The sequence below is a fragment of the Helianthus annuus genome, chromosome 12 (genome assembly GCF_002127325.2).
Source record: "Helianthus annuus cultivar XRQ/B chromosome 12, HanXRQr2.0-SUNRISE, whole genome shotgun sequence".
Taxonomy (NCBI): Eukaryota; Viridiplantae; Streptophyta; class Magnoliopsida; order Asterales; family Asteraceae; genus Helianthus; species Helianthus annuus.
The window spans coordinates 51,414,580-51,486,668 of record NC_035444.2 but is presented as its reverse complement, the minus strand read 5'-3'; the positions used below and the strand labels follow the sequence as shown (position 1 = coordinate 51,486,668).

At 37.6% G+C, this 72,089-nt stretch overlaps 1 protein-coding gene and 3 long non-coding RNA genes across 8 annotated transcripts; 2 read left to right on the top strand and 2 right to left on the bottom strand.

The window, feature by feature from the left end:
- The first annotated feature begins 27,102 nt into the window (after positions 1–27,102).
- Positions 27,103–31,886, top strand: LOC110894942. 2 transcript variants are annotated; one of them, XM_022142196.2, is made up of 3 exons: positions 27,103–27,149; positions 27,429–30,583; positions 31,491–31,886. In XM_022142196.2, the coding sequence occupies exons 2-3, from the start codon at positions 27,444–27,446 to the stop codon at positions 31,492–31,494; spliced, it is 3,144 nt and encodes a 1,047-aa protein (XP_021997888.1). In that variant the 5' UTR covers positions 27,103–27,149; positions 27,429–27,443; the 3' UTR covers positions 31,495–31,886. The 2 variants fall into 2 exon arrangements, with proteins under 2 accessions (XP_021997888.1, XP_021997887.1); XM_022142195.2 differs by having other exon boundaries at positions 27,107–30,583.
- A 1,607-nt stretch (positions 31,887–33,493) lies between these two features.
- Positions 33,494–34,599, top strand: LOC110896713. The gene is made up of 2 exons (XR_002568107.2): positions 33,494–33,633; positions 33,733–34,599. It is a non-coding gene; the product is annotated as an uncharacterized LOC110896713 (long non-coding RNA).
- Positions 34,600–39,789: 5,190 nt separating this feature from the next.
- Positions 39,790–41,786, bottom strand: LOC110894941. 4 transcript variants are annotated; one of them, XR_002566805.2, is made up of 6 exons: positions 41,596–41,786; positions 41,085–41,161; positions 40,937–40,975; positions 40,756–40,833; positions 40,499–40,610; positions 39,790–40,351 (listed from the first exon to the last, which is right to left on the bottom strand). It is a non-coding gene; the product is annotated as an uncharacterized LOC110894941 (long non-coding RNA). The 4 variants fall into 4 exon arrangements; XR_002566804.2 differs by having other exon boundaries at positions 41,085–41,142; positions 41,596–41,785; XR_002566806.2 differs by having other exon boundaries at positions 39,790–40,386; positions 41,085–41,786.
- A 2,526-nt stretch (positions 41,787–44,312) lies between these two features.
- LOC110896712 lies at positions 44,313–44,850 on the bottom strand. Its single transcript, XR_002568106.2, has 3 exons — positions 44,748–44,850; positions 44,568–44,659; positions 44,313–44,417 (listed from the first exon to the last, which is right to left on the bottom strand). It is a non-coding gene; the product is annotated as an uncharacterized LOC110896712 (long non-coding RNA).
- Positions 44,851–72,089: the final 27,239 nt, after the last annotated feature.

Sequence of the window (72,089 nt, the reverse complement as noted above, 5' to 3'; positions counted from 1 at the left end):
TATATAATATATATTCTCTAATTCATATCTCAAACATATTGGGCTATATATAATATTGTTGGGCTGTTATGGTTGTTATGTGGGCTGTTAAGTTGTTAACAGGTTGTTGTGGGCTGAAGGACTGTTCGGACATATTATGAAGGTGCGAGGGTGAAAGTGTAACTTCATCACTTATCTGATTATATAAGAGAAGAGAGAGAAGGTTACAATCATAGTTGAAGATATTTTCTAGGGTTTCTGTCACACCCCCAAAATACCACCTAGGGAGTGTCCCTGATAGGCGTGTGATGTACCAACAATGAGCCACTAATTACATTGAACCCATACAAGTTTCTAAATAAAGTTCTCAATCATTAATAAAATACCATCAACAAGTTTAAATGAAAACCAATATGTACAGCGGAAGCATTAACGAAACCATAGTTTAAATATTCTCAAAACAAATGTACGAAATCAATGAACCAATATGTGTATCCAATCAGAGCGACCCATGACCACTCCAGCTACTTCAGACAACAAGTTCCAAATCTAAGTAATCGAACGACCCGCGAGCATGCAACAAGTGTATCAGACAACGCTGGTGAGTTCATAGTTTTTACCAAAACGTTGATTACCAAGTGTTTAGTTAATCCATTGAAGTTAATTCCGAAAGTAATGTTGAAAACAATGTTGATAATACCCCAATACAAGACGGCTTCTGATTATTTTGCCCTTTCTCCAATGCTCCTATCAAAGCATTGGTCATGACTAGGTCATTAGTTCAACACCCGTCCTCCCAGGTACGGGGTGAGGTTGCCAAACCTAAGTAGCGCTACTAACTAATACCATGTTACCTCCCAGGTAACCAAACAACACGGAGGGACTTTAAAGGTGATAGGAAGAGTATATTATCCAACATTCCCGTTTTTACCCAAAAGACTTATCCCTCCCCGGGATACCCACTGACTGTCCCAACCACCGGGACGCATGCTCAAGAGAGGTGAACTCACCTTTGATTTGCTCGGTAAGATTAATTACTTGTTTAATAATTGCTCAAACGCGTCCTATCATGATTTACCAACCACAATCAGTTCTACATTCCCGTTGTACCACGTATGTTATCACACAATACACATGTTACGTTCATGAAATATTCACATCTTTTATGCAAGCTATAACAGTTACCTATATCGCACACGATCCATGTTAACACAGTTGATCCGGTCCCTATTGTGATTACCACTAATAATTAGAATCCCATTCTATTAAACCACACATCTAACATTTTGTAACAATTAACACATAGCCACAAAATAAACATTTGAGTTTCATACATTTCACATAGCCCGTATGCGCCTCACATAAACACTTTGCAACACCATAAATTGATCGATTAATCTGTGCAGCCCGGAGTTTAGTCCGCGGCCCAACTGGCCCTTAGGCCCATTTGACGGTGCAGCCCAGAACCTTACAAAACCCACTCCGAAGCTAACTTACCCAACCCGCTCGACCAGGCCCAACCACATGTCTGATTACACAAGAGGTGGGCTTGGCTGGTGACCCAAGGTCACGCAGCCCAGCCAGAAAGAAAATGGGCTACGTAGCCCCTCACATGTATTACATCACTAATCCATGCCCAATAACCTGCCCCGCCCACTTACAACGGCCCAAATCAATTTGAATGGAAAACAGTTCCCTTAATAGTCCAAAACAAATTGTATATTATCAATTTTAATTTCGCTATTAACCTTATCAGTTCTACTCGATTTCAGTTTAATCACTAATGCATAAGTCCTAATAATCAAATATAACCTATCATGAACCATACACCTACAAGGTCATCACATCTGATTTACAAGCATGGCACCTCAGATAGGTTATCATACATCATTAATATCACTTGTCTAACATCCAATTACAAAGACTATCATTGATTCACGTAGATAATTTATCAATTGTTCTAGCGTATCAACTTCCGTGTCACATAGTTATCATTCTCATAACATAAGACTATCATACAGCCTCCTAATGCAAGCACCGTCAAGACATAGTTCACATATAAACAAGATCATCGATTGCCTAACACATGCTTCCTAATTTATACATAGACTATAACATCTTGTTTAAGATTTACAAAAGCATAACATTATCATACATATACAATTCGCCAATCACGATTTCGCACAAACAAGATTACTAAACAAAGATCAACGTAACATAGATTCACGAACCAATCTTATGATCACCATCTACTTTCGGGTGTGTAACAGAATCATGCAACCACTATAACATAAATCAAGAACCACAATCATCCATAAAACTTAATCGACCAGGAGATCATACTTGTTTACATATAGTCAAAACAGTCAACAAGATTAAGCAAGCATGAGGTAATACTAACCGGGAGAAATATGGTGATGGTAATGGTGATCACGACCGGGGGGGGGGGTTCTCCTGTTACTGCCTTGCGTATGTTTGAGAAGTAGGGTTTTGTTTATTGTATTCACAAAAGTGCATGACATCAAATATATATATTTAATCGGAGGTGGGCCGGGGTACTTGAATCACATGGCCGACAACACAAATATAAGAATTCTGTTATTGCAATTAATGGGCCAAGAGCTAAAGACTAATGTCACATGTTATCTGATCTAAATTGTATTGGCCCAAGAAACTTTATCAGGTCATGATTCGATCACATGAAATTTGCCAACTATATCAATTCACTTCTGATTTATCATTGGGCCAATCAAATGTTAGGTTTGATATAATTGCATCAAATATGTATGTTGTAACATCAAATATACAAGTTATAAATTATCAAAACACGATTGCAACCATGTAACGTGTCGGGGAAAGACCTGTGAAAACTCGAGTTTTCACATCATCCCCAACTTGAAAGAAATTTCGTCCCGAAATTTCATAAGTACTACTAAAGTGACACGGTGAGCCAAAAGTAACACCAAGCGGCAAAGTGCTAGATTAGGATGACTGTGGATTTTCCTTGGGTACCACATCATCCCCAACTTGAAAGGGAATTTCGTCCCGAAATTCGTCAATGATATCTTGATACAACCATTTGAACCGCTAAGGGTAGTAGGGCTTACCCCGATCATTGCATTCCCACGTGAATTCCAGTCCACGTTTTGAGTTCCAACGAACTCCCAGGGGATAACTCGTGGGCAGTAGGTATCAAAAATGTTTTCTCGGTTAAACGTTTCTATAGATTTGAGAGATAATGACATCGTGAACGTTACCCAATTCGTCGGGTAACTCAAGTTTACGAATATGTCCCCGATTCATTCCATAAATCTACATGTCCCAACGCATCGTGAGCTAAACTTGCCACATTTTCCATAGTGCACCGCACCCTCTCAGGGTGAGACTTTCGATAATGATACGTTCGCCTACAACAAACTCCCAGTGCTTCCTAAGCTTTTCAACTTTTCTGACGGATATGTGTTGCTGCTAAACAGTTTCCGATCCAAGCAATCTTCCCAAGAGTTTCGTGTATGAGTCCTGGATCCGTGATTAGGTTGTCATCCACCCTAATCCAACAGGGGGGGGGGGGGTTAGCGTTATTGTCCATGCCATGTCTCAAACAGAACTGTCTGAATACGAGAATGGTAACTGCTGCAATAGAACTCAACCAAAGATAAAGTCCTTCTAATTCTTACTAAAGTTAATTACACACCTGCTCACATCATGCCTTCGTGTGCCAGGACGGTTCGTTACTCCGTCTGGTTGTCCTTCAATGATAAGCAGCGCTCATGTCTAAACGTGAGCCAAAGGTGTTGTGTATTGCTAGTCATAAATCAGGTATAGCTCAAAATCAAAGGTAACAGGAGTTGGTACCTCGTGCCTAAAAGCCGCCTCTCCCAGAGGAATATTTACAAGCTGTGACGACTTGCCAGTTTCCTTGGTTGCGAGAAAGTGTGCTGGTAACGTGTGTCCCTCAACGATCATCCAGGTGATAATGTTTCCGTTTCGAGTTGTAAGTAGACCAGTGATAAAATCCATGGTAGTCTGTTCCCATTTCCATATATGCGTTTCTGGTTGCTAATATTCCACCTTGACTTTCCCACAAGTCAAACATCGTTCTCATGCGTCGCTATGTGGGCCTTCAGGCCCGGTCACTTGTACATGGTCTTCAGGTTTTAATACATCGTATCAAAACTCAAATTAATATGATATCGAGACCCGTGTGCTTCGCCTGCACCAGTTCCCTAAGGTTGCTATATACTAAGGTCCATATTCGTTCCATGAAGTAGCAAATATCATCCGACCTGCCAAAGGTTGCTTCCCCATGCCCCGCATAGGTTAATCTTGAGAACTCTCTTCCTTCAGTTCTCCAGTTTGAGCAAGACGAGTCTGATCGGGCATGTTAGAGTCGATAGCAAGCTGCAAAGCTCGTGCACGTCCAGGTTTCACGGTCGTATTCATTCAAAAGTTCCATCCAGCGATGCCACCACATGTTTCGCTCACACGGGAGGCCCTTGTGATCGGTCTAGGTAGTGCATTTGGTACCATCCAAGTAATGCCTCCAACTTAAATCCAAAGACCAGGGTTTCCACCGCAGGTCGTGACTCGTGCAGTTCTTCCTGTAAGTCCATTACGTAAGTCATCACTTTCTCGTGTTGCGTCGGCGTGTAAACATTGCAGAGTTGGGATTCGAAAGCTGAAAAGACGTCCTCATGTTTTGTCTTTCACGAACACAACACCCTACTATGCTAAAGAGACTTAAGCTGCGCGATCTTCGAAAATCCCGTGGTGAATCTGCGATAGAGTCTAGTGTGACCAAGAAATTGCTGCATCCTCGAAGGGATCTTTGGTGCCAAACAATATCTAACGAAATGGGTCTTTAGCGAGATCCACATGTATTCCCACTTCATTGATCATATGACCAAAAAGGTATCTCTCGAATCCAGAAGTTACCTTTAACAAGACTTCGCGCGGAGTGGCTCCTTCCTCAGGAGCCCTAAAATAAGATACAAATGCCGCCCATGATGTTCCTTCCTCTTGCAAATGATCCAGAACGTCATCCATAAATACGGTCGATTCATGTGGTCCATAAAGCTGCTGGTGTGTTGATTAACTCAATGGTCATGGTGTACAAAGTCGCAATGGCCGTATTGCGTTCGATATGCCGTTTCAGGAACATTCTCCTCTTGGTCTTCCGTCAATACATGGTCGAGGCAAACAGTTCTTGATTGTCACCTTGCTGAGTTCTAGATGATCAGTACACATACGAAAAGGCTTTATCTTCCCGAATATAGTTGGGGCTCCCCAAAGAGAACAAAAACTATGTCCAATAAAACTCTTGTCCAACAGTTCCTGTAGATAGTCCTTGCAACCCTCCTGGTGCAAGACGGTATCTAGCACGAGTAATCAGGGTTGTCCGTGTCGTGAGATCAAACTGCGATTCTGCCTAACAGTGGTGGAAGTAAATCTGAAAGCTCCTCGGGTAGCGCACTGAGAGGAATCACGAACAATTGGTGGATCCTCGATCCTCTTTTCTTTAGCCTCAACATCAATAACGGTTGCTAACGTAGCAGGGTGGTCCCTCCGTAGACACTTCTGGGCCTTCATAGCTGATATAACGCTAACCTTTGCACCACTCTGTTGCTTTAGAACAGATAACGATTCTCCACACAAAATTTTCTCCTCACAAGGTATGTCTACGTGATTTCTGAATAACCAATCCACACTAACTACTGCATTGTAACCATCAGGGGTAGTAGAAGGAAGGTCGATGTCGAACACCTGTCCCCCAAGGTCGAGTTTGCATCCCAGTGAACATATAAGGCTTCAATTGACTTGCATCAGCCGACTCCACAACAGGTTCGGTTTCAAGAAGCATCAGGGTTAAACAGAACAGAGACGAAGCGTATAGCTACCCATCCAAGCTATCGTGTTGCTATTACGCCTGGTATAGCCTATGCCAATACTAAATGTCCTTCCATGAGCTTCATTTCCAGTGTTGTTTTCGTCACGAGAATTTCCAGTACTGCCGTCGTTCCCTTGGTTGTCGTCACCTTAACTTAACACAGTCAATCCTTGTCGAGGTCACCTTCATTTCCATACTGTAAGCTACGATCACGAGTACCTTGATGTTGCCGCGATTGTTATCTCTAATATTGTTGCCTGTAACGGTATCCTGCGTCCTTTCACCAACAAGGTCCATCTTTTCACATTCCGTGCCACGTCCTAAGGCACTACTCATGGTGCGGGCGGTTACACAGTCCGCTCTATAGTCAATCGTCATCGACTTTGTCCCAATTGGTTCGTAAGAGTCGACTCCCATGAGTCGCTGGCTGGGGTTAAGGATTCGATTGGAGTCAACTCGCTGTTGTTCATGGCCGGAAACTAGGTTCGTTCAAATGCTGAAGTCGGTAAGGTACTACGTTTACCCTCTTGTCCATCGTTCTTGCAAGTTGCCTGAGTAATACACGGTATGTCACGAGAGTGTTGCAGAAGTGATCGCACTTCGGGATCTAAGGCGTCAACATGCTAAGTTCCAGCAAACAAAGATAAGTGAGGAAGGTATAGTCCAATCATTTGACGCTGAGCCATCCAACTCAGGGACGTTCGTACTAGCACCTAACATTCTACACAGTTCGCTAGGAGTTCAGATGTGTGATCAGGTGATACTCGATAGCATCGAGATTCGTAAGGATTCAGAAAGGGGTGAAATGATCATGTTCGAGTAGGAGACAATCACTGCTATGACTCCTATAGACTGCTGAGTTCTAACATAACATCAATTAACAGAGCGGAACCCCTCTCACACTTGTTAAGCCTCACTGGGACTCACATGCACCCCACATTATTATTATGTGTGCACCCATAATAATAAGGCAATTCGCATGCTAATCTCAGTGCCTCTTAACTCACGCTAAAAGGTTCCTCGAATTCGAGCAATAAGACAGATGACGCCACAACATAGATCATGAAAGTTCAACAAGAGTCGCACTCTAAAAACACGTAACATGGGTTGGTAACATAGAAGTTCATACTGCAGTGCTAAGTGTGCATTCACGTGTGATGTTATTCATAAGCAAACACTAGATATACTATGCAATAGTAAACGAGAAACGAACCTTGCAGTCTGGAGCTGAGTGTCATGGTCGATTTCGGATCTGTTCGGTTATAGTCTGGTTTTATAAAAACGTTTTAAAACCAAGTTCACTATAAACAGTGGCTCTGATACCAAACTGTCACACCCCCAAAATACCACCTAGGGAGTGTCCCTGATAGGCGTGTGATGTACCAACAATGAGCCACTAATTACATTGAACCCATACAAGTTTCTAAATAAAGTTCTCAATCATTAATAAAATACCATCAACAAGTTTAAATGAAAACCAATATGTACAGCGGAAGCATTAACGAAACCATAGTTTAAATATTCTCAAAACAAATGTACGAAATCAATGAACCAGTATGTGTATCCAATCAGAGCGACCCATGACCACTCCAGCTACTTCAGACAACAAGTTCCAAATCTAAGTAATCGAACGACCTGCGAGCATGCAACAAGTGTATCAGACAACGCTGGTGAGTTCATAGTTTTTACCAAAACGTTGATTACCAAGTGTTTAGTTAATCCATTGAAGTTAATTCCGAAAGTAATGTTGAAAACAATGTTGATAATACCCCAATACAAGACGGCTTCTGATTATTTTGCCCTTTCTCCAATGCTCCTATCAAAGCATTGGTCATGACTAGGTCATTAGTTCAACACCCGTCCTCCCAGGTACGGGGTGAGGTTGCCAAAGCTAAGTAGCGCTACTAACTAATACCATGTTACCTCTCAGGTAACCAAACAACACGGAGGGACTTTAAAGGTGATAGGAAGAGTATATTATCCAACATTCCCGTTTTTACCCAAAAGACTTATCCCTCCCCGGGATACCCACTGACTGTCCCAACCACCGGGACGCATGCTCAAGAGAGATGAACTCACCTTTGATTTGCTCGGTAAGATTAATTACTTGTTTAATAATTGCTCAAACGCGTCCTATCATGATTTACCAACCACAATCAGTTCTACATTCCCGTTGTACCACGTATGTTATCACACAATACACATGTTACGTTCATGAAATATTCACATCTTTTATGCAAGCTATAACAGTTACCTATATCGCACACGATCCAAGTTAACACAGTTGATCCGGTCCCTATTGTGATTACCACTAATAATTAGAATCCCATTCTATTAAACCACACATCTAACATTTTGTAACAATTAACACATAGCCACAAAATAAACATTTGAGTTTCATACATTTCACATAGCCCGTATGCGCCTCACATAAACACTTTGCAACACCATAATTGATCGATTAATCTGTGCAGCCCGGAGTTTAGTCCGCGGCCCAACTGGCCCTTAGGCCCATTTGACGGTGCAGCCCAGAACCTTACAAAACCCACTCCGAAGCTAACTTACCCAACCCGCTCGACCAGGCCCAACCACATGTCTGATTACACAAGAGGTGGGCTTGGCTGGTGACCCAAGGTCACGCAGCCCAGCCAGAAAGAAAATGGGCTACGTAGCCCCTCACATGTATTACATCACTAATCCATGCCCAATAACCTGCCCCGCCCACTTACAACGGCCCAAATCAATTTGAATGGAAAACAGTTCCCTTAATAGTCCAAAACAAATTGTATATTATCAATTTTAATTTCGCTATTAACCTTATCAGTTCTACTCGATTTCAGTTTAATCACTAATGCATAAGTCCTAATAATCAAATATAACCTATCATGAACCATACACCTACAAGGTCATCACATCTGATTTACAAGCATGGCACCTCAGATAGGTTATCATACATCATTAATATCACTTGTCTAACATCCAATTACAAAGACTATCATTGATTCACGTAGATAATTTATCAATTGTTCTAGCGTATCAACTTCCGTGTCACATAGTTATCATTCTCATAACATAAGACTATCATACAGCCTCCTAATGCAAGCACCGTCAAGACATAGTTCACATATAAACAAGATCATCGATTGCCTAACACATGCTTCCTAATTTATACATAGACTATAACATCTTGTTTAAGATTTACAAAAGCATAACATTATCATACATATACAATTCGCCAATCACGATTTCGCACAAACAAGATTACTAAACAAAGATCAACGTAACATAGATTCACGAACCAATCTTATGATCACCATCTACTTTCGGGTGTGTAACAGAATCATGCAACCACTATAACATAAATCAAGAACCACAATCATCCATAAAACTTAATCGACCAGGAGATCATACTTGTTTACATATAGTCAAAACAGTCAACAAGATTAAGCAAGCATGAGGTAATACTAACCGGGAGAAATATGGTGATGGTAATGGTGATCACGACGGGGGGGGGGGGGGGGGGGTCTCCTGTTACTGCCTTGCGTATGTTTGAGAAGTAGGGTTTTGTTTATTGTATTCACAAAAGTGCATGACATCAAATATATATATTTAATCGGAGGTGGGCCGGGGTACTTGAATCACATGGCCGACAACACAAATATAAGAATTCTGTTATTGCAATTAATGGGCCAAGAGCTAAAGACTAATGTCACATGTTATCTGATCTAAATTGTATTGGCCCAAGAAACTTTATCAGGTCATGATTCGATCACATGAAATTTGCCAACAATATGAATTCACTTCTGATTTATCATTGGGCCAATCAAATGTTAGGTTTGATATAATTGCATCAAATATGTATGTTGTAACATCAAATATACAAGTTATAACACAAATAATTATCAAAACACGATTGCAACCATGTAACGTGTCGGGGAAAGAACTGTGAAAACTCGAGTTGTCACAGTTTCTTCTTGTTCTCTCTGTATCATTAGTACATGTTCATCTGGTGTTGAAGATCATCTTCTGCTGGTTTTAGATCTCAGTGTTGAGATCATTGTTGTCTAAGAGATTGTGTTAAATATCTTCGTTTATATCCTTTGTATTTCGTATTTGTATTTCAGTTTATGTTCAACAGATTTCTTCAATCTGTTGAACTTGTACTTTGTATTGTTAAAGATCTCATATTCTTGAGATCTAGGGTTTGGTTGGGATCTTTTGGGTTGGATAAATAATAAAAGTTTTGTCATCTGTTTTGTCACTATTTCTGGTGTGTTCGTGTTATTCTTGTTAGATCTGTACTTTACAATAATGCTGAGGAAGCTGAGTCGTTGGGTGATTTCGTTATGAACCAGTGAAGAGAAGTTAAAGCAGGGGATTTGCATGACGTCATCAAAAGAAGGCTCAAAACATGCTTGATTCTCCTGTTTCAATGAATACTATGAAGGAATATTAAACGGGTTAAAATTTAGCAATTTGAAATGAAACGGGTCATGAGATGGTTAAGGTGTTGAGCTAAAAGTCTTTGCTGCAAGTTGGTGCTCTAATATGTATTCAACCATTGGTAGTTTGCTAAAGTTGACTTTTATTTTGTTTGTGAACCATTGCTTTCGATTGCCGTTTAATAATAGCCTATCTGCAACTCTGCAGGTATCAAAAAACTAATAGGAATAAATGATGGATGGGCGGTTCATACTATGCCGGTTTAATCTGGGGATTTTAAATGACCTTTTTGAGGTTGGGGTGTTTTGCCTGTAAAAGGATGACCGGTAGCCGGCCGGAGGCACTGGATGACCGGTAGCCGGCGATGGTGGAGGGTGGAGGGTGGAGGTTGAAGATGAAGTGTGGTGGTGGGGTTTTATAAATAAAAATGAAGAATATGCCCGGATAGTCTCTATGGTTTGGCCTTTTAAGGAAAGGGTGTTTTTGTCATTTTACATCCTCTTAACAGAGAAAACAAACTGAAGTTAGACCCAGGGACTATCCGGGAACAAAAAATGAAAACTTGGGGACTATTCAGGTAATTTTAGAAAGTTGGGGACTATAGGTGAAAAAAGGCGAAACCACAGGGACTATCCAGGCATTTTTCTCTTTTCAAAAGCCAGGATTTAGGTTTTTTTTAAATGACTTATTGATTCCAATAAGTTAGGGGTTATTTGGCAACTTCTGAATGGTTAAGTGCTGAACCAATAAGAGTTTTAAACCATTAAGAGCCAGTATAATGATTAACCGTTCAAAGGCAAATGTCTGACCACTTCAGATTAGAGGTCTTAACCATTCAGAGTTAGGGGCTGTTTGTTTACCTCTTAATGAGGCTTTTAATGGTTCAAACATCTTATTGGTTCAACACTTAATGGTTCAGACTGTTTGTTTCACGAGCAGATGTCTGAATGGTTCAGACATTCGCCTCTGAATGGTTAAGATTTATACAGAGTCTGAATGGTTAATGTCACACCCCAACCGATGGCGGAATCATCAGGGCGCGGCACTGAGCGAAACAGATTGTCCAGAAGTTTCCACAACAACTATTATTACAAATTCAGTTTAATGATACGTCCCATACCGTATCCCAAATAAATAAACAAGTTATCATAGAAGCAACTAGGCAAATAAATTCCGTTCCGACAACTCCGATTGAATTATTACAAACCAATTGAATAAAAGTATTGCTTGAAGTCATTAAGACTTATCCGGACAAGATCTACAGACAGCTAATGCCATAGACACTGGATCGGACAACTCCAATGGCTCCATGGCAATTGTTTATTTGCTTCTAGAGACCCCTAGGTAGACCACGACCTACATCTATTCGTTGGCCTCTAGAGCTTTATTCTAGCCTCGCTTCCCTAGCAGATAAGCATCCTAATTACCTGTCACATACGTTAGAATATTGTCAATACATAAAATGTAAAGGTGAGCACACAAGTTTAGTACTAGCATATAGAGTTCGAATAGTTTACGCATAACCAGGCACGTACACAGAGGAAAACGATGCATGTTAATTATCGACATGGGACCATCGATACCAACGACTGCGGGTTGACCGTCCGAGACGGTTCACAATACATGATTACCACCGCAATCCATGTAAGTATTTGTCCTTAACAACCCCCGTGTGAACGGGTGCTCAGTCCAAACTATAGTACTATGTTGCTAAGGCAGGTAGATAGCATTCCACGTGTAAACATAATAAACAGCATTCATTTAGTCAAATAGCACATGCATTCGGTTAGCGTTCAAATAGTTTGTGTTTGATTGTGATTTGATAGGTAACGTATGTAACACCCAAAAGTGCTAAGAGCAAAAAGGGATCGAGTGTACTCACAGTGATTGATTGTGGATTGAAGGGAGCGCTGAGAGTAAGATTAGCCTGAATAGTTCGATAGCACAACAATGAGTAACGTGGAAAGTAAACAAGTGTGAATGGATCGAGTAGGCTGGTCGATCGAACGGCAGGTTCGATCGGATGGCCTGTTCGATCGGCTGGTATATCCGATTGGACAGTCCTGTTCGATCGGCCGGTTGGCTCGATCGGCTGGACCATTCGAGTGGATTGCTTCTTCCTCTGGTGTGTTTGTGTTTGAGGATTTGAACTTTTGAAGTTTTTGTTGCAGCATTTGAGAACACTGAAGTGTTCCTACCTTTCAAGTCGGTCGATCGAGCGGTTCGCTTGATCGGCTAGCTCACTCGATCGGCTAGCTTACTCGATCGGCTAGGAACTTCAGGAGTGGTCCTCCACTGAATGTCACTTGATCGAACAGTCTATTCGATCAGCTGACATTCCCTACTACGAACGAGTTGTAAAAACGATTAAGTGTTGAAGCATAGTATCTCATGATCCGAACAGTAATGTTTACCAATCGAGTGACATGTTCGATCGAACACTACTTCGTCAATACTATACCTCATGAAATTTTGAAAGTGTGGGACCCTGTGCTAGCCGATCGGCTGGCCCGGTCGATCGGCTGGCATGTCCGATCGGCTGGGCTGTTCGAACTGCCTAGCCGTTCGGCCAGCATTTCTGACCTGGTCGGCCTTTCGTCTAACACTTGGCTGTTTGTTTATTTGTCATTCTTCTAAGGTATCTTGACAACGTGTTGAACTATGATAACCCTCGTTCCTACTTGTTCCCTTGGCTCGAACAGGAATCACCCAAGTCTGGCCGGTGAACGGTTCGGAGTGTCGGTTTAGAGTTTAACCCGAAATCGGTGAACCTTGTCCATAGAATCTGAGTCTTGAACCTTTTAACTGTTTGAATGATTAGTTAGCCGGTGCAAGCTCCGTTTCTATCGGTTTGAAAGCATTGAGTGTAAAAGAGTTGAAAGAACGTTGGAAATCCTTCTTTCAATCCTTCACATCATGAAAATGTTTAGATCTATGATGGATCTTAACTTGTTTATGTGGAAATCGGTTATATCTAAGCTATCCATGGTTGAATGATGCCAAAGTTTGAAGTTCTTCAAGAACACCATGATGACATCACCCAAGAACACTTAGATCTTGGTGATTTCACGGTTAGAATTCAAGTTTTGAAAGATAGAAAGGTGTAGAATCAGGTAATGATTAAAAAAGTACAAGAATTAGAGTGAAAACTTACCGGGATTGAGAGAAATCTGAGAAAAGGGTGAAGAGGATGGCTGGTTCGGTCAGAGCTTTCCAAAAATGGAAAGTATGATAATGACAGCCCTATTTATAAGCTTCCAAAAGAGGAAAGTGGCAGCCGATTGGCTGGGAGCTCCGATCGAGTGGGCTGCTCGATCGGCTGGCAAGATGCTAGCCGATCGGCCGGCCTGTTCGATCAGGATGCTTCATGTTCGATCCGCCACGCACTTCGAGTATTTTGCGACGATTTTCGACGTTTCGATTTTGATGGACGATGATACGAATACGATAGAGTTCCTAGTCAAATTACTTTTAATCCCAACTACTATATCTAACATACAATCTTCTATAAGTCACGTTTCGATGTCGGTTTCGATTGAGTTCGATTGCTTTTCGAGTTTCGATTCGATTTTCGATTGATTTGCTTGAATACCACACCAAACATAAGGTAAGCACGCACAAGTAACACATAAGGCACACACACACGTATAATAATACCACAATTCGCATAATTCGAGTCTCGAGTTCAATTGGTTGTTAGATCGGTTTGATTACTGATTGGTTATCTTTATCGCATTGTTACTTCCTATCATTCACAGTCGTAGATCGGTTCGCGTCAAAACACATTTGATTACTTCGGTTCTTGCTGATTACAACACTTACTCCACATAATACATCTAAAACACAAAGTCGACTATCTATAGTCAAAGAAAGTCAAAGTTGACTTGGACTTTGACTTTGACTTTGACATTCGAAAACACGAGGTGTTACAGCCTCCCCTTGTTTAGGGAATTTCGTCTCGAAATTAGGCTCGAAGGCTTCACGACACCGTGATTTACCAATTTGATGCTTCAGATCTATTTATTTAAACAACTGCGGGTACTTGGCCTTCATGTCGCTTTCGATTTCCCAAGTGAACTCCGCGCCTCGTTTGCCTTCCCATCGGACCTTCACGATCGGGATGCGAGAGCGCCTGAGCTGCTTGGTTTGGCGATCCATGATTTCGACAGGCTTTTCCACGAAGTGTAACGTTTCGTTGACCTGAAGATCGTCGAGCGGTACGATTAGATCATGATCAGCAAGGCATTTTCGGAGGTTAGAGACGTGGAAAGTCGGGTGGACGTTACTGAGTTCCTCCGGTAATTCGAGTCTGTAGGCGACTTTTCTGATCCTTTCCAGAATCCTAAAAGGTCCAACATATCGAGGCGCGAGCTTCCCTTTCTTGCCGAATCGGACTACACCCTTCCAAGGTGATACCTTTAGGAGTACGTAGTCACCAACTTCGAATTCAAGGGGCTTGCGTCTTTTATCGGCGTAACTTTTCTGTCTGTTCCGAGCTTTCACCAAGTTGTCTCGAATCTGGTGGATTTTGTCAGTCGTTTCTTGTAGAATCTCGGGACCGGTTAATTGTGAGTGACCGATCTCGTGCCATACAATAGGCGATCGGCATCTTCTACCATACAAAGCCTCGAAAGGTGCCATTTGAATGCTGGCATGATAGCTGTTATTGTACGAGAATTCCACCAATGGCAGGTGTTTGTTCCAACTACCGCCAAAGTCTATAACACACGCTCGGAGCATGTCTTCAAGAGTACGAATCGTTCTTTCAGTCTGTCCGTCGGTCTGAGGATGGAATGCAGTACTTAGATTAAGCGACGTACCAAGGGCCGCTTGAAACGTTTCCCACAATCGCGAAGTGAACCGAGCGTCACGATCTGAAATGATATCACGAGGCGTACCATGATTACGAATGATCTCATCGGTGTAGATTTGGGCTAGTCGTTCCACCTTGTAGTCTTCTCGTATCGGCAAAAAGTGGGCTGACTTCGTTAGACGATCAACTATGACCCAAATACTGTCGTGACCTGATGGCGTGGGCGGGAGCTTTGTTATGAAATCCATAGCTATGCTCTCCCACTTCCATATAGGTATCGGCGGTTGTTCGAGTAAGCCAGAAGGTCTCTGATGTTCAGCCTTGACTCTTGCACAAGTTAAACAGCTTCCAACGTATAGAGCGATATCCCATTTCATACCCGACCACCAGTACTTATAACGCAGATCCTGGTACATCTTGTCTGCGCCGGGATGAGTAGAATACCGGGATTTGTGGGCTTCGTTCATGATGATCTTTCGCAAATCGGTCCGCTTAGGGATCCAAATTCGGTCCAGATAATAGAATATCCCATCTGATTTGCTTACTAGCTGAGCTCCATCGTGATAGATCCTCTCTTTCTTCAATGTACGCTCGTTAAAGCAAGCATGTTGGGCTTCACGAATAAGGGTTTCGAGGTTGTGCTGGGCTTGGATGTTTCGAGTACTAAGCACGTAACTCTTTCTGCTGAGCGCGTTAGCAACCACATTCGCCTTGCCTGGGTGATATCGAATCTCACAGTCGTAATCGTTGAGAAGTTCTACCCATCGGCGTTGACGCATATTAAGCTCTCTCTGATTAAAGATGTGTTGTAAACTCCTGTGGTCAGTGTAGATCGTACACTTAGTGCCATACAGGTAGTGTCGCCAAATCTTCAATGCAAAGACAACCGCGCCTAGCTCGAGGTCATGGATTGTATAGTTCTTCTCGTGGATTTTGAGCTGACGAGATGCGTAAGCTATAACCTTGTCTCGCTGCATGAGAACACAGCCGAGACCATGGTTAGAAGCATCACAGTAGACAACGAAGTTGTCGCTTCCGTCGGGCAGTGTAAGAATCGGTGCGTTGCACAGCATATGCTTGAGGGTTTGAAAGGCAGTCTCTTGTGCGTTTCCCCACAAAAAAGGCTTGTCCTTATGGGTGAGAGCAGTAAGCAGCACAGCGATCTTGGAGAATCCTTCAATGAATCGTCGGTAATAGCCCGCTAGTCCGAGAAAAGAACGAACTTCAGACGGGTTCTTAGGCGTAATCCAGCTTCTGACAGCTTCAATCTTCGCAGGATCGACATGGATACCTCGACTATTCACTATGTGACCCAGAAATTGAACCTCCTCCAACCAGGATTCGCACTTGGAAAACTTGGCGTAGAGTTGGTTTCCCTGAAGTAACTCGAGAACCAAACGTAGATGTTGCGCGTGTTCGACTTTCGATTTGGAATAGATCAAGGCATCGCCGATGAACACGATGACGAAACGGTCAAGATAAGGCTTACACACACGATTCATGAGGTCCATAAAAACCGCGGGTGCGTTGGTTAGACCAAAGGGCATAACAACAAATTCGTAATGGCCGTAACGGGTTCGAAAAGCGGTTTTAGGAATGTCCTCCTCCTGAATCCGTAGCTGATGATATCCTGAACGTAGATCGATCTTAGAGAAGCATGCTGCACCTTGTAGTTGATCAAATAAATCGTCAATTCGTGGCAAGGGGTATCGGTTCTTGATGGTTAGCTTATTCAATTCCCGATAGTCGATGCACATCCGAAACGATCCATCCTTCTTTTTGACAAAAAGGACTGGCGCGCCCCAAGGAGAGGTGCTTGGGCGAATAAAGCCTTTTTCGAGTAATTCCTGGAGTTGATTCGAGAGTTCCAGCATTTCGGATGGAGCGAGTCGATAAGGGGCTTTGGCAACGGGGTTAGCTCCAGGAATGAGGTCGATACGAAAGTCGATATCACGACTTGGTGGTAGTCCGGGAAGATCATCAGGGAACACCTGAGGAAATTCACGAACCACTGGAACATCTTTGACTTCAACTTTCTTTTTCTTTCCCTTCTCCTCTACTACAATGTTGGCCAAGAAGGCTCGGTATTCCTTGCGAAGATACTTGCTGGCTTGAATACATGACATAAGCTTGAGACCCTTCGATGCTGTTTCACCATATACACATAGAAGATCACCATTCGCGAGCGAGAATCGAATCATCTTTTCAAAGCATACAACTTCAGCATGGTTTTCACGAAGAAAGTCCATGCCTATTATGACGTCAAAGCTTCCGAGTTGCATCGGAATGAGGTCGATTGGGAAGATGTGATTGTTGAGTTCGAGAGTACAATCACGGAGTATTGAATTAACGGCAACAGTTCTTCCTGTAGCGACTTCGACTTCGAATGACGAGGACATATAAGAGCGCTTACGACTAAGGAGCTTCTCGAATTCAAATGACACAAAGCAGTTATCGGCTCCAGTATCAAACAAACATGATGCATAAATACCATTCACAAGGAACGTACCATTAACCACGTTGTTATCCGCCTGAGCCTGGCGGTCATTGATGTTAAAGGTTTGGGCATGGGCTGCTTGCTGCTGGTGCTGAGGCTGCTGTTGTTGCTGTTGCTGCTGGGGCTCTTGGTTGACCACCCTGTTCAGGCATCTGTTGGCAAAGTGGTTAGGGTCACCACATGCAAAGCAGACTCGAGCATTGACTGCTGGTGCTTGAGCTGCTTGCTGGCCTTGAGGGGCAGGGAGTAGAGCTTGGTTGACAGTAGCTTGAACTGGGGCTTGACGAGGACCATAGCGACAGTTCGCAGTGAAATGACCGTACAGATTGCAGTGAGCGCAAAAACGACAAGCTAGACCCACTGGATGATGATACGAACATGTCGGGCAGAGTGGGTGAGGGCCTGTGTATGCACGCTTCGCTGGCGGTGCATTGATCACTGGAGCTGAGCGCTGGTGGTGCTGCTGTTGAGCTGGTACCGCTTGCAGGGGAGTGGCGTTTGTCGCGGCAGCACAACTCTTGTTGCTGGAGCTGTTGTTGTTCTTCTTCTTCTTCCTTCTTGAAGACTTGGAGGATTGAGCAGATGAGTCGGTGGGTGTCGCAGTGGCTTGATGCAGAGACTTGGTTTGCTTATCCCAGAAACCAGACTTGACTCGCTTATCATTGATCTCAGCGGCGAGTAGGTAGGTTTCTTCGATCGTTGCTGGCTTGGAGGCGTGAACAAAATCTGCTACACAGTCTGGCAGAGCTTGGATATATTTCTTGATGGTCATCTCTGGAGTCTTGACCTGATCGGGACATATGATACTGAGCTGCTTGAAGCGAGCAGTGAGAGCAGCGTTGTCTCCGTCTTTCTGCTTGATGACCCAGAATTCATCCTCCATCTTTTGGCGTTCATGAGGAGGGCAGAATTCATCGATCATAATTGCCTTCAGCTCCTCCCATGTCAGCTCGTAAGCTGCATCATTCCCACGCTTGTTTCGTTCAGCAGTCCACCAGTCTAGAGCACGGGACTGGAAGACGCCAGTAGCATTGAGAGTGTGGAGATTTTCGGGGCATCCGCTTTGTCGCAGGGTGACTTCAACTGAGTCGAACCAATGAAACATGGCGGTAGGGCCATCCTCACCGGTGAACTCCTTCGGTCCGCATGCCTTAAACAGCTTGAAGCTAAAAGCGGTCTTGCTTGAATCCTTAGGGTTCTCAGCTCGGGATTCCTCAGACGTTTTGCTGGCATTTTCATACACCTCACTCACGGCTTTCGCCACTTGTTTGGAGATGATAGCAGCGAGACGTCGGTCTCTCTTTTCTTGGCGAGTCAGACGGTGACGTGATCCAGACGACGACATGGTCTGCATTAGACATCGTCACAGGACTCAACACAACGTAATCGAATCTCACCTCACACGTCTACTACTATCTAAAGCTTAGAATTACGTCGAAATACGTATCACATAAACACATAAGCACATAACCACATATACATGTAAGCACCGAAGCACGTAGAACACAGAAGCACAGAAGCACAAAACATAGACACACGTAAATTACCTAGGCATTTAATCACTGAGGTAGTCAGAAAACAGAAACCTATCCTTCAAAGTTCGCGTGTCGTTCGAATATCGTATCTGATAGCACCGTATGGTATAGTCTAACTTAGTCGTATAGCATATCATAATATGATACCGTCTAGATTTGCGATAGCTGGGTGTCGATTAGGGATAGAATAACAGTACGAGTCGTGTGTTGTTGATTAAAACGATAGCAGAATCGAATATCATCCCAAAATAAAACAGAGAAAGCAAATATAAACACAAAACAGAGAAAGCACACATAAACGCATAAAATCAACAAGTGTACCTGATGACTTGTCAAATTCGAAACATATAAAATCGAGAGATAGATTGTCTGCGGCTACTAGACATCGACTAACCAAGGCAACTCGACTATTCACAGTAGACTTGTCATCACCTCCGACTCTAGAGGTTGTGTTTCTGCCTCGATTCTTGGGCATTCCACACGCGCCTCCTAGGTCATACTTGTGAGTTCAGGTCGTTGGAGTCCATCGAAGCCTTGGTGAGATGAATAAAATACAGAACAAACTGCTAAGGTTAGGGTTTCACCCCTTGGCTTAGCAATTTCTTCCTTGTTTTTAGTAAAATCGAGAAGAACTTTCTTCAAAATGGGGGTTTCACACCTGATTTGGTATAATTCTCCTTGTTTATTGACGAAAATATCGAGATGAAGGAATAAAATCCCCATAAGTCAGGAAATTTAGTCGGGAGTTTGCGGTTTTCACACCTCTTCCTGACTGAATCGCCTGACGTTAGTTGAAAATTTAAGCGCAACGATAGTGAAGAATTACAGAATAAGGCACATAAACTGGGTCTGATGGTTCCTAACTATAGTCTAGGTCTCTAAGACAGCGACCCGGACTAGGTCGTGTCTGCCTAATTCCCTATAGTTATGGCTCTGATACCAATCTGTCACACCCCAACCGATGGCGGAATCATCGGGGCGCGGCACTGAGCGAAACAGATTGTCCAGAAGTTTCCACAACAACTATTATTACAAATTCAGTTTAATGATACGTCCCATACCGTATCCCAAATAAATAAACAAGTTATCATAGCAGCAACTAGGCAAATAAATTCCGTTCCGACAACTCAGATTGAATTATTACAAACCAATTGAATAAAAGTATTGCTTGAAGTCATTAAGACTTATCCAGACAAGATCTACAGACAGCTAATGCCATAGACCCCGGATCGGACAACTCCAACGGCTCCATGGCAATTGTTTATTTGCTTCTAGAGACCCCTAGGTAGACCACGACCTACATCTATTCGTTGGCCTCTAGAGCTTTATTCTAGCCTCGCTTCCCTAGCAGATAAGCATCCTAATTACCTGTCACATACGTTAGAATATTGTCAATACATAAAATGTAAAGGTGAGCACACAAGTTTAGTACTAGCATATAGAGTTCGAATAGTTTACGCATAACCAGGCACGTACACAGAGGAAAACGATGCATGTTAATTATCGACATGGGACCATCGATACCAACGACTGCGGGATGACCGTCCGATACGGTTCACAATACATGATTACCACCGTAATCCATGCAAGTATTTGTCCTTAACAACCCCCGTGTGAACGGGTGCTGAGTCCAAACTATAGTACTATGTTGCTAAGGCAGGTAGATAGCATTCCACGTGTAAACATAATAAACAGCATTCATTTAGTCAAATAGCACATGCATTCGGTTAGCGTTCAAATAGTTTGTGTTTGATTGTGATTTGATAGGTAACGTATGTAACACCCAAAAGTGCTAAAAGCAAAAAGGGATCGAGTATACTCACAGTGATTGATTGTGGATTGAAGGGAGCGCTGAGAGTAAGATTAGCCTGAATAGTTCGATAGCACAACAATGAGTAACGTGGAAAGTAAACAAGTGTGAATGGATCGAGTAGGCTGGTCGATCGAACGGCAGGTTCGATCGGACGGCCTGTTCGATCGGCTGGTATATCCGATTGGACAGTCCTGTTCGATCGGCCGGTTGGCTCGATCGGCTGGACCATTCGAGTGGATTGTTTCTTCCTCTGGTGTGTTTGTGTTTGAGGATTTGAACTTTTGAAGTTTTCGTTGCAGCATTTGAGAACACTGAAGTGTTCCTACCTTTCAAGTCGGTCGATCGAGCGGTTCGCTCGATCGGCTAGCTCACTCGATCGGCTAGCTTACTCGATCGGCTAGGAACTTCAGGAGTGGTCCTCCACTGAATGTCACTCGATCGAACAGTCTGTTCGATCGGCTGACATTCCCTACTACGAACGAGTTGTAAAAACGATTAAGTGTTGAAGCATAGTATCTCATGATCCGAACAGTAATGTTTACCAATCGAGTGACATGTTTGATCGAACACTACTTCGTCAATACTATACCTCATGAAATTTTGAAAATGTGGGACCCTGTGCTAGCCGATCGGCTGGCCCGGTCGATCGGCTGGCATGTCCGATCGGCTGGGCTGTTCGAACAGCCTAGCTGTTCGGCCAGCATTTCTGACTTGGTCGGCCTTTCGTCTAACACTTGGCTGTTTGTTTATTTGTCATTCTTTTAAGGTATCTTGAAAACGTGTTGAACTATGATAACCCTCGTTCCTACTTGTTCCCTTGACTCGAACAGGAATCACCCAAGTCCGGCCGGTGAACGGTTCGGAGTGTCGGTTTAGAGTTTAACCCGAAATCGGTGAACCTTGTCCATAGAATCTGAGTCTTGAACCTTTTAACTGTTTGAATGATTAGTTAGCCGGTGTAAGCTCCGTTTCTATCGGTTTGAAAGCATTGAGTGTAAAAGAGTTGAAAGAAAGTTGGAAATCCTTCTTTCAATCCTTCACATCATGAAAATGTTTAGATCTATGATGGATCTTAACTTGTTTATGTGGAAATCGGTTAGATCTAAGCTATCCATGGTTGAATGATGCCAAAGTTTGAAGTTCTTCAAGAACACCATGATGACATCACCCAAGAACACTTAGATCTTGGTGATTTCACGGTTAGAATTCAAGTTTTGAAAGATAGAAAGGTGTAGAATCAGGTAATGATTAAAAACGTACAAGAATTAGAGTGAAAACTTACCGGGATTGAGAGAAATCTGAGAAAAGGGTGAAGAGGATGGCTGGTTCGGTCAGAGTTTTCCAAAAAGGGAAAGTATGACAATGACAGCCCTATTTATAGGCTTCCAAAAGAGGAAAGTGGCAGCCGATCGGCTGGGAGCTCCGATCGAGTGGGCTGCTCGATTGGCTGGCAAGATGCTAGCCGATCGGTTGGCCTGTTCGATCAGGATGCTTCCTGTTCGATCCGCCACGCACTTCGAGTATTTTGCGACGATTTTCGACGTTTCGATTTTGATGGATGATGATACGAATACGATAGAGTTCCTAGTCAAATTACTTTTAATCCCAACTACTATATCTAACATACAATCTTCTATAAGTCACGTTTTGATGTCGGTTTCGATTGAGTTCGATTGCTTTTTGAGTTTCGATTCGATTTTCGATTGATTTGCTTGAATACCACACCAAACATAAGGTAAGCACGCACAAGTAACACATAATGCACACACACACGTATAATAATACCACAATTCGCATAATTCGAGTCTCGAGTTCGATTGGTTGTTAGATCGGTTTGATTACTGATTGGTTATCTTTATCGCATTGTTACTTCCTATCATTCACAGTCGTAGATCGGTTCGCGTCAAAACACATTTGATTACTTCGGTTCTTGCTGATTACAACACTTACTCCACATAATACAACTAAAACACAAAGTCGACTATCTATAGTCAAAGAAAGTCAAAGTTGACTTGGACTTTGACTTTGACGTTGACATTCGAAAACACGGGGTGTTACAGTTAAGACCTCTAATCCGAATTGGTCAGACATTTGCCTCTAAACGGTTAAGCATTATACATGATCTTAATGGTTCAGACCTTTTACTGGTTCAACACTTAATGGTTCAGACATCTTACTGGTTCAGCACTTAACCAATGTTACCAAACAGCCCCTTAGTATGATGGTTAACCATTAAGAGACAAATGTCTGAATCATTCATACATCTGCTCTCGAAACAAACAGTGTAAACCATTAAGTACCAAACTAATAAGAGGTCTAAACTATTAAGTGCCACATTAAAAGCTAAACAAACAGCCCATACTAATAATAAGTTTGCAACCACTAAAACTAAACTAATTTGTAAAGGACATGAACTAACCAACCATTTAACTTACTTTTGTCACCTGTAGCATTTTCACTTTCCAAATGTTTTTTATATAAAAATTTAATAAAGCCTAGCTCCAAAAATCCATCTCAACAAGATTCCAGCTTTGAGAGCATAAATAAGGTACGGTACTCTGTCTCCGAAAAAAATGGGTTTTTTGAGCTGTTGTAAACTATAGCTCAAAAAATAGCTTTTTTTGTTATGGCGTTTTAACTGGGAGCTCTGTGTGTCTTCATTGGAGTATGAATTCTTTTATTTCCAATCACATTCCCTCAAAGCTGTGTGTATGATGAAACTAATTAAATACTTGTGTTCACACTTGTTCACATTATAAGTTACACTTTGAACCCTGAAAATATAGCTTTTTTGTTGTGGCGTTTTAACTAGGAGCTGGCTCAAAAAAAAGTTGCGTGTATGATGAAACTAATTCAATACTTGTGTTCACACTTGTTTACACTTGTTCACACTATAAGTTACACTTTGGACCCTGAAAATATAGTTTTTTTTTGTTATGGCGTTTTAACTAGGAGCTGGCTCAAAAAAATGGTTTTTTGAGTGTTTGGCGTTTTTCTGAATTGAGTGTTTTTATGGAGTTTTATTTGAACACCCAGTTCATGTGAGTGGGTTTTTTGACAATATTACCCCTTAGTGTAATTTAACATCAATGCCACATGTCACCACCAAAATCGTTCTCACCGTTCTCACACTTTTCACCGTTCTCTCTAAATCCTGACCCTATATATATATATAGGGAGCCGCTAGAATGAGAACCACCTCGAGTTGTAAGAACCGCGAGAACTACACCCCACGGAGCGCCGTTCGCCATGATTTTTTTTTACAAGTAGATGTGTATATTATAAACACAGCCGTAAAAAATCATGGCGAACGGCGCTCCGTGGGGTGTAGTTTTTTACACCACAAGTTTGGTGAAAAAAAAAGAAAAAAGAAAAAAAAATTAAAAAACACCAAACTTGTGGTGTAAAAAACTACACCCCACGGAGCGCCGTTCGCCATGATTTTTTACGGCTGTGTTTATAATACACACATCTACTTGTAAAAAAAAATCATGGCGAACGGCGCTCCGTGGGGTGTAGTTCTCGCGGTTCTTACAACTCGGGGTGGTTCTCATTCTAGCAGCCCCCTATATATATATATATATATATATATATATATATATATTGTCTTTTAGCGAGGGCAATAAGGACATTTTATACCCACTTAACTAATAATTTAGTGATGTTAGAGGGTGTTTGGATTGGGTTTGGAAGTGAGTTATTGAATTATTAGCTTTCTGAAAAAGCCAATAAAACAATAAGTCATTTTCAAAAGCTAGATTTAGGGATTTTTTTTAAATGATTTATTGATTCCAATAAATTAGGGGCTGTTTGACAACTTCTAAATGATTAAGTGTTGAACCAGTAAGAGGTCTGAACTATTAAGAGCCAGTATAATGCTTAACCGTTCAGAGGCAAATGTCTGACCAATTCAGATTAGAGGTCTTAACCATTCAGACTTAGTATAATGCTTAACCATTCAGATGCAAATGTCTGAACCATTCATAAATAAATCTGCTCTCGAAACAAACAGTCTAAACCACTAAGTGCTAAATTAATAAGAGGTATAAACCTTTAAAAATCTCATTAAAAGCTAAACAAACAGCCCATACTAGGGCTGTAAACGAACCGATTGTTCGTGTTCGTTCGTTAAGGAAAGAATATGTGTTCACGAACGGTTCATGAACACTTACTGAACGAGATTTTATGTTTGTGTTCGTTCATTAAGGAAATGAGCGTGTTCGCGAACGGTTCACGAACACAAATAAATTTGGCGAACGCGACGAAGGATAAAAATAAATGACCTAGAGAGTAGCACTCGAACTTGAATCCCTTATTGTGGAATGGAGGTCGATTGTATTCGCCGATGTAAATAGTGAGAAATGAAAGGGATGATTGACGGGTGGTCCGTAGGACAACCCTTAAGTGCCTTAAAAAGATTAAAATCTCATGCTTTACACGTTTAATTGTTTGAACTTGGTAACTACTAGTTGTTTGGACGTGTAGGTGCAAATGGAGCTTAAATGGGAAGTAATTTGGAGCATCAATGAAAAAATAAATTTTTGGAATTGAAGAATTAAGAGGATAACATGATAGAGGACGAAATTACGAGAACGTAGGCGAAAACGGAGTTGAAACGAAAAAGTTATGTTGAAAACAAGTTTTCATGTTGAAGCCTGCCGCGCCGACTGACAAAAATTGTCACCGTAAACCATTTTTAAGCCACCGTAAGCCATTCCAAGCCACCGTAAGCTACGGTGGCCACCGTAGCTTACGGCGCTGACCTGCGTAAATGTGTAACTTCCACCTTTTAATGCGGATTTATGGTGTCTTTTCAATTCTATTCATTCCCATTCGGTTACACACACTTTGGAGACGAATTTTGGGTTTTCTTGGGAGCTTGAAACAATTTCAAAACATCTTGTTAGTGTTTTTAATCCATATGAACATTGAACTAATTGTGAAGATGATTGTCAAAGCCATGTGTGGCTAAACTCTTGATGACTATCTTTGGTTGAAGGTTTGTATTAGACTTTATGCTTGATTTCCTAATTTCTAGAATAACAAACTTTGTCTTTTTGATTGTTTATTATGGTGTGTGATTGATTGTTTGTAAATTGTTGATTCTTATGTTAATCTAATTTGAAACCATACGTTCTTGGTGCTGTTGGCAATCGAGATATCATGGGTAGAATTAGCATTGGGTAAGGGTTAATTGGTCATCGGGTAACAACCTCACGTTCTAGGAATCTGAGTACTTAGTTCCCTTTTATCACAACAAGTAATCACACATGAACTATGTCTATGTAGTTCTTTCTAGTGGAATGATAGCATAAACGTCGAAGCAAACCGGAAACTAAAGATGATCATTTGTCTCTAAATTGTTTACAACCCAAAACTTTCAATTTGCAATTAGAATAGTAATCTTAGTTTTAAAACTCAAATCAATCAAATCAACTCTTGAACTTTACTTTCATTGCAATTAGTTTAATTTAGTTAATTTAGATAAACCTTGAAATAACACATATTCCACAAACTCCCTGTGTTCGATACCCACTTGCCACTAACTATTTAGTAGTAATTGGATTAAATTTGATTGTGACCACGACATCACGTCAATGATGCATAAACAAAGTGAAAGTGAGTTTCCTAGTTTAATTGTTAGGGTAATAAAATAAATAAAAGTTTAAGAATATAAAAAGTACAAATAAAATATAAGAAAGTACAAAGATCTTCAATTAAAACACAAACATATGAACATAAACGAACGCAAATCAACGAATGTTCACGAACACGTTCACGAACACCTTACCGAACGTTCACGAACACAATCGAACGAACGAGACCTATGTTCATGTTCGTTCATTTAACTAATCGAACGAAATTTCTTGTTCATGTTCGTTCGTTTATTAAACGAACGAACATAAACGAACTTCCCGCCAAACAATTCACAAACTGCTCGCTGAACGTCGATTCGTGTACAGCTCTAGCCCATACTAATAATAAAGCCCATACTAATAATAAGTTTACAACCATTAAAACTAACTAATTTGTAAAGCACATGAACTAACCAACCATTTAACTTACTTTTGTCACTTGTAACATTTTCACTTTCCAAATGTTTTTTTATATATAAAAATTTAATAAAGCCTAGCTCCAAAAATCCATCTCAACAAGATTCCAGCTTTGAGAGCATAAATAAGGTACGGTACTCTGTCTCCGATCCTGATCCTAGGGTTTCCTTTTTCTTTACTTCTTTCTCCTACGTTACTCTCAACATACACGAACACTTAGGGTTTGAATTTTGTGTTTTTGGAATTTTAATCGGTATAAATTCGGTATATACGGAGTTAATTGTTACTCAATACATTTCTCGATCGACACGAACAATTCTGCTACAGATTTAGGGTTTGAATTGCTTGATTTTGGATGTCTAGATACACACGTAGTTAATTGTTACTGATTGTAGTTGATCTGATCAGATTACACTCTGAATTATGAAAGAACAAACGGATGATGTGTCGTTGAGTGTTAAGGACTCTACTGTCACTGTTGATTCTACTTCAACTGATGTGAAAATTGATGATGTGATGGTAGATGTTGTAAGTGCTGATGTGAAAGAAGACTTAGAGAGAGAAACAGTGACTCGCGATCTGGCTATGGAAGATGTTGCTGTGGTTAAAGAAGTTAGTGATGATCGGGTTGAAAGTAGAGTTGGTAATTCGGAGAAAGTTGAGGTGGTGGTGAGTGAGGAGAGTGTGGAGGTAGTTAAAGAGGTTATTGAGTCGGATTGTGATGATAAGAAGTCTGGAATTGGGTCGGTGGTTGGAGGTTCTAAAACGGTTTCTGAGCCGTTAAGTAAAGAGGTTGAAGCTGGTGGAGGTGATGTTGAGGTGAGTGAATCGGTTGTGGTAGTGGCTGGTGAAGAGAAAACTCAAAAAGAAACCGAGGTTTTGGGTTTGTTGAAGAATCCAGCTGAAGATGGTGTTAATAATCAAAGTTTATTGACCGAGGTGGTCGATGGAGGAACGGGTGAAGATAATGTCCATGTAAGCAATATAAACATGGAGAATCAAGCCGGAGTTGAGTCAGTTGACCAAACAAACAAGGAGAGTTTTCAGTCAACAGTTGAAGCTACAACAAATGGTAATTCCAAAATGGCTGTTGAGATTCAAGATTCCACGAAGATTCTGGAGTCTGAAGAATCTAAGATGGATGATGAAAAAGCTGAAAATTTGGACCAGAAAGCTGAAGTTGATCAAATGAGCAAAGAAGATAGTACACAATCAACAACAGAAGTAAGAACAGATAATGTTTTAAAATCTGAGGATTCTAAGATGGATGACGAACCTCAAGTTACTGAGGAAGAAGTTGCTGTAAAAGATAAAACGGAGGATCTAGAAAAAGGTTTGACCAAGGAGACTGTTGACCAACCTACGGGTTCGGTTCAAGAAATGGCTGATGGAGACCATGTGATGAATGAAAAGACTGTAAAAGATAGTGTTTTAACTTTATCAAAGATTTCACGTGCAGTTACTATGGCTAGTCTTGGATTAGAGGACGATGATGTGGTGATTGTAGATGAGGGTTCGGATGGGAAACATGAAACTCAAGATAGTGTTTCTGTGGAACTGAGTTTGGTTTGTCCTGATAATCAAGGTTTAACGACTGCAGTAGGTAATGCGAAAACAGGTGAAGTTGACCAGAAAGTTGAAGTTGGCTCAACAAGTAAAGATGAGAATACGTACGCAACCAAAGTAATTGATGAAGTGACAACTGTACATAAAGAACTGGTTTCCCATGTGCAAGTTTTAACTGATGGTGGGATTTCGGTCACAAATCAGAGTATGAAAGACAATGATGTGGCAGATAGCTCTAAAGTTGTAGAAACAGACATGGAACCTGTAATTATTGGTGGTGATACAAATAATATTCAAGAAAATCAAGATTCCACAGTAGGAGTTCCAAACACAGAGTTTTCATATGAAGAAGTTCACATGGATAGAGGAGAGGATGCAGGGATGGACATTGATGAGGTACTCGGTTGGAAAGATGAAATACCCTCCGTGCAAGAAGACGAGCAAAAGGCGGACCCCACTAATCTCTCAAATATTGAAGAGCAAGTAACAGAATCACTAAAGCATAGTCGCGTTTCATTGCAGCAATCACATTATTTCCATCCAGCTGAACGTGAAGGTGAGTTCTCGGTTTCAGATTTGGTGTGGGGTAAAGTCAGGAGTCATCCCTGGTGGCCGGGGCAAATATTTGACTCTTCTGATGCATCGGAAAAAGCAATGAAGTATCATAAAAAAGATTGCTTTTTGGTAGCATATTTTGGAGACCGGACTTTTGGTTGGAACGATTCAACAGCCTTGAAGCCGTTTCGGGAATATTTTTCCCAAATAGAAAGAGAGATGAACTCAGAAGCTTTTAATAAGGCAGTCCATTGTGCTTTGGTAGAAGTGTCGAGACGGGTAGAATTAGGACTCACGTGCTCCTGCATTCCTCATGACATATATGAAAATATCAAATGTAAGATGGTAGAGAATTCCGGAATCAAGCAAGAATCGAGTAGAATACAATGTTTAGACAAATCTGCAAGTGTAAACTCGTTTGAGCCCGATAAACTTGTGGACTATGTGAGACTACTTGCAACGGTTCCATATGGTGAAAGTGATAAAATGGAACTCACAATGGCTAAGGCTCAGTTATCATCGTATGGTCGGTATAAAGGGCATCGGCAGTTGGCTGAGTTTCAGTTATGTGGAGATTTGTTGGAAGCTGAACAAGTGATTAAAGATGAAATATATTCTGAAGATGGTTCGAAAAACCGTAAGGCTCTTGATTCCATTCCTGACGGTTTAGAGAAACGACCATTAAAGGGTGAACCGGCTGACAACTTAGCCGGAAACAGTGTTCCTGTTCAGAGCTCGGGGAATCAAGCAGATATGCTATCACAACTTCACTTGGCTGCACAGGATCCAATGAAAGGACACAGTTTCGTGAATAACGTAATCCCGTTTTTTAAAGGTCACAGAGCAGCTGTTGTAAGCAAGTCTAAGAAGAGAAAAGCATCAAACGAAAATGAATTGGACGAGTTTGAAATTGATGACGTTAATGATTCCTATTGGACGGACAGGATCATTCAGAACCATCCCGAAGAGCAGGTACCGCAAGCGAATAACAATATAACTGGAGGACATCAAGTTGTAGTTTATGAACAAGAAAATCCACCTGTAAAACCGACCCGTAGATCAAACAAAAAGCGTTTCTTTAATAGTAATCATGAAATAGAGGCGAATGAACAATCAGAGCTTATATTTAGAAGGAAGCAAAATTTGGCAACAGAAGTTTTAATGAAGTTTGCAGGTGGAATTTACTTTCCTTCAGAAGTCCATTTAAATAAAATGTTTAGACGGTTCGGGCCGTTAATGGAATCAGAAACTGAAGTTGATAGGCAGAGTGGTCGGGCTCGAGTGGTGTTTAAAAAATGTTCTGATGCTGAAGTTGCTCATAGTAGTGCTGGAAAATTCAACATCTTTGGTTCCATTAGTGTAACTTATGAGCTTAATTACACACCAATGATCTCATATAAGCCATTGCCCCTTCCCGTGGCACAAGATCCACCACATGCATGGTAATTCTTTCCGGCCAGCTTTTTGTAATTTACTGTTATTTTATTTAAATTCAGCCCAAAAAAATAATATTGAATATATCCATTCAAAATGCATAAAATTTCTGAATTTCATATTTACCGGTTTCATAAAATACAATTTATAATACAACCATTTAGGAGTGTTCAAGGCTCGGTTTTTTGCGGTTTAGTTGTTTTAGGACTTGGAACTGGCTGCGTAAACCAAATCGGCCGTTTAGCCTTTATTATTATGTATGGAGTAAAGTATATGGATGGTTCCTGTGGTTTACCAAAATTTTGGACTTGGTCCCTAGCTTTCCGAAAGTACACGGATAATCCCTGTGGTTTGCACTTTATAACACAGTTAGTCCCCAGTTTTTTGTCCAAAAGTACGTGGATGGTCCTTGTGGTTTTCACTTTGTAACGCATTTAGTCCTTAACTTGGACCTGCTAAAATCTTTAGATTTGTTGGCTGGGACTAAATGCATCTATGTACTTTTGAAAAACTAGGGACCAAATCCAAAATTTTAGTAAACCACATGGACCATCTATGTAATTTTTATGACAAACTAATGATTTTCTAAAAAAAAAAAAGAAAATTGGTTCAAACTATCAAACCACCCACCGAACACCCTTCTGACCATTATACCCTTATCTTTCTCCTTACACACCAAAATCATGTCCTAATGCAAGTTTGAAGGGAAGGGTATAAATGTCATAAATTAGAAAATGGGTATATTTGATACTATGATTTTTTGTTCTGTAAATATGATATTATATCACGTTTTGAAGGGTATAAATAAAATTTTCCTCTGTTATTTATTTATTTCTCTTACGAGATCAAAATTATGCGATTTTGTACGTTAACCTGTAGCAATTTATATATAACATGAATCGATTCACATTTCAGCTGATGAATGCAAGATACACAACGACGTGGTGCTTGTAAACCAGGGCTATACGTACATTATGTACTGTTGTATCCTATGAAGATTCAACCCGAGATGAGAGTTATCATGTCTATGGCTTATTCTTCTCTTGTGAGCAGCTGTTACCTTAAAGGGAACTCTTTGATTCTTGGATTTGACCATAACAATAGTCAATAGCTTGCATCTTCTGGAGCTACAGTGAAAGGCAAGTATTTGTATGTGTACCAATGTAACTTGTTTATGTTTGAAAGCCTGCCTTCAATAAGTTACCGAGGCGAAACTTTGTTATTTGTTCTCGCTAGTTTGCTAAATTGCGTGCAGTTCCTGTTCTGATAGATTGTATTATGCGCAATAATAGATGTTTTTGTGTTGCCATATTGCCATCTAGCAGCTCTGAGCATATTGTAGGGGTGCTAAAATGAGTAGATCAGTTCGGTTGGATAATGGGTCAAAATGGTTATGGTAAAAACCTTATAGCCTTTTTGAACAGGCCCAATGGGTTTGTTTAGGTTGGGTCGAACCACCAACATTTTCTCTTTCCAAACAGAAAACAATACTGAATTGATCAAGATTTTATAAAAGCTATTTTGTTAAATTAATCATCTAGTGAGGAGGTTTTTAAGCATCTATAACACTTTGGACTAGGAGTGTTCATTGAATTGCCTTTCGGTTTATTCGGTTTTGATTCTTTTAAAACTGAAATCGAGTTTGAAACGATTCGAATTCCAATAACTCGAAATCGATATGAGTTCAACCAAATTGAGAAAAAAATCTGAAATGTACAGGAAAAAATAATGCAAGAATTCATATTTCATGAACAAAGGTAACAAACAACTCGATCAGTGAACAAATAACTTTTAACACTTTGTGAACAAATGTAACAGTAAACTATCATCCTTTTATGTAATCTGTAAGCAACAATATGTGAATATAATTAGTAACCTACTTTAGTATTATCTGCTTAAACAAATTTAGTAACTAGATTTTAAGAAATAATCTTTGAACACTAAGCAATCTTGTGTGAACAAGAGTATAAAAAACTTCATGCCAACAGTATCGAACAAGATGACAAACTAACATGAAAAATAACTTAATCTGTGAACAAGAATCGATTTGTTAACTCAATTCGAATGGTTTTAGGCTTCAGCAGGTGACCAATTTCAGTCTTACTGCAGTGGTGATGCATTGACGTGGAAACGGCTGAGGGGAGTTGAGCGGAGGTCGGTGAGAACGGCTATTGGCTGTTTTGAGCTATGGTTCTTCAGTTCTGACTTCTGAGTTTCACTGAGAATTAGGATTTTAGTTTAGATTTTATTGAGACTTAGGACTAAAATGCAAAAAAAAAAAAAAAAAAAAAAAAAAAAAAAAAAAAAAAAAAAAACCCGGTTCCAGAGCCGACCTGGAACCGGTTCCGGATAGGAACTGCCGAACCGGTAGACGACAGTTTAGAACCAAATACGTTGAGTTGTGTGAGAATTTAGATTTAGGTTTGTGTTGGTGATAGGAACGTGATAGAAATTGCATACTTCATAGAATATTGTAATTGTGAAGGGGGGATTAGTGTAATTATTACTTCTATAAATAAGGCATTAGTCATTATAGAAAGTAGGAAGAGAATTGGTTAGTTGTTAAGGCTCATTGCCATGTGCATGAGAAGGGCGTAGCCCTGGGACCACTTGTGGTTGTTATCTTTTTTTTGTAAATCCTTTTGGATCATCTTCATCATTTCCACCATTGTTATATGTTTTAAGCTTCGATTAGTATCAATTCTTATCATTGGTCCGACCTGCCTCACCTCTGCTCTCCATCAAATTCCAGTTTCTGCTTATCAGATCTGGTCCCTATATGATCTAAATCCGATTTCTAAATCCAATTCCTCGTATGTTTCTATTCCTTCAATGTGCGATTCAATCATGGTGACTCAGTCATCCCTTTTGGATACCCATGCACAACAAATTAACCAATTGCAATCTGATGTTACAGCGAAAAAGGATTCTCTTAAAAAGCTGCATGATGATCGGTCTGAATCTAGAGAATTCTAGCGGTTCGTTTTCAATTGGATGCACCATCAGGATTCGCGGTCTAATTCCAAGTCGATTTCACATGTTCCAGCTTCCTCTTCAGGTTCTATTTCTCCACCTCTATCTCTAATCGAGCCATTGGAGGCAATCGTCTCCGGATCTGAAGAACGCTTGCGTGGTCATACGGTTTCACGTTTTTCAGGTTTGAATTCTACATCGCCAACTTCAATTGCTCAAGCTCCTTCTTCCCTGGTACAATTTGCGGAAGTTGAATCACAAGTTGACGGCAATTCGATTGACCATGACAGTTTGATTGAACGTGTGGTGGATCGCTCTTCAGATTCTCAGTCGCGATCGCTGTATCATGTGGCTCCAATGATTGCGATCATCTCCGGATCTCCGGATCTGAAGAACAGTCGTCTGGTCAGGGACGTTTGATGTCGATTAGGGCTAATTGGGCTATATCTAACATTGTACAATGGAAATTGGGCTCTAAACATATGATGGGTGACGATGTGGGGCTGAACTCAGTTGTGGATCTGGATTATACTGATCTGGGTCGTGGTGTGGGGCAGAAAATGATTGTGGTCCTGATTTTTTCTATTTAGAAACTGCATGAGACGGGAAAAGCTCCATTTGACAGGGGAAATGCTTCATTGTCTCACCGTCTTTTCAATGGAATGCGATTGACATTTTCGGCTACGTGGCACTTATGGGTCGTGCATGGGCAGCCTCGACCGCCAGAAGACTCAGCGGAGGAGGTCTTTACGAGGATTCCGGGACACGCTTCTGATCAAAGTCTTGAAGACAAGACTTTTTTAAAGGGGGGAGTATTGATAGGAACGTGATAGAAATTGCATACTTAATAGAATATTGTAATTGTGAAGAGGGGGGGGGGGGGTTAGTGTAATTACTACTTCTATAAATAAGGCATTAGTCATTATAGAAAGTAGGAAGAGAATTGGTTAGTTGTTAAGGCGTATTGCCATGTGCATGAGAAGGGCATAGCCCTGGGACCACTTGTGGTTGTTATATTTTTCTTGTAGATCCTTTTGGATCATCTTCATCATTTCCACCATTGTTATATGTTTTAAGCTTCGATTAGTATCAATTCTTATCAGTTGGAATGTTGGATTAGCCAATAATTGTCTGACATACTAGTAGCCCACTGTTATTATTTTTAAGCCCAAAGAGGTATGTTTCTGTTAGCCCACGACCGGCAACCCCACATATATCATGCACGCACGCGTATGTGCAGCTGACTTTGTAATTCGGTTTGGATAAGCGATCGATTCCAATAATAAACACACCGTAACCAGGTATATCATAAAATTAGCTCACTGACAAATCGAGCCAGCACCTCTCCTCTCGAATTTACAAACCGATCCAAATATTGATCCTAATTTGACTTTGTTTTGAACTAGGGGTGTTGAGTATTCGAATCAAAATCCAAAGTTCAAATTTGATTTGAATGGGGTTCAAAGTTCATGGTTCGAATTCGGTTTTCTAAAAATTTGATTTTGATTCGATTCGGTTCGATTTTAGTAATCGAATACAAATGTATGACTTTGTACACACGAAATTAATCAATTTAGACTTACGGTGGTATCAATTGATTAATCAAGGGCTTGGATTAAATGGGTAGGGGTATTCTAGTCAATCCAAAGCTATAGTTTCTCCCTTCTCCAATTTCCCCCGTTTTTTAAACGTTAATAACTCTTTCATACGATATTAATTTTTTTTATAAAAATTGCACCAAAAACGAGCGTTCTTTATCTTTAAAACGAGTATACTATTGCTATTTAAAAAAAAAATTCGAAAACCCAAATGCGTAAAACGCAATGGACAAAAAGCATAAAAAATGACTTTTTTTTTCTAAAACGCAATAGACAAAAAACACAAAAGAAATGTGTTATTTCTAAAACGCAATGACTGAAAAGACAAAGAAATGTCTTTTTTTTTATAACGCAATGACCTAAAAACGCAAAAAAATGTCTTATTTTTAAAACACAATGGCCAGAAAATACAAATAAATATTTTTTTTCTAAAACGCAATGGTCAGAAAACACAAAAATTGTCTTTTTTCTAAAACGCAATGCTCAGAAAACACAAATAAATGTATTTCTTCTAAAACGCAATGAACTAAAAATAAAAAAAAAACTTTTTTTAAACGTAATGGACTAAAACACAAAGAAATGTGTTTTTTTTTTTTTTTTCTAAAACGTAATGTAATAAAAACACAAAAGAAGTGTTTATTCTAAAATGCAATTGACTAGAAGTACGAAGAAATGTGATTTTTCTAAAATACAATGTACTAAAAACACAAAAAGGTGTTTATTATAAAACGCAATTGACTAAAAACATATAAAAGTCTGTTTTACCTAAAACGCAATGGACAAAAAACACAATAAAATGTGTTGTTTCTAAAACGCAATGGACTGAAAATAAAAAAGTGTTTTTTCATTCCTTTGTAAAACGCAATGACTCAATTCAAAAACCCAGATCAAAAAAATGCAATTCAAAATTTTCTTACATAGATCGAAGCCGATTTCTTTAGATTTTTTCAACGATTGACGAAATTTGAATGCTACAAACACTTATCAGCGATCGAATCGAGTGATTCGCTTCAAAATCACGGAAAAAAAGAGATATTGTATGAAATTAAACTGGATTTATTCAAAAGTTGAAGAACACGTTGATTGGTGTTTGAATCATTGACTGTTGACGAAAATCGCACTTTAATGTAGTGATTATTGAGATAGAAAGTGAAGAAAAGGTTGAAGATGGTGGGTTTTGAAAATGGTGGGTTTTGAAGTTACAAGGAAAGAAGAAAGGAGAAGATTGAATAAAATTGACTAAAATATCATTCTCCTTTATTTTTTAAATTTTGCCACATGTCATAATCCTATTGCTTCCTATCATTTCTAGCCAAACTAAACTTCCTATTTCATCATCTTCCTAAACTTATAATTTGGATGTGCCACTTTATAAATTTTGAATGTTTTTGATGGTTTATTACTTTTATAAACCTGTGATTTTTTATGTTAAGAAAAGTTCAAGCTTGCATGAGCTTTAAAAATAAGATACATTGATTTTGGCTGAATTCAAATTGAATATATTCAAAATGTCAATTTGAATTCAAACTGAATTGAGTTAAGAATTGTATACGAATTTAAATTTTGAATTCAAGTTGAATATGAATACAGGATCAAAATTTCAAATTCGAGTAATTCAAATATTCGAAATTCTATTAATTGAACACCCCTATTATAAACCAAGCCACCTCGGTTTGGTTTCTATCAGTTATTGTGTTTGGTTTAAGTTTAAGTGAGTTTCCTACTCAAAGAAAAAACACCTATTAGGTTTTTGCAATGCTAAGTGGGTTTCACTTTCACAGAAGAGATAATCTTTTGCTTTTGTAAAATAACCAAATTGGAATAGCAACACAATGGAAGGAAATAAGGTGCAAGAGTATTCACATCGCATCCATCATCCTCATCTTTATAATATAACTAAAAAACACATTATTTTTATTTGAATTTGTTTATCTTCTAAAAAGCTACCACATCCCATCCTTTATATCTATCCCTATATATTTTTTTTCTCTTTCAATACGATCTTAACTGCTTACTAATTCATCTTATTATCAATTTCTTCTAAAACTGATTTCCAGCGAATTTTATAAAATTTGATTGTCTAATTTATGGGTGTTGACCAGGAATCTTTTTGGGTTTCAGGTTAATAGAGTGCTGATTAGAAAAACAGACGGTTACGATTCATCCTCAAGCTTTTGTAAGTTAAACGGGCCTACTCATCTTGTTATTACGTCATGTTTTTTTAAAGGAAAACTTGATATAAAACACCACACCTAGTTAGAAAATCCGAACCGGGAACAAAAACAAATTACATGCTAATTAACGGGTTTTTGAGCCACGCTATCCAATCTAACTTAATTTGCAGTTACGAGAAGACAACCATAAAAAAGACCGATATAATCAAATCGAATAGATGATTTTCGGTTTCATGCTAATGGCCAAAAGGAACTTCATTCCGGGCTCTCCAAATAATGGTAGCCTTCACATCTATTTTCATTTTTGACCATCTTGACAAATCCAACCAATCTAATATGTTTTTCGGCCCCTTATAGATTGGAAATCCACTTCTAACCATTGACTAATAGAGTTCCAAATCTTCATAGCTAAATGACAGCCTCGAAAGATATGATCCAAAAGTTCCATTGAATTTGAAATAATCGAACATAAAATAAAGGGAATATTTATACCTTTAAGAGTTAGATTATATCTTGTAGGAAGAGGATCCAAGAGCGAATGCCAAATTAAAATATTAACCTTAGAAGATATTTGTTCCATCTAGTTGGATGAATTCCATCCGAAAACACCGGATGATCAAGAATCCAACACCTTTGATCGAAAACATCATCATCATGCTCCAAATCCCATATCCACTTATCAGACTCTTATTAAATAAATTGAAGAAAGAATCAAGCACATATAAGATAGTTGAGTTTCCTCCATCCCACCCCTCGGTGGCCTTCTCCTATTTCATACCCATCTCAAATTTACAACCATCTCATTTATCAAGCAATCTTTATTGTTTACTAACCTCCAAATTACATAATCTGGGAAATCTCGAGCATAAACTAGAATCTCCAATTCATACATTTGTTTATTTTTATCTATGCTTTGATGCAAAGTTTATAAGAATTTGAGTCATGTTCTATAAATATTTTCAAAAACCAAATATGGCTTAGTTTTTGTAAGATTTATATCGAATCATGAATTAAAACAAATGCATTACAAGTGAACAATCCCCTTGATAGTGAACTGTGTGAACTAATCCTAGCCCTTGATCATTAATACACACGTGTAAATCAATAGTCAGAATTTGATGATAAAAATACACTAATATATTTCACGATTTGATGATGTAAATCAATGGCCAAGATTTGTTCACTTAGTTCACAAATTCACTAGTGTTCACTCTAGAACCCCACCCTATATAGGGTTGTTCACAAATGAACCTAACCCTATATATATATATAGGGGTTGGTACGTACAATTTGTCTTAACGTACGATGCGTATGAGATGCAGTTACAACATGCGGATTTTTGTTCATAACATGCGGAGCTTTTTTTAACAACATGCGGTTTTTTTACAACACGCAATTTTTTTTTTTTTTTTTTTTACAAAATGCGTTTTTTTTTTCAACATGCAGACTTTGGTATTTTACAACATGCGGGGTTTCGTTATGGGGGTTATAACGTGTGGAATTCACATCGCGTACGCTCGTACGATAAGGCACATTGTACATTACACTTTCACTATATATATATAGTGGAAAGTTCAAATGAGAAGAATTTTTTTTTTTTTGTAAGAATAAAAAAGAAGAAATTTCAACCAATAAAAATGTTTCATTTTACTTAATTTTTTTTTGTATTTAATATTAGTGTAAGGGTATATTGGTAAACTTAGATACACCATTAATTGGTAGTCTTCCTTTTTAATAGCTAACTACATTAAATTTGTAACTTATTTTCAAAATATATATTTTTTCAAAGAAGAAAAAAAATAATTTAAAATATAGGATAAATTACGAGGTGTGTAAGATGAATTACGAGTTTTGTAAGATAAATTTCAATATGTGTAGGATAAATTTCAAAACGTGCAGGATAAATTTTGATGTGTGTAGGCAAAAAATTTAGTGTAGATGATGATAGTCTTTATTACTAATTAATTAGTCAAAGATAATAATAAATGAGACGAGAGAAAAACTATTTAATGTTTTACAATTGTACCCTTTGTTTTTTTTCTTCTTAATTTAATTTCTTCTCAAATGAACCTCCTATATACATATATGTATATATATGTATATATATATATATATATCACTACTAGAAAATACACATTTCTTGACGCACATTGTGTGTCATAAAACAGTACTTATGACACGCAAAAGCGTGTCGTTGATTGAGGAGTCATAAAATTAACATGACATGCATTTGTGTGTCATGTTTTTATGACACACATTTAATGACATACATTCATGACACTTTTATGACACCCATTTATAACAAACATTTAGTGACACACATTGTGTGTCAAGGAAGCCCATGTCATAAATAAGAAGATGACACACTTAGATACGTGTCATGAATTTAGGTGTTTTAAAAAATATATATTTTTACTAGATTTCACATTAAATGATAATTGTCTCAAAATACAAATTAGAATACACATATATCAAAACAATCCATTTCATTCAATTATTCAAATAACAAAGTTAAACAATATTTCAGGCCATGTGTAGTCATAAAGCCCTTTTGTGGGCGTTATGCGACACGTGTCGTGCCACGTCACACAGGGGCTTTATGGGGCGTTATGTCACTAGAGCCCGTAGTCATAAAGCCCTACCTCATCATAACCAAAGTGTAAAATGCAGGGACCAAAGTGTTTTAATGCAGGGACCAAATTGTAAAATGCAGGGACCAAAGTGGAAAATGCAGAACAAATCCCCAACTTCTCGCGCCGCGAATTTTTTCACGCCTTTTGTTTTTTTTGGTCATGGCGCCGGGGGGGGGGGGGGGGGCGGTGTGGGCGGCGCCATAGCGGCGCTATGGCCCTTGGTCGCGCCCCACTACGTATTGCCTTAATGTTGATACTAACAAACCAATATTTCATGCAATATTTCAAAAAAAATACTAACAAAAATACAATATTTCATTAAACTATGCGAGTGAACCTCCTTCGTCATTTGCTTGTGTAGCATGCCCAGATTTCCTACTCACTTCGATCATCTTCACCTACAAAATGAAATAAAAAACCAATTTCATCCACTCTTTCATTAGTGAAGAGGGTATGAAGAAAAAAAGATATAAAATGAGGCCAAATTATCATTTAAGGTCTATATGTCCATCATAATATTTTGTTCAAAAAAACATATACTCTACCTGTTCTTTGAACTGTTCTTCCTTCTCTTCGTAGCTAGAAAGAGCAACAGCTGAAGGCAACAACCTCCCTCTCCTTTGAATGATTAATGTCATTGGTTCGCACAATCGTACCCTGGATCCAACAAAACAAAAATTTCATGATTCGTTTAATCAAATATGATTCCAGTCCAACAAAACATAAAGAAAAGAGCAAAATAATAGTTATAAGGATTCAAATAAATATGCTCCTTTGAATGATATATGTATCTTTTTAATACCGTTTCAAGCCCTTCCTTGATCAATTTTTTTTTCATATTGGTTGTCAATCTGGTTAAAACTGCTCCTTTGTTTCACACCTATTACATAATATGCATAACAATAAAATATCACAAACTCATAAAACCTGATAACTGAATAAAGGTATAAATAAACCAATAAAATAAAAAGGTAAAAAAAAACCTGGAATCATTTTCCTTACTAAAGAATGTCATTTTGGGCCTGCGAGTTCCTTCAAAATTAGAATTTACTACTGCTATATATGCTCTAACAACATCATAAACTCATAATTTACCATCAATTACAACAAATTAAGGATAAAGAAGAGTACCCGAAGAAGAATCAGATGCATATGCAGAGGGACAAACTACTCTGACTCGCTTCCACCTCTAACACAAGGTTAAGCAACTTTCATAGAGTTTGAAGTCAAATATGGTGCCTTAAACTAGTTAACTTAAAAATTCAAAAATCTAGACACCATTCATCATTCTCATCAAAAATTAAAAACACTTATTATAATAAATACGGTCCTTACTAATTTATAGACAAATAACTACAATGCTTTGTTTCAAACCCCAAAAGTAAATTTAGGGCACCAAAATTAAATAGCCCAAATCTGAATTCCAATAAACACAATTCCATTCAGAACCCTAGATCACACAAAACCCATTAAATCTATTAAGACTACAAAATTAAACATTCTGATGCGTCGATATTTGAATAAAAAACAAACAAAATACAAGGCCACAAACTGAGTAACCCTAGAACATGCACACGAATGTAAATTCGTAGTGTGAAGTAGAACCTTTGGTGATGAGAAACAACATGAGACAAAGTATTACCTATGACGACGAAGCTAATGAGAAAACGCATACGGTTATTTTGCCGTTCACTGCCTTGCAAATGGAGTGACCCTATACAGAGTGGGAAAATGGATCGATGATGGGGAAAAAATTGAAAAAATTAGAGGGAAGTTTGGAGGGTGGGGAGTAAATTAGGCGGTCTTGGAAAAGATTGAGAAAGAAATTGAAATTGAAATGTTTGAGAGCGGAAATTTATTTGCGTTACATTGTGTAATCACTAGGGCTGTAAACGAACCGAACGAACACGAACAAGGCCATGTTCGTGTTCGTTCGTTAAGGAAATAAATGTGTTCACGAACGGTTCATGAACACTTACTGAACGAGATTTTATGTTCGTGTTCGTTCATTAAGGAAATGAGCGTGTTCGCGAACGGTTCACGAACACAAATAAATTTGGCGAACGCGACGAAGGATAAAGATAGATGGCTCAGAGAGTAGCACTCAAACTTGAATCCCTTATTGTGGGACGGAGGTCGATCGTATTTGCCGATGTAAATAATGAGAAATGAAAGGGAAATGATGCATAAACAAGGTGAAAGTGGGTTTTCTAGTTTAATTGTTGGGGTAAAAAAATAAATAAAAGTTTAATAATATAAAAAGTACAAATAAAATATAAGAAAGTACAAAGATCTTCAATTAAAACACAAACATACGAACATAAACGAACGCAAATCAACGAATGTTCACGAACACGTTCACGAACACCTTACCGAACGTTCATGAACACAATCGAACGAACGAGACCTTTGTTCATGTTTGTTCATTTAACTAATTGAACAAAATTTCTTGTTCATGTTCGTTCATTTATTAAACGAACGAACATAAACGAACTTCCCGCCGAACGGTTCACGAACTGTTCGCTAAACGTTCGGTTCGTTTACAGCCCTAGTAATCACCAATTTAGGGGCCATTTGGTCCGTGGAATGTTTTGAAATTTGTACGGAAATTAGAATTGAAAGGAATCGGATGAGGAATTTAAACATTCCAATTGTACCTGAAAATTGTTGAAATTGGAATCTCAAATCTATTTTTTATGTATGTGGTTGTCAAAAGAATTGGAATCCATCACCCGGCACCCAGAACCCCCGGTTCGGGTCGAAACGGTATGGGTGGAAACGGTTCGTGTTAAAACGCTTCGCGTCTAAACTGTTCGGGTCGAAACGGTTCGCGGCGAAACGGTTCGCGGCGAAACGGTACGGGGTTTTCGTCTAAACTGTTCGAGTCGAAACGGTTTGCGTCTAAACTGTTCAGGTCGAAACCTTATTTGTGTAACTTTAGTGGGTTAGGCAATGATGGATAGAGCCTAGCCTCCTTGTAGAGGTGTCAGCTTCTATCTGGAGCCCACCCGGGTTTTCGTCCCATTGTGTGTTACACTAGAAAGTGTTCAACTCTTATGTTGACACAAGTCTGTCAAGTTGCAGTCGACGGTATGGTTTCCCAGGGGAAGCCCAAGCCAAACTCTTGAAGCCAACGTGGGCCAATTAGATATATATCACTTTTCATAAGTCCGTACAATTTCTTCTCTTTAACAATTTTCAAGTTTTTCCCATGATTTGCTATTGCAAATTAACCATGATGTCCATATTACATAAACAATAACTGCTATAGGAAATTAACCCTTATGTTTATATAATGTTTTTTATGACCCGCTAAAATGATGACACACAAAAATAGTTTCATAAATTTATTAAATTTTGTACAACCATGACATTTTTTCTTGACACGCATTTAAATGTCATAAAATAAGCGTGTGTCATTATTCGCGTGTCAAGATAGATCTTGTTCTTTTATGACGCTAAAAGGATGACACGCCAAAAAGTGTGTCATAAATATATTGAATTTTGTAAAACCATGACATTTTTTTCTTGACAGGCACTTTCGAATGTCATAAAATTAGCGTGTGTCATTGTTTGCGTGTCAAGATGAATCTTGTTTTTTTTTATGACGCTAAAAACATGACACGCAAAGAAGAATGTCATAGATTTATTAAATTTTGTAAACCATGACATACGCTTTTGAATGTCATAAAACATGCGCGTGTCATTGTTCGCGTGTCAAGAGGAGTGTATTTTCTAGTAGTGTATATATGAGTAGGAGTTGGGTAGAAAGTTTGTTTTTCCTAGAAAGTCTAGCAAGCAATAAGAACGCGACATGTGACATTGAAGGATTTTAACTAAAAGGGCATTTGTGTAATTTGAATATTATTTTAATTATGGATTATATTATTAGGATAACTAACTAATTAGAAAATTATGGAAACTAAATATCTCATTTAATTCAAATTGACAGTTTCAATTTAAATCATACAACATCTTTTCAGCAATGATTTTTGATGCAGGATTTCTTATTTTCTTGACATTGTGTTTTACTAGCAAACAGACTAATAGGCATTGTGTTTTACCAGCAAACAGACACGCTGTGTTTTAACAGCAAGCAGATTTCTTGACGCTGTGTTTAACAGCAAGCAGATTGCTGGAGGATTCTTGACATTGTGTTTTAACAGCAAGCATATTTCTTGAAGCTATGTTTTAACAACAAGCAGATTTCTTGACGCTGTGTTTTAACAGCAAGCAGATTTCTCGACATTGTGTTTTAACAGCAAGCAGATTTCTTGACGCTGTGTTTTAACATCAAGCAGATTTCTTGACGCTGTGTTTTAACAGCAAGCAGATTTCTCGACGCTGTGTTTTAACAGCAGCAGATTTCTTGACGTAACAGCAGCAGATTTCTTGACGCTGTGTTTTAACAACAGCAGATTTCTTGACGCCGTGTTTTACCATCATGCTTTTTGAATATCTTCCCTATAATGTAAAATACAACACCTTTTAAACAAAAACGTAACGACAAAGACACCGTTCAAGTTCTCGTATAACACACTTGGATAAACAATGTTTATAGCTGAAAAAACAAAGTTATGAAATCTAGACTTGAAATATATACAAAAAACACACCTTTCCCAGTCGATTCCTTCTTTTAAGGTTTTTTTGGGATAGATCAGAGTGTAATTATTCTCCATTGTTTTCAGTATTCTTGAATCTTGTTCCTATAAAAGAAATCACAAAAAAAAAAAACACATTGATGATGAATAATCGAGATCTAAAACACAATTATCAAGTTAAAAAGCATCTTACGCTTGTATTGGAGTCCATATTTCTTATCTACATCCATGGATTCAAGTTAATTTTGGTATGATTTAGGTTTAACAGAAGTGGGTTTTTTGGAGAGAGAGAGAGAGAGAGAGAGAGAGAGAGAGAGAGAGAGAGAGAGAGAGAATCACATGAATAATGGAGAGAGAGAGGGAAAATCATAGATTAGAAGGGGTGGGGGTTTGATTGACGGTACATTGACAAAATTGCCCCTAGTATTTTAAAATAATAAATTAAATAAACTAAAAAATTACAAGATTGCCATTGACTTCATCTCAACCATTAAACAAACCCATTGGATGGCCCAGATCGCTTCCTAGACTTTCTAGAAAAACACACTTTTCGCATGATCCCTACTCATATATATATATATATGGAAAAGGTAAAATGAAAACCATCTTGAGTTGTGAGACCCATGAGAACTAGGCCTTACAAAAGTTTTTTTTCAAAAAAAAATTTCTCAACTTTTTGTAAAAAAATCACTTGTTCCAGTAAAAAATAAAAAAATGTCGCCTGCAAAAATTTTCATCGGATGTAAAAAATTACATCGCCATAAAAAAATTTACATTAGGCGTAAATAAAATTTACATTGGACGTAACTACCACTCGACATTTTTTTTTTGTTTTTTTGTTTCTATAGATGTGTTTATAGTATTTTTATTTACGTTTGTGCAAAAAATGGTGGCCCTACTCACATGGAAAGTAGAAGTTCTCATGATTCTCACAACTCGTGGTGGTTCATAATTGAACCAAATCCTATATATATATATACATACATACATATATATATATATATATAGAAACAGGATCATGAGAGAACGCCTCAAAGTGTGAGAACAGTGAGAACGATTCTCAGCCACAAGATCTTAGTGGTTTGTGGCTGAGATTGATGCGGTGACATTTTTGTAAATAATAGGGGCCTTGGAACTACCAGGAGGGGTAAAATAGGAAGATCCAAACAAAGGTGCACATGCTAATCACATGTCATTTTCCCCCATCATATTTAAACGACAATAACTTTTTTATACGTGATTATTTTTCGAAAACAACGTTTTTTTATCTTTCCAACGAGTATACTATTGATATACTTTTCGAAAAAAAATTAACTGGGTTTTATGGCGTGTTTCTGAACTGAGTGTTTTATGGCGTTTTAGACTAGGTCTTTTCATGGCGTTTTTCTAAACTAGGTGTTTTTATGGCGTTTTAACTAGGTATTTTCATGGCGTTTTTCCGAACTGAATGTTTTATGGCGTTTTCAACTGAGTTTTTTCATGGCGTTTTTCTGAACTTGGTGCTTTATGGCGTTTTTCCAGTACAAATTATGATCTTTCTGAGCTCAAAAAAATATTATTTAGGCGGTGAGACACATTTTTGAGCTATATGGCCAAAAAAATGGTGTTTTTGAGTGTTGTAAATTATAGCTCAAAAAAAATAGGTTTTTTTTGTTATGGCGTTTTACCTGGGAGCAGCTAAAAAAATGGTTTTTTTGAGCTGTTGTAGATTATAGCTAACAAAAATAGCTTTTTTTTTTTTTTTTGTTATGGCGTTTTAACTTAGAGCTATAGGGCTCAAAAAATGGTTTTTTTAAGTTGTAAATTATAGCTCAAAAAAATAGCTTTTTTGTTAATGGCGTTTTATTTGAACACGCAGTTCATAGTTCATGTGAGTAGGTTTTTTGACAATATTACCCCTTAGTGTAATTTAACATCAATGCCACATGTCACCACCAAAATCGTTCTCACCGTTATCACACTTTTCACCGTTCTCTCTAAATCTGGACCCTAGATTGAGAGTGAACTATGTGAACTAATCTGGGCCATTGGATTACAGCATCTATAGATTTTTAAACAATGGCAAGATTGTAATTATAATGTTATAACTTTCTTTTAAAATAATTGACAGAAGGGTATTTTCGTCATTTGTAAATCGCATTTATTAAACAATATAATCAAAATCCCTAAAATCTTGCTAATTTCCATTTATACAAGATACACAGCTGTTAGTGTATACACATGTGTACAGTTTCGTTAGTACCAATTTATACAAGATACAAAAATGTTAGTTTATACACATGTGTACAGTCTCGCTAACTATCAGTTTATACAAGATACACAATGTTAGTTTATACATATGTGTACAGACTTTTATACATCTGTGTATTATATTCATAAATGGTTACATATGTGTATATTAATAATACATAGTATATTATGCATGAACACGAGTAGATTTATATAAAATTTATGAAATGAAAAAGAAACAAGTCACATGTATGTAAATTCGTAATATGCATATGTGCATATACATAACAATATACATATGAGTATATCCATAACAAAGAACATAATACGTCTGCACATATACATAGATTTGTATGAAATTATAAAAGCAACTAGAACCAAACCAGTTACATGTATGTATAAACGTAATATACGCATATGTATATACATAATCATATAGTTAAAACAACAACGTACATATGTGTATCAAATGAAATTTATTTGTGTCTTCGCGTGATACTTGAGATACATATATGCAGTGGTGGATCTAGAAGATCCGCAAAGGGGTAACGCTTCAATAAAAAAGGGTAACGAAATTGAAAAAACGTCAAATTTTTCCAAAAGTTACACTACCGTCGGAGCGTCACCGGGCAACGGAGGTTACCCCTTCTATCACTTTAGGTCCGCCCCTGCATATACGTGTAGAGTGAGATACATTTATGTATCAAAGTGATACCTATTTTTCTTAATTGATTATTTCACATATGGATTATGTATACTATATACGTATAATCGTTACACTCATGATCAGTTAGTTTTTTTACTCAGTGTTTGATTATGTTGGTAATAGCAGAAATAAATAACTTCATCACATATTGAAAAAAAAATTAATGTCCAAAAAATAATTACAATTTCAATCGGAGAGAAATTTTTCAATAATTACTGAAAATTATAAAAAATTAAAAACAATATATTATGATATTTATATATACGGATAATAAAAGAAAAACAATATTCAGTTTAACATTAAAACAAAATCTATGGATAAAAAAGAAATTTCAACCGATAAGAATATTTCATTTTGATTCATTTAATATTTGTATTTAATGTTATTATAAAGGTATATTGGTAAACTTACATAGATCATTAATTTGTAGACTTTCTCTTTAATAGCTAACTATATTAAATTTGTAACTTATTTTTTAACATATATATATTTTTTTCAAAAAAAGAAAAATTAATTTAGAGTGTAGGATAAATTACGAGGTGTATATGATAAATTCCGAGCTGTGTATGATAAAGTGGGGAATAAATTTCGACATGTGTAATATAAAATTCACTAACGTGTGGGATAAAATTTTATAAGTGTAGGATAAAATGAAATTGACTAATTAATTAAAGATAAAATAATTAATATAGGGAGTTATAAATTATTTAATGTTATATCATTATATAATTTTCTTATTTTTCTTCTTAAATTGATTTTCTTCTCATTTAATCCCATATGCGTATATATATATATATATATATATATATATATATATATATATATATATATATATATATATATATATATATATATATATATAGTAGGGTTCGCACGGAAAGTGTGTTTTTCCTAGAAAGTCTAGGAAGCGATCTGGTCCATCCGATTGGTGTGTTTAAGGGTTGAGATTAAATCAATGGCAATCTTGTAATATTTGAGTTTAATTAATTGATTGTTTTAAATGAGTAGGGGCAATTTTGTCAATGGCCGTGTTTTAAATCAATTAGATAACCGCACAGTTCCTAAATTCAAGCGATTTTCCCTCTCTCTCCAAACCCATCTTGGAAACCCCAATCCCTACCAAAAATAACTACAATCATGGAAGAAGATAACTTTAGAAACGATGGAGAGCACCGGATCAAATTAAAACACTTCTCCATCTCCACCATCTCCGAGTTCATCATCACCATTCAAATATTGTTCTTATCATCTCCGTTTTCTTGACGATGTGTTTTAACAGCAAGCAAATTAATACAATTGTGTTTTAGCAGCAAGCAGATTCATACAGTTGTGGTTTAGCATCCAGATTCATACATATGTGTTTTAACAGCAAGCAGATTCATACAGTTGTGTTTTAGCATTCAGATTCATACAGATGTGTTTTAGCAGCAAACAGATTCATACAGTTGTGTTTTAACAGCAAGCAGATTCATACAAATGTGTTTTAACAGCAAGCAGATTCATACAGATGTGTTTTGACATCCAGATTCATACAGATGTGTTTTAACAGCAAGCAGATTCATACAGTTGTGTTTTAACAGCAAGCAGATTCATACAGATGTGTTTTAACATCCAGATTTATACAGATGTGTTTTAACAGCAAGCAGATTCATACAGATGTGTTTTAACAGCAAGCAGATTCATACAGATGTGTTTTAACATCCAGATTCATACAGATGTGTTTTAACAGCAAGCAGATTCATACAGTTGTGTTTTAGCATTCAGATTCATACAGTTGTGTTTTAACAGCAAACACATTCAGACAGTTGTGTTTTAACAGCAAGCAGATTCATACACTTGTGTTTTAGCATTCAGATTCATACAGTTGTGTTTTAACAGCAATCAGATTCATACAGTTGTGTTTTAGCATTCAGATTCATACAGTTGTGTTTTAACAGCAATCAGATTCATACCCTGTGTTTTACCATCTTTATATTGTGGGATCTATAAAAAAATTGACTTTAGCCCTGTAAACTATTAAAACACAGCACCAAGAACATGCTGATAAATTCCAGTAATCTTCTGAACAATGGAATATACGATGTAAGGTGACATGGAATTTTAGTTAATGAACACATTGACTTCCAAATTTGAATTCAAAAATAATAAAAATTCCGAAAATCATGGAATTTTAGTTAATGAAGATACATTCCAAAAATAAAATTAAAATGTGAAATTACATGATAGCCCTTCTACTTAAAATCCCTCAATGACACATGTCCAATTCTTATTCCTTCCTAGACTTTCTAGGAAAAATAGACTTTCCACCCAACTCCTACTATATATATATATATATATATATATATATATATATATATATATATATATATAGGTACAGGATCAAGAGAAAACGCCCCTAAAGTGTGAGAATGGTGAGAACGGATCCTGGCCCAACACGTGGAACACGATATAGTGAAAGGCGGAGGGGCTTTTTTGTCCTTTTATATTCTTTTTTCAATGCGTCTCACAACACCGCTTCATTTTTTTTGGCGTTTACTTAGATTCAACAAATACATGACGTTTTTATTGTTTTTTAGATCACGTGTATAGTAAATATTTGGCGTTTATGGCGTCCTCAAATTCAATAAAATCAATTAGTAATTATAACTTCTTTTCCTCCATGGCGTTTCCCAAATTCATTAGGCGTTTTTTGTAGATTTCAACAGTTCATATATGTTATCAAGGTAAATTGGCGTTCATGGCGTTTTTAAATTCATTAGTAAATTAAAAGGGTACAGGTAAGACGAAATCAAACAAAAACTAATAGTCTTCTGTGGACGGTATTACATCAGAGATGTAACGATCGCTTTGTTCATCACTCTCATCAGACTCTCATCATCATCATCATCATCATCATAACCTTGTTCATTGGCGTATAACGCCATAATCTCGTCTCTTCTTTGTTGCATCCTATACTTGAATGTATTCACAACGCTAGATCTAGCATCATTCGAAGGTGCTAAATCACAGAGCTGTTCAAGAAGATGTAGTCTATCTATGTTCAACACTTCGTCCATTGTCAATGAATAATCCACCCTGTGTTGATAGCTCACCTTCACCGTTCTTGATTGTTCTTCTAGAATCCAACTAGTAACTTTTTGTAGATCAGTATCGTTATCATCATCATCATCTTCTGGAAATTTTCTCTTTAATCTTCTTATTACCGTTCGATTCCTTTCATAATCGTAGGCCGCTGGAACCCCAAGGGCTAGAATATCCCTCTGAACGGCTTCATCCATACTAAGTATGGCCTTGATTGTTTTGACTTTCACCCTTCTCCTGTCAGAGGACTTTAGGACGAAACGTCCCTATGACCTCTCAAACCTCCATGCAATAACCTGCGCCATTTTTTTTTAAAGTGTATGGCGTTTTAGACAATAGGTGGCGTTTTTAGTGAATATGTGGAGTGTGAAGGTTTTGTTTAGCTGTTGTACTTATATAATGAGCTTTTTTTCTCTGGCGCCGGGTAGATATATGTTTTTGGCGGTAAAAACATCAGTAACTTTTTTGATGTGGATTTTGTGTATCAATTATTGTGCCATGTAGGATGCAGGCGTATAATGTGACATGTAATTATGGCGTTTTGAAAAGATAAATAAATTCAATTACGATGCCGTGGCTTTCAATATAATAAATGTTAGTAATAAAGTTTTCCGTCGTTCAGTTACTGTTTTGTTCAACTTCATCTGTTAAGACTTTAACACTTCTCATCTTTTTAGTGTTTGGCATTTTGTTTTTAATCGAATTTAGATAAAGATGGCACGTTATTTTATACATTGTTTTAATGGCATTTAGTCAATTATTGGTGTTTTTAATAATAAGTTATTAAAGTATTTTCATTATTAGTTTTGGCTTTTTTAGCGTTTTATATAGTAACAACGTGCTTTGCCAGCATCCGTTCTCACAGTTTTCATACTATCTTTGTAGTTTTTGGCGTTTTATAAACAATTTTTTTAACAGATATGACGTATTTTATTAGTAGAGAATTAGATAACAAACAACATAAAATGATCCACTAAAAAATAGATAGAAAATGAAAAAAAAAATTAAAAATGCTAATCTAATTTCTCATCCAAATCTTCACTGTCATCAGCCTCTTCTTCTTGAATTTTTTGTGCCTTGAAGCTTTTAATACCTTAGCTAGATGCCAATTTTCCTACATAACGCCCGTCTTTAGACGAAGCTGATTAGTGACATCCTGTATTTTGGTGTGATATATTCTTGTTTGGTGACATGTCATTGAAGATCAACTCCTGCTTGGATGCTATTATGATCATGGAGTCCAAAATAGCATTTACACTGGTATCGATCCCTTTATGCCATCAATATATCCATCAAGAACAAAGCTCACATAATGACATGTCATTGTCATCAGTCTTTTTTTCTTGAATATTTGTCCATCTCATTCAGCAAAAGCTTATAGAGATACCCACCTTAGAGAAGAATCCATTCAGTGAAACTTCATGCAGAACAATACTCAATATAGAAGAAACGAGGTTTGCCATTTGTGTTTTTTTTAACTATTTTTTTTGACGTTTTAAAGTGAATGGTTTCTATGAAGCATGGCGTTTGTTTTTGGGTGTGATTAATTGATTGTGCAGAGATGTCTCTCTTATAGGATGTTTTTGGCGCGTAGTTTAGTGGGATTTTATTATAATAAATGCTAGTAATGAAGTAACTGTCTTTTCAGTTACTGCGTGTATTTACTGTTTTGTTGAGCTTTATCGGTTTAGGGTGATAGACGTCCCACATTCCAAGTTTGGCGTTTTTTTAATGGCGTTTGTAGACCAAGATGAGAAAATACAGTAACAGAGAAAAACCTATCCAGGAAAAATAGTTTATATTATTTTTGGCGTTGTGTATGCAATGACTTTTTGTAGTATTTTTGGGCGTTTTGAAATTAAGGGTTGAAATATAGTATTTTATTATCTGAAAAAAATACACAAAAGAAAAAAAAATTAAAACTCCTCGTCAAAAGGTACTTTATCTGAGAAGTATCCATCGTTTCCTTCGTCTTCTTCTTCGGAGTCTTCTTCTAGTCTTTCATCCAATTCATCACTTTCACTTTCATTGGCTTCTTGTTGTTGAAGATTTTGACGCCTCCATTTGAACATTTCCCGTATCAACGCCATTTTTAAGTCCATGTCTGTGTTCAAACATGTGGCGTTGTGTAACTCTTCCATGAACCCAACCCCCTGCTTGGTCATGATGTCCTCAAGTATGTAGTCTTCCTGCTCTCCGTTGTCACATATAACGATTACCATGTCTGTTTTTCATCAAAATGCCATGATGTGATGACTAGGTCCATTTTTCCATCTCGTTTTCTTGGTCCAAATTTCCTTGTTAATCTTCTCATAAGCTTTTGTGTTTCATGACATTCGTTATCCAGAGGAATGCGAAAAGATAGGATACCTCTATGTATCTCTTCTTCCATTTTCAAAATTGCTTTGATTGTCTTAACAAACACCCTTCTTCTGCTGTCAAAACGTATGATGAATCTTCTTATTCTCAGGGTGTATCTCCATGAAACAATGGTTGCCATTTTTGGCGTTTTGGTAAAAGATATTTTTAGAATGATGGACGGAAGTGACTACGGAAGCGATGTTAACGTCGTTTATATAATGATGTTTTTGGCGCGTAATTTAGGAGGGAATTTCTTCTAATAAATGTTAATAATTGAATTTCATTTACTGTTTGTTTCGTCTACCTGTAATCTGCAACGCTTTTTATCACTAAGCTTTGGCGTTTTATATTAATGACGTTTTATTTGTGTTTGAATGGCGTGTTCTCAATTTAACTGGCATTTTGAATTTGAGCAGTAAAAGACCTTTTTACCCTTAATGAAGAGCGCGTCCACTTAATAAAATTGATGTTATTTACGAAAACGCCACCGCGCCAATCTAGTCCACAGATTGTTTTGATCGGACGATCTATAAGCGTTCTCACTGTTCTCACACTTTTTACCGTTTTCCCTAAATCCTGACCCTATATATATATATATATATATATATATATATATATATATATATAGGATTAGGATCATGAGTGAACAACTTCTTAAGAGTGAACTGAGTGAACTAATCTTGGTCCTTGATCATTTTTTAGATTAAAAGGGTAAGATTGACATCAGCCAATTACTTTTAATTAAAATCCCTTAATTTTCTCCTCTCTTAACTCTCTCTCTCTCTCATTTTTTTATTATTTCTCTATTATTTTAATTATAAGAGATTGAAGAGCTATTTTTTTAAATAAACTGTTATGTTCCTTTTAAAATTAAATATTAAACCTAATTAAATTATGATTTTTAACATATGTGTATACAGGTCAGTATATACAAGACTTATACACTTGTGTATTATTACATCTTGTTTTCACGGGTTAGTATAAACCAGATTTATACACTTGTGTATTATTCAAGTACATATGTGTATACGGGTCGGTATATACCAGATGTATACACCTGTGTATTATTCAAGTACATAGTGTATACATGTCGATATATATCAGATTTATACACTTGTGTATTACTACATATTGTTTCCACTATACATCTTTTCATCAAACATTGATCTAATACATATATGTATAGAGAATGTAATTAAATAGTTTTAATTGTATTCTAGCTGGAACAATATTTGATAATCTTTATATTTTTTTAAATTATGAAATATTAAGTTAGGTAATATGTGAGAGAAAAAAATATAGAGAATGTAATTAAATATTCTTTTAATTGAAAAGAGAAATCAGGAGAAAGAAAAAATTAATTAATTAAATGCAGATAGAAATATACAATTATACCCTTGTGTTTATTAAAATAATTGTAAGTTACAAAAGATAATTACAATCTTGCCATTAAAGAAAAAATCTAGATCTACAAAATCAATGGTCATGATAAGTTCATTTTGTTCACAAAATAAATCATTGTTCACTCATGAACCCTACCCTATATATATATATATATATATATATATATATAAATTGTTTTTAAAAGAAAAACTAAAAAATAATTAGAAACTTTAGGGTGATGAATAAAGGCCTCAGGTTTCAAACTTTCAATCAACCTTACATTAAAAATAAGGGGGTGGATATGGATACATGGGATGGGATGTAGAGTATTTATAAGTGATTTGATGTAGAGTATTTTTAAGTGATTTCTTTAGAGTTGAAAGACAGGGAGGGAGAATAATGGTGGATGAGATGTGAACGCTAAGATAAGAAAAATAAATTGCCTTTTCAAACCTAGGATTTTGAACAGGGGCGGACCTATCCTTTGGCCAGGGTGGGCGGCCGCACCCCTTGAAAAAAAATTTGGTGTGTATTTTATGCAAAAAACCCGATTGCACACCTTGAAAATATAGTTAAACACCTCATCCGCACTTCCAGTAAATAATTTTTGGGTCCGCCACTGATTTTAAAAATGCTTATATTTACCACTCTTACCAAGAGAATGTTTTATGACAAGAGAAATGTAGGGTTGGTTCAAAGTCTCAAACTAATCCAAGCTTTTTTGTAATCTTGAATTTCTTCATTCAAAAACTAAAATCGTTTGAAAGTTTCTCTAGTGACCGACGACTATACTTCTCAGTTGGCACGATTCTCAAACCTAATATCAATTTCTCAAAGAATACTCATGTTGCTTATGTTGCCAACCTCTAGCTTGACCACTAAGTCGTTCACCCCATTTGACCATTCACTCGATCGGTGCCTCCTACTTCGCTCAACCACTTATACTTTTCAAATTTCAAACCTAGGTGCAATCTCAAAATACTACTACTACTACTACTACGACTACCGTTACCGCTACCGCTACCGCTACCGCTACCGCCACTACGACTACCACTACCACTACCACTACCACTACCACTACCACTACCACTACCACTACCACTACTACTACTACTAATAATAATAATAATAATAATGATAATAATAATAATAATCAAAACAACCAAAGTATTAAACCTAATTTCTCAATCAATGTGATCTAAACAAAAATCTCATACTGCTTACACCGTCGACCTCTTGCCCATTCGACCACTTAGTCACTCACACCTCCTCCGGCAGTTTGGCCTCACAGTCTCACTGATCACGATACGTAAATCGACATGATATTGCTGGATATGAAGTATTGAATAATCAAATTGGCTTATGGATTTGTTTCTTTTATGTCATTAGAGTTGCCTTTTTAATATTATCAATTCAAAACAACCTAAATTGGATTTTTTTATTTGTAATTTTGTTTTTTAATTTTCAAATTCTAATAACTCATGTTGAATAAACCGTAACCTGACTTGAGGGGTGCATGTGGGGAAGGGATTTTCCGCGAGGGGAATGTGCCACAACACTCTTGGTGTGCGGCAACCACTTGAGGTAAACTCCAAAATCGGTAAATTGTTACCGCATGCGGGAAGAGGAGGGAGAAGGGGTAATGGTGGGCCCCACTCTCTCTCAACCAATCATACATTTTTTTAAATGGTTTGGTAAAATCACCCCTTGTGATTAAGTGTTTAAGAGGAGTTGGAGAGGGGAGTTGACATGGACGAATTTCATTGGCTCCGATGAAAGGAGTTGAGAAGAGCATCCCTCTCACCCTTACCATAAATACATCATAAAGATATCAATGTTTAATAAACAATTATAAGGAGGACAAAGACTAAAGGCTAATTATGCATTAGGTAGGAGTAGGGGTAGGAAGGATGTAGCTTTGTCTCAACAAATGGAATCTAGATGTAATCAACACAAATGTGATGTACCTTCTTCCAAAAGTCAACTTTTATAAACAAACTTACCCTACTACTAAAAGTAGGTGATCTCTAATAGATTTACAGGTGATGTCTAGGCATTTTAGCTTTCTTCTCGTTCCCAACAATATAATCGGTTATGTTATGACGTAACGTAACATAACCGATCATGTTGCATCTAACATATATGTTGCATCTAACATATAGTGATCCAATGTATATATGATATCAATCTAGAGTATCTGATTTACATGCACACATAGATAAAACGAAAGCAAGCCCTTTTGGATCACGTAGAGCTTCACTGTCCTTTCATCCATCCTATAAAAAATCAAATTTAACCTTGTAGAAAAGGTTTCATCTGTAAGTATAATATATCTTTACTAATATCAGAAAGCGTTTTCTAAAACTAATAATGGGTACATTAGTAAATTAAGTTTAACTCTTTACACTATTGTGGTCATTGGTCAACCATGCACAGGAGTGATTAATTACTATTTGTACAAAAATTGAAATGATGATTATGGTTTAAACTAATGATTAAAATGGGGTCATTAGTGTTGAAAAGGTGAAAACAGAAGGATTTTTTGATGATGGACAAAGAACATGGAAAAAAATTAAAATGATGGCTTCAATTTTGGTGTCTATTCAAGATTGGATGACATGTTATGTGTCTGCTTTTGGGAATACGTCTCTCAAATCAATCCATTGATCAATCATATTTCGCACTTAAATTTCTTTCTAGTGAACATGACCAAACATATACACATTCAATAAACTGTTCATGGTTGAAGTTGTAACATAAAAGAAACTTCTTTTTAACTTTGCTTTATTTTGATTGACAAAAGTGAATGTTTTATTTAACATCATGAGCGTTAGTAATATGTTTGTTACAACATTTGTGTACATCTAGCAAAGTTAATTACTCTTCATTTATACTTCAAATTCGTAGACATTTTAATTTAATATAATAGTTAAGGATTGGTATCGTAAAAAACCAATATACTTTCTTGATTTGTACGAAAACGTATATCCAATTTTGGTATATCAAGTTCTTTAACTTATCCAATATATTTCACATGTGCAGTGCTCACATTGATCGTTCCCATATTAGAATCAAATACAAACAACTTGTTCGGTAAGAAACTTAAGAAATAGTAGAGAAATTATGAGTGTAGTAATTAATACTCATTACGCAACTTTTACTCTAGTTTAAGTTTTAATAGCATATATATTCTACAGCATCACACACTTGTAAATACAAAAATAACTGTTTAATGGGTTAATGTTCAATTTCAACAAAAAGGGTGTATATGACATCCACGTTAACACAAGTCAACTACATATTCTTAAATTATACACATATATACATATATGATGAAATATATAGGATAATGACTTGTTACACATAATTTTTTTTTCAAAATAAAATGGTACAAGGGTCCAGAGAGTGGACATTCGAAACAACATTTGGGGATGTAAAAGACGCAACTATCGTGTAGTGGGGGTGGTGTTCCCGCACCACCCACAACCCTTTTCTCCCCGCTCTCACACTCTTGAATTCTCACTCGGCCTTCATCTCCTACATCCTTTCGATCTTGAATGCTTGTGGCATGATCTGGTATGAGGGTTTCTTCTTCCCCGATGGTGCTTCCTACGTGGACTCAATGCATACAGGGTCGTCTTCGAGAATGATAAAAAAATTTAGGCCTCGGGCGAAACAAAAATATTGAACCCACTTATTATAATATAAACTCACAGTTATATATCAAGAAATCCCAATACGACGATAATTGTTACAAAATAAACAAAACACCCATGTATATATAAATATGTGATTCGAATTAGTGATGTTTTTAGGCATAACATGTCAGGTAATTTCACTTTATAAAACGTTAATATTGTTTTTAGAAAATGAATCGTTACAAAATCATGAACTAAAAAGAAAAGTTAATCATTTGATTTGAACTCATGACCTCGGGATTATAACCCTAAACATTAACCAATGAATCATATAATAATCTTGTTAACTAGATCAAACTGTAAATTAATTAAGTGGATTGATAAATAAAAACTCAGAAGACTAATAGTTTAAAATTGTTTAAATAAAAAAGCACAAGAGGGGATTAAAACTCATGACCTTGGTTTTAAAATTTGAGTGTCTTAACTATTTAACTAACTTCATTTTTGGTTATTAAACTCATTTATTAAATATTTAACATAATAGTACTCATTTAAAAATCTAGGCCTTGAAATTTTGTCGGGCCCTATAAACCCTTTAGTTTAGGCCTTGGCGTCTGCCGACTACCCAACCCTAAAACCGGGCCTGCATGCACGCCATTTTTTTTCTTCAAAAAGGTTGAATTTCATTTTAGAAATTGTGACAACTAAAAGGTAATGAGTTATTATTTTAATTTTATTATTTAAGTGTATGTTGGACGTAGATTTTATTATTTAAGTGTATGTAGACGTAGTTTAGAAATTGTGACAACTAAAAGCTAATGAGTTATTATTTTAATTTTATTATTTAAGTGTATGTAGACGTAGATAAGTTAGTGAGTTTAGTATAAAAAGTTAGGTTAAAAGACTTTTCCGTATGTTTTTAACATTTTCATAGACTCTAAAAAAGATGACATTTTTTATGAGATATAAAATGTAGGGTGAGGTTCTAGAATGAATACTGCTGTATTTGCGAACTGAGTGAACAAATCCTGGCCATTGATCTACACACGTGTATGGCCAAGATTTTATCATCAAATCGTAAAATACACTAGTGTATTTCAACATCAAATCCTGGCCATTAATCTACACACGTGTATGGCCAGGTAGTGTTCACTCTTGAACCTAATCCTATATATATATATGGTCAAAATTTGGGAAAAACGATGAAAAGTGTGAGAACAGTGAGAACGCTTACGGATCGTCAGATAAAAACAATCTATGAACTAGATTGGTGCGATGGCGTTTTCGTAAATAACATCAATTTTATTACGTGAACGCGCTTCATTAAGGGTAAAAAGGTCTTTTACTACTCAAATTCAAAACACTAAACTAAAAATGAGCAACACGCCATTCAAAACAAATAAAACACTATTAATAGAAAACGCCAAAGCTTAATGATAAAACGCGTTGCAGACTTAGCAGGTAGAAGAAACAAACAGTAACTGAAAGTCAATTATTAACATCTATTATAAAAAATTCTCTCCTAAACTATGCTCCAAAAACATCATTATATAAACGACGTTACCATCGCTTCCATAATCACTTCCATTGATCATACTAAAAACGGTATCTTTAACCAAAACGCCAATTTTAACCAAAACGCCATCTAACTAAACGCCAAAAAAACTTACAAGCCAAAAAATAAAGCAGTGTTGTGAGACGCATTGAAAAAAAAAAAAGAATATAAAAGTACAAAAAAGCCCCTCCACCCTTCATTATATCGCGTGCCACGTGTAGAGCCATGATCAGTTCTCACCGTTCTTACAATTTTAGGCGTTTTCTCCTAATTCTGTCTCTCTCTCTATATATATACATATATATATATATATCAATTATTAAAATTATTTATCCTTATATAATTATATAATTGTATTTAAAAAGATATAAATAATAATTGTGATCATTTGGTCCCTTGCATTTGAAATGATGCCGTACTCTACGGTCTCATAATGCAATAAAATGGCATGTAGGACGTAGTTAGTTGGGCATGGTGGACCTTCATGCTATGATGGTCATATGGCACTATCAATATTTAGAGATTAGTGTTTATGGGGTTGTATACATATATATTGTCGGCACCCCCGACAGGTTTTTACTCACCACTAAATCTTCCACGTGGCATTCCCTTTATTTAACTTTCATAGAAATGTAGAATAATCATATATGATCTTAAGGGTGTAAGCTATATTTTTCAATCTTGCTACACTTGTCGCAACCCTTCTCTGCTCCAACCTAGGGATCAAAACCACAACATGAGAAAAATACATGACTACTAGTGTAATTTTTTATTTGTTTTTATAAACTAAACCAATGTTTTTTAAGATAACTCAAAGTTTGTAAGATATTAGGTTTAAAAATCCATGACTCAAAATGATCTCTAAAAGCGGTTTAATTAAAGAGTAAATATCATAAAAAAACACTATACATTTTTTTTTCTTCAAAAATCACTCAATATTTTTTTTTTTGCATGTACAAAACAGTATACTTTCTGATTTTTCTTATAAAAGTCACTCAACAAGTTAAACCTAAATCTCTTACTTAATTCCCTTCATTAACTTTAAAGTTTTGTTTATTCCACTTTCTTTTCTATATACAATTAAAGAAAATCACATACATATATAAAAACACAAATTAAACCAAAAAAATATACAATTTCATAAGTTGTCACTTTCTTTCTCAATCACACAAGCAAATCAATTATTGCATAGTCATTTAAATCTTTCATATGTATATACTTAACATATACAACATTAAATAATTAATAAATTAAACTTGACTCGACCGCTCTACGTGCTTCGTCTAATTTTTTAAATTGACACATGGAGTGACTTTATGTGCAAAGAATTGCTGAGTGACATCTGTGAGAAAAAACAGAAAGTATAATGTTTTTCTGTACAAAAAAATGTTGAGTGACTTTTATATGAAAAAAACCCAGAAAGTATAGTGTTTTTTTATAACATTGCTGAGCGACTTTTGTGAGAAAAAACACAAAGTATAGTGTTTTTATGATATTTTCCATTAAAAAACCAAATCAATTATGCTAATATATATATATTTCGGAAAGGCCAAGAAAACACCAATAATATTAAACACCAAACAGCAAGCCACGAGCTGGCCGTAGTTCACACCAACAAAAAATAACAGAGTACAAACAGAAAAAAAAAATGAATAGACGACAACCAAAATTATCTATCTAGTGATTCTAAATCAAACTTTGGCCACTTTTCCCAGGTGAGCGCCCCTGACCGAGATCAGTTCCTAAGGCTCTTCGGTATGGTGCCGGAGATGACGACGTCGCCGGAGCAAGACCGAGGGGGCGGCGTGGGAGGACGGGCGTCACCAAGGGGGGCCCACATGCTTTGGTCCGTCGCAAACGGCCAAACTCCGACGGGGAGGACGGGACGGAGGGGGACGGAGGGGTGGCGGCGTGGGACGACGGTGGTGATGTGGCGGCGCCGGGGTGGAGGACGGATCCATACCGTCTAGCCTAACCCGTACGAAACCCATCGACTTTATATCCTCGTTGATAGCAACCAAAGTACCCGACCCGTGTTCAAATATAATTTTATTACTGAGATCCCATAAACTCGAAATGGTAGTAAGCATAACTGCATACACCGGCTTCTTAATTCTCTTTGAACCGTCCACATATTTGTGTATCCCTAAAAGATTTCTAAGACAAAAAAAGATGCTCCGCTCACTCCCATAAAAAAGCACCACAAAGCCTAGATCTGTATGTTTCTTCTCAGCAAGGCTTCTTTTGTCAGCAATATGTTCCGCTCATTCTTCCACTAGACGACTCCAACCTTTTTGGGAACTCAGGAATTCCAATCAAAAGCATACCCCGGGACAAAGCCATTACCATAGGACAACTGCTGTTCTTGAAAATGAGAGTAAGATAGTTGCTGAAAATCTACAACTTCCCCAACATTAGACGACATCCTAAGCCACTTCCAGACGAAGTCGACCTTTAACCCCATGAATTTGTTTCCACAACCCTTAATTTTATAACTTAACAAGAATGAAACTCCAAGATCTGGAATTGTGATTGAGAGCCCATACAACTTTTCTCCACAATCCATTACTCTCAATCTTGAACTCCACCACATCCAAATTTACCGTAAGCCCCGTGGCAAGGTAGGACACATCAAAGTTCTATAATGGTTTTTAGCATATTAATCTTCATCCAAAGACCCTCAAAACACCACATCATCCTCTTAAAGAAAGTGAAACAATAACGGCCCGCTAGGAGTGCACCGAATGCCATGAAAGATACCTAAAGAAAACGGCCGTTTCATGACACACGTTAAAGCTTCCATGGCATTAATGAAAATCAAATGGGATCACGTGTCTCCTTTCCTTAACCCTCAGGAGCAATCAAACTTCATAGTGTTAGCGAGACCCATAGACCAGGACAGAGGCTTGAGCGGATGAAACACAAGACATAACCCACCTCATCCACCTCTCTGGGAAGTTCATTTGCGCCATGACCAAGTCCAAGAAACTCCTATTTAGTGAATCATAAGCCTTATCGATATGAACTTTTACACTTATTCTATATAAGTTAAATAAGTTGTCTAAACAACAGATTGTAGAATAGCACAAAGAAAGGTCAAATGCTCTTTATGTAATATTTTTTCAACACTTTAGTTGTAGTGTACAAGAGATATCTTGATATGTCAGTCGTGTTGGATTAGTAAGGTTCACTTATTATTTTGTTTTTAACCTTTGAACTCTCTTAACTCTTCTATTTTTCATATTTAAAAGTTTGTGATTTTCGTTAATTTTTTATGATATTTTTTTTGATATGAGACGATTACAATATATACAATTCTATAATTAAATCTTTTTCAACACATTATTGCATTTTAAAGTTCTCAATTATTAGAATTCTTTAAATGGAAAAAGTTACATCTTTGTTGCCTTCAACTATACTCCATCATTAATAAAACGTTGTGATATTTAATTTGCAAATAGCTTATCAAGAATCTTTCACTATCTAACAACGATACAATGTTATAATTTTGATCTAACAATGATACAATGTTATAATTCAGATAACAATGAGTCAATGATACAATGTTATAATTTATATTTACTGAATATCAGATCCATAAATATGTATTTGATCGTTGTGTGGCCTTTGCTATATGATGAAACACTGGTTAACACTAGGTTATCGCAGGTGAACTGTCTCGTGTAATATGGTTCAATCTCTTCCTCCACTCGCCGTTAGCTGGTTTCCTGCAAAACAGAACACCGGTGACTCGTCACAAGGAGGAGAGTAAGGGGGTTCTCCTTTTGACCACCTTCCGGCGTGAGAATAAGTACTGTTATGAGGAGAATAGTGTGTGTTAAGAGTAAATAGTGAGAGAGCAGAATCCTTAAACCTGAAGGAGGAGTCTTCTATTTATAGCCGAAGGATGGAGGAGGAGGAGGAGGAGGAGACCTGCCAGCTAGCCAGTGGGCGCCAGCTGTCCGACCAAGGGGAATATCCTCTTTGTCCCCTCTGCTGTCGCTAGAGAAGTGTATGACGTGGCGCGCTCTTATTTGTCCAGCTAGGCGTTTTCTGGCAATGGCTGTCGGTCTGTCCTCCAAATATCTTGCAGGTCCAATTGACGTCCTACTATAGGTGACCCGTGTCGTCCTTCATGTCTGGAGGAGTATCTTCTTTGTCACCTACGATTTCTTCGAGAATTCTGGATGCACTCGGCTGATGTAGGCGCCAAGCTGGAAAAAGTGGTGTGGTCCCTGTGCCATGTGTACACTGAATTGGGACCATACCTCTTTAGGATATGTGGTGAATGACCTGACAAAATAAGCCTATCCATTCCATTTTGAGTTGATATGGACATTTTAAATTTTAAAATGGGTTACGATGGGTCAAACAAATTTAGTCACTATGTTAGAATAGGTTATGAAGTGCTGGATAAAAAAAGTGAGTAGGTCAGCATGGGTATGAGATAAAACCCAAACGAGTCAGGATGGATTAAAATCACTTAATTAAGTAGTAGGATAATTTTCAAGATAGACCTATCAATGGATAGATATGGATTGAATCATGATCAGATCAATTAATGGTCCAAATTAAATGGATCATGATCCGATCCATATCCAAATAATTTCCGAATCGATCCGTATTTAACAAAATATAATAAAAAAACTAAAAAAAATCACAAAAAATAAAAAAAAAATCTGAAAAATAAAGAAAAATTCTAAAAAATCAAAAACATCCAAAAATTCTAAAAAAATATAGAAAATAAAAAATAAAAAAAATCTAAAAATAAAAAAAATAAAAAAATTCTAAAAAAAATCAAAAAAGTAAACAAAATCCTAAAAAATCAAACTTTCTCAATTTGCCGATAATAAATCCAACTCAGTTATTTGCCGATAATAATCTGGACTGGTCCACTTTTGGCCGATAATAGTCTGCGTTAAAAATAACTTAACGGAATTAAGTTTTTTTTTTCCGAATTACAAACCGATGTTTTAGGGCTTTTGTTTAGAACGAGGATACGAGTTTATTGATGTAAAATTTACCTCGACATACTGCCTCAAACGACGAAAAAGGTGCTTCAATTCGTGTGTTTAAACTTCCAATTAACAAAAATCAAGTCTTTTGAAGCACCGTTTCGAGGTAAGTAAGATTCAAAATTAAAAAAAGTATAATTCAAAATTTAAGAATCTTTCTTGTGTAGTTACATTTAAGTTGTTATACTTTATCTTTTAAACTAAAAATGTTTGCATAAACCTAACCTTCTAATCTATTTTTATGTTTCTTCAAAGTTTTTATTTTTCTTTTATAATACTTTGAATGTTGTTTAATTTTTATATTAAATTTTGTTATTTGTTATAGGCAATAAATAAATCATCTCAATAATAAATAAACATCTTAATGTTTTTATTATAAATACTTAATATTCAAGAATAAAATTAATAATTTCTAATAGCATGGGTTAAACACGTAAACTTAAACATAAAATATATGTTTTTTTTCGTTTCGCTTCGGTTCGGTTTTTTTCGGTTATTGAAAATTGTTATCCGAAAACCGAACCGAAATTTTCGGTTATTAAAAATCCGAACACCGAACCGTCGATTTTTATTTCGGTTCGATTTTGTTGGTTATTTCGGTTACGGCTTGGTTATTTTGGTTTTCTACTCACCCCTGTCTCTAGGGTTGCCTCCCTGGTCTTGTTGGTACATTTAAATTGCGGTCGAAAATATTCAAAATCAAAATTATATTTCTTACCCACAAAACCAATGATTTTCGCTTAATTATTTAAAAAGTTAAAGACAACGAAATTTTAGAATTTTAATGAGTAAAATGCTTGGATAGTCCCTGTTAGGGGGGGCAATTCTGACCCAAATGCATAAACATGAGTCATTTTGGACCCTAATTTAATTATTATGGGTTAAATTGGGTCTCCTTGCAATAATTCGCGGGTCCAATTGGGTCAGAACTAAACTGGAGAAATAAGTTGAAGGGTCAATTTGGGTTTAGAAGGATAAAGGGACGGGTTGAACGGGTTATTAGAAGAAAAAGGAACGGGTTAGTCTAGGGTTTCTACTTTCTTCTCAGTTCTACTCACAGCGACGACCTCCGTCATCTCTTCCACCACAGATCTCCGCCGTCTCCTCCGCCACAAACCCACATCGTCTTCGACGTCTCCTCCGCCACAAACCCCCACCGTCTCCGCCATCATCTCCTCCGAGCGTCGCCACCATCAGGTATTTGTCTCGTCATTCTTTCATCATTGTTAAAATCGACTTGAATTCTGTCTTGTTTCATTCTTGAAATGTTGTCAACATGCAAGGTTGATATGTGCCATCAGCCGTGAGCCATTGTTGTTGACTTGTTGTATCCTGTTTTCGGATGATGATTGGCAATCAATCCACGATGGATCTGTGTGACATCTATGTTGATTGGTCTTGAATAAATTATAATTTCATAACTTTTGTTAATTGTTATCATTGGTCTTGAATAATTATAATTTCATCATGGAAAGGAACTTGGTTTGATATCACTGAACATGCAAATTGCATAAACTGGAATGAGTTAAAATAGCATCTGATGTGGTCATAAATTGCTTCTGGGATTGATGATGAATCTTTATGTGCAGGAAATGTGGTAAGGCATTTGCAGTTAGAGGTGATTGGCAGACTCACGAGAAGAATTGTGGGAGACTTTGGCAGTGCATCTGTGGGTCGGAACTTAAGCATAAAAGGTCTTTGAAAGATCATATTAAGGCATTTGGAAATGGGCATGCAGCTTCTGGGATTGATGATGAATCTTTCATCATGGAAAGGAACTTGGTTTGATATATCAACACTGCTTATAGAGTTGTGATGCAACAATAAGCTTCAGGGAAGGAAAAAAAACTAACCCGATCCGACCCGAAACCCGTTCTGACCCGGACCCGAACCGACCCGAAAACCGTTCTGACCCGGACCCGTTCTGACCCGGACCCGTTTCGACCCGAACCAAATCAACCCTTTTTTATAATTGACCCGTTTTGACCCGAACCCGTTTTGACCCATGACCCGACCCGACCCGATCCGACCCGTTTGCCAGGTCTAGTCCCTGTGGTTTTGTAAAATAACACCCATAGTCCCCAACTTTTGAAAATTACACCGGTAGTCCCTGTGGTTCGAGAGTTTGTGGAGGTCCGACTAGGGGAGGATCTAGTCACCTAATCCTTGTGTACAAACCAACCCGGTTGTGCGGAATCTAACCGGGAAAGCAAACCGAGATAGAGATCGACAGGAACACGAGATACAAGACACTTAGATTCAATGTTTAACACACTTGTATATTTATGAGAAGAGTTCAAGTACAAGATAATACAATATCCGGTTAACAAACACCAAAACTCTCTCTCAGTTCTCTCGGGTTCTCACTGTAACACCCCGTGTTTTCGAATGTCAAAGTCAAAGTCAAAGTCCAAGTCAACTTTGACTTCTTTGACTGTTAATGTTCTTTTTACTTTTGTATTATGTGGAGTAAGTGTTGTATACATGAAATGATCGAATGTTTAATCAATGCGACCGAATTACGACTGTGAATAGCAGGAAGTAACAATGCGATAAAGTTAATCAATCAATAACCAAGCTAATCGATCAATCAATCAAACTCGAGACTCGAATTATGTGAACTCTGGTATTGTTATACGTGTGTGTGCCTTATGTGTTACTTGTGCGTGTTTACTTATATGTTTGGTGTGGTATTCAAGCGAATCAATCGAAAATCGAATCGAAACTCGAAAAGCAATCGAACTCAATCGAAACCAACATCGAAACGTGAATTGTAGAAGATTGTATGTTAGATATAGTGGTTGAGACTGAAAGTAATTTGACTAGGAACTCTATCGTATTCGTATCATCGTCCATCGAAGTCGAAACATCGAAAATCGTCGCGAAATACTCAAAGTGGGTCGCGGATCGAACAGGAGGCATCCTGATCGAACAGGCCAGCCGATCGGCTAGCATCCTCCTAGCCGATCGAGCAGCCCATTCGATCGGAGCTCCTGGCCGATCGGCTGCCACTTTCCTCTTTTGGAGCCTATAAATAGGGCTGTCATTGTCACACTTTCCATTTTTGGAAAGCTATGACCGAACCAGCCTTCTTCTTCACCTTTTCTCAGATTTCTCTCAACTCCAGTAAGTTTTCACTCTAATTCTTGTACGATTTTGATCATTGCATGATTCTACACCTTTCTATCTTTCAAAACTCGATTTCTAACCGTGAAATCACCAAGATCTAAGTGTTCTTGGGTGATGTCATCATAGTGTTCTTCAAGAACACCAAACTTGACCTCATTCGACCATGAATAGCTTAGATCTGACCGGTTTCCACATAAACAAACTAAGATTTGTAAGAATCTTAACATTTTTATGAATAATTTCCAACTTTCTTCAACCTTTTACACTCGAAACCTTAAAAACCGGTAGAAACGGAGCTTGAACCGGCTAACTAATCATTCTAACAGTTAAGAGGTTCAAGATTCGGATTCTATATACAAGGTTCACCGACGATGGGTTAAACTCTAAACCGACGTTCCGAACCGTTCACCGGCCGGACTTGGGTGATTCCTGTCCGAGCCGAAGAAACGAGTAGGAACGGAGGATATCATAGTTCAACTCGTTATCAAACTACCTCGAAATGACAACAAGTGATCAAACCGCCAAGTGTTAGACGAAAGGCCGACCAGGTCAGAAATGCTGGCCGAACGGCTAGGCTGTTCAAACAGCCCAGCCGATCGGACATGCCAGCCGATCGACCGGGCCAGCCGATCGGCTAGCACATGGTCTCACACCTTTCAATTTTTATGAAGTATACTATTGACGAAGTGATGTTCGATCGAATACGCTACTCGATTGGTAAACATTACTCTTCGGATCATGAGATACTATGCTTCAACACTTAATCGTTTTCACAACTCGTTCGTAGTAGGGAATGCCAGCCGATCGAACAGTCTGTTCGATCGAGTGACATTCTGTTGAGAACCACTTCTAAAGTTCCCAGCCGATCGGTTAAGCCGGCCGATCGAACGGACCGTTCGATCGATCGACCTGAAAGGTAAGAACACTTCAGTGTTCTCATATACTACAACGAAAACTTCAAAAGTTCAAATCCTCAAACACAAACACACCAGAGGAAGAAACAATCCACTCGAATGGCCCAGCCGATCGAGCCTACCGGCCGATCGAACAGGACCGTCCAATCGGATATACCAGCCGATCGAACAGACCGTTCGATCGAACCTGCCGTTCGATCGACCAGCCTATTCGATCCATCTACATTTGTTTGCATTTCCACGTTACTCATTGTTGTGCTACCGAACTATTCAGGCTAACCCTACTCTCAGCGCTCCCTTCAATCCATAATCAATCACTGTGAGTATACTCGAACCCTTTTTTGCTTTAGCACTTTTGGGTGTTACATACGTTACTTATCAAAATCACAATCGAACACACTATTCAAATTATTTGAACGCTAACCGATTGCATGTATTACGTGATTAAATGTATGCTTGTTGTTATGTTTACACGTGCAATGCTGTCTACCTGCGTTAGCAACGTAGTACTATAGTTTGGACTCAGCACCCGTTTACACGGGGGTTGTTAAGGACAATTACTTGCATGATTTACGGTGGTGATCATGTATTGCGAACTGTCTCGGACAGTCAACCCGCAGTCATTGGTATTGATAGGTCCATGTCGATAATTAACGTGCATCATTTCCCTCTGTGTACGTGCTGGTTATGCGTAAACTATTCGAACTCTATATGCTATTATCAAACTTGTATGCTCACCTTTACATTATATGTATTGACTTTATTTTAACGTATGTGACAGGTGTCTAGGATGCTTATTTGCTTTCCCTGCTGTGAAATCGAGGCTAGGAAAGGGTCTAGAAATCAAGACAATTTATATTTATGTGTTTAAATCTGATTTGTCGGAACATGTTGTGACAACCCGAAAAATTAAGGTTTGCACTACTTAAAATTCCACGAACCTTTAGCGTGTGTCTCCGTGTTTATTTACTTGTATCGTGTATTATTAATGATCATGGGTGTATGCATAGAGGAAACCGTTAAATGCGGTAGTGTGTTATTCAATTAATTTAGAGAACAAACTTGATTGGGCCGCAAACTCGTTTAGCACTCCCTCATACAATTGGGCTCGAGACCCAACCCGAACTTGTACACTTATCAGTATGATAACCATACATATTTCACCCAAGCCCAGATATAGATATAGAAATTTGGCCGGTGATACACTTGGGTCGCGAACCTGATTAACTTACACACACTCATCCGAAACTCATATTGGGCATGGGTACACCAAAGTCATACTTGGGCCGAGTAAAGCCCAAGTGGATCCATTATGTTTTAAGGGCCGGTTGGGTAGAGAATTTATATACATTCTTTGCGTAATATGATTAACATTGTGCACATTCAAACCCTACCCCCACCTCCTCTATTTGTTGTGCAGCGAAAGAAGACAAGATTCCCCCTGTTCGAGATTGCACCGTGATCAATCAGGTTCCGGTTAGTAATTCCCACGTATCATTTGTTTTCATGTTTGTGTGTTAGGGATTGGTTAGTATGTTGATGTATAAGTTAGTGTTCTTGATCAGTTTTGTGTGGAGTAGTGTTATTATTCATCCAAATAATAATGAATTCATGTGCAATTTATTAATGGCCAACATATACTAATTATACTATCACACATGATTCTGACAATGTAATCACTAAACTCACATGCAAAATTAGTAAACATTCAGATATGTATGTATGGCCGACAACAATCAGTTAGTGGAATGTATCTAATCTTAATTCTTTTAAACACATTGACTTTAGGTGACCTTTGGTTTTTATTAATGAAAAGAATCGATGTGAGGGTTCCATTCATTGAAATGACGATATAATTACTAGATCATGTGGGTCGGTTATCATGATATAGGGATAAGTTATGTGATGTCAGTCCTGATGTCTCGTATTTGGGGATCGAGGTAACATGGGACGATGGGGCTGGGTATCTTGTGCACATCTACTTAAATGACGAGTTAATATCATATAAATTTGGTTTGGGGTTGTGTGATATCGGCTATAATGGAGATAAGAAAGTGATTAGGATAACCGATTGGTGCTTATAATAATTGTAGCAATGGATTAATCGAGTAAACGGGTAGATGAGTAGGAAAATTGTTATAAATTAAGTTGTTTTGTTGCTAACATCGAATGAACTAGATGCTGAACAACCTGAATAGATCGTGTAACTTGGTGGGGGTGGCATACAATTGGGCCTCACCTCTTAGTCGGGCTGTATTGGAGTAATAATAATCTCATATTTTAAAACCGAGTTGGGCCTTAAGGGAATAGCTGGGCCGCGTAAACAGAAACCCATCAGAACTCAATTGGGCTGCAACGGGTTCGGGAGGGTGAGTGCAGCCACATGAACGGTTGGACTGGGCCCAGACATAAGGTGGCCCAGTATCAAGCGAATGCGGTTGGGCTGGTTGGTTTGTTTGTTGCAAGCGAATGGGTCGCACACTTAATGGGTTATTAGTTTTGGGGCTGCATACTTGATCAGCGGATTAATTGGGCTTGGGCCACGACATCGATTAATAACTATGTAACGAGTTCATATTGTGATACTCATGACTATGGAATAAGCTGATGTTTATGTTAAACTGAATACATGAATGATTGCACCAACCCTAACTGCTACGTGTTTTGTGAAACATGAACTTGCATGTGACGTAAATACTTGTTATAAAATGATGAGGATTGTTGAATGACTTCCTGTTACTGCTTGCATAGCGATGTATGTAGTGCTGGTATGCAAATTGTGAAACGTGTATGCCGAATATGTGACTTTGTGTACATGAAACTGACTGTATCTCGTAACTACGATAGGGTTTGATGGACCAACTATTTAACGAGCATTTAACTTAACCGAGCAAACCGAAGGTGAGTTCACTACATTCGAGCATGCGTCCCAGTGGTTGGGGACAGTCAGTGGGTATCCCGTGGGGGGGGGGGGATAAGTCTTTGGGTAAAAACGGGTGTATTGGTTAATATTCTCACCTATCATCTTTTGTAAGTCCCTCATCGGGTATTAGTTGGTAGCGCTACTTAGGTTTGGCACCCTCACACCGCTCCTGTAGAGGACGGAGGTGAACTAATGACCCAGTCTGGCCCAGTACTAGATAGGAGTACGTGGGAAGGGCAGTCGTGTATTTCAGGAGCCGTCATTGTTCGGAATTGAGATATTAACAATATTACCTGCATTGGTTAATGAACTGTTTAACATACAACTGGTAATAAACGTTTTCTAAAACTGTGAACTCGCCAGCTTTGTCTGATACACTTGTTGCATGCTCGCAGGTCATTAGGTGTCTTGGATTTGGAACTTGCTGTCTGGAGTGGCTGGAGTGGTCATGGGTCGATTGGAAGGGCTCATGTGATTAAATTCTTGATTCTATACTTGGGTTTTGAAACAGTTTAACTCAGTTTATTATTTGCTTCCGCTGAACATATCGGTTTTCATTTAAACTTGTTGATGGAATTTTATTAATGATTGAGAACATATT

What these genes read in the sequence shown, in the direction of transcription:
- LOC110894942 (XM_022142196.2), top strand. Translation starts at nt 27,444, where the DNA reads ATGAAAGAACAAACGGATGATGTGTCGTTGAGTGTTAAGGACTCTACT.